General features: G+C 45.3%; 1 protein-coding gene and 1 pseudogene across 1 annotated transcript; one reads left to right on the top strand and one right to left on the bottom strand.

The window, feature by feature from the left end:
- Positions 1 to 1,430, top strand: part of LOC129852898 (adhesion G protein-coupled receptor G3-like) — a 7,225-nt pseudogene extending 5,795 nt beyond the window's left edge.
- A 6,013-nt stretch (positions 1,431 to 7,443) lies between these two features.
- On the bottom strand, positions 7,444 to 60,155 carry LOC129854050 (docking protein 4-like). The gene is made up of 9 exons (XM_055920676.1): positions 59,819 to 60,155; positions 31,734 to 32,050; positions 18,732 to 18,839; positions 17,941 to 18,055; positions 17,703 to 17,822; positions 13,208 to 13,397; positions 12,459 to 12,597; positions 12,120 to 12,234; positions 7,444 to 11,921 (listed from the first exon to the last, which is right to left on the bottom strand). Exons 2-9 carry the CDS (start codon positions 31,797 to 31,799, stop codon positions 11,779 to 11,781), a joined length of 996 nt encoding a protein of 331 aa, XP_055776651.1. The 5' UTR covers positions 31,800 to 32,050; positions 59,819 to 60,155; the 3' UTR covers positions 7,444 to 11,778.
- Positions 60,156 to 72,089: the final 11,934 nt, after the last annotated feature.

A 72,089-nucleotide genomic window follows, 5' to 3' on the forward strand; every position in this document is an offset into this window, starting at 1 on the left:
GTGTGTGGCGCTGATGTGCCTCAACCTAACCTTCCTCATCAACGACAGCCTAGCCTCTCTCGATGTCCATGGCCTTTGTGTTGCTACTGCAGCAGCCACCCACTACTCCCTGCTGTGCACCCTCACCTGGTTCTCCCTGGAAGGCTTCCACCTCTATCTGCTCATCATCTGGATTTTCAACATCCATCCAGATAACTCCTCAAACTCGGCCTGGTAGGATGGGGTGTTTGACTCTGGGGCAATTAAATGAAAATGTTCCTAATCTCTTTTAGGAATACCTGGCGTAGTAGTTCCCATAATTGTTGCTTGTGGCAAATATGGAGAATACAGAATATACCAGCAAGACGGTGGCGCTCTTAAAATGAAAGTAATATCATGATAAATCTATGTGTTTTCATATTACCAATGACTCCCTTTCTCTCTGTAAAAAAAAATGTCTGTTTATTTATGTGACTGTGTCTATGCCTCTCCCCTTTTCTTTCTCCCTCCCTCTCCTTCCCTCTGTCTGTCTGTAGGTGCTGGCTGACTGACTCTGCTCTGACCACGGTGTCCTTCTCGTACTTCATGCTGACATTCGCGGTGAACATGCTGTGCTTTGGGTCTGTGAAGGTGATGAGGGCCCACCGTCAGAGTCCTGTCCTGAGGGAGAGGGGTATGAGCAGGGGGACATTACTCCGTCTGCTGGGTCTGGCCTGGCTCCTGGGGGTCTCCTGGGGTCTCATGCTCTTCCAGTTTGGCCCCCTGGAGACAGCCTTCTGCATCTTCTGCTCTGTCAAATCTCTCCATGGTGAGTTAAGATACAGCCCTTATTCTCATTCATATTTACGTTTGCATATCAGGTACACACATACATAAACAGCAGTCCTGTGTACGGGAGCACAATCCCATGTAAATTCAAGGATAAAAGCTCATCATGATAATTGAATGTCTCTATTGAATTAGTGTTTTGCTATTAATGTAATTGTACGTAGATCTAGTAAGTAAAGGCATGCCATTATAAAACACTGTAGGTAATGTCCTGTTGTGGCATTGAGACCCGATTAACAACCCAGTCTGATACTGTGGTCTATGGTCAGGAGCTTGGGTATATTACACCACTGGGTGTCACTATTGTATACAAAGACAGACTTGTCATCTTTCAAGAGCAGCTCTTGTAATTCAGTCAACATGCTTAGAAAAAGGGTTAGGGCTAGCTAAAATGCTCTCCTAACCTGCTACGAAAAGTCACTTCTATCTAGTCAAACCCGCTTATTACAACCTACAGGCCTCTTCCTGTTTCTACGGTAGTGGGCCTTAACTCGACCAGAATAGGCATCTATCTCCACGGTAACCACTGAAGTGTGTTCAACCCCGAGATGCATTCAGCTGAAGCACAAAAAAAAAAAATGTGTTTCCAGGTTTGCTTGTAAGATTAGGGCCAGATTCAATGAGTTCTGACAACTGCAGAGCAGTTTTATTTTTATTTAGGCAATGTTGGAGGTGTAACTGCATTGGAGATGTCAAATCAGCAAACAGCTCCTGGCTTTATACCTCTTGCGGACATTGCCATTGGATGTCCTGAGTCGCATTAATAATAATACTATAACGGCCCGCACAGACAGCTGTGTGTTATGAGTTATGCTGTTTGTTTGTTGTGTTGGTTGTCTGGACATTTGTTCATTTATGATCTAGCCAGGTCATTACATTGGTGTCAGAAGTAAAAACGTAGATAAATATTAGCTAGCTGACTACCATGGCTAGCAAACGTTGCGTGGAGAACGGAGGTTGAAAATGCTTTGAGGGAATCCGAAAGTGAAGGAGAAAGGGGACGATTATGGCCAAGGAGGTGTATGTGCATTGATCTCGGAGGATCTTGCAGAGGAGATTGCCAGGGCATCGGAGGACAGAGGCCGTTTGAGGGAGAGTGCTAGAAGGATGGCGGCTGAAGCGGGCATAAATGCTTTGTCAACTGTGCTTCGCGCAGATTCTGGGGGGTGGACCGAAGGGTTGACATCAACGCTGCTTGACGAGAAGGATGGAGCTCAGGATGTAAACAAACATGGCGGCGCCCAGTCCCCGACTGCATCTGTATCTGTTAAGTAGAGGTCGACCGATTATGATTTTTCAGGACCAAAGAACCAAAGGACCAAAGAAAGCCAATACCGATTTTTTTTTAAATGTATTTATTTATTTGTAATAATGACAATTACAACAATACTGAATTAACACTTATTTTAACCTGTTGAGGATGGGGGCGCTGTTGTCACTATTTATGCTAATCGTGTAATTTTTGAAACGGCTTCCCACAAAATTCTTGATCGTACAATATGCATATTATTATTATTATTGGATAGAAAACAGTCTATAGTTTCTATAGGAGTTTAAATTTTGTCTCTAAGTGGAACAGAAGTCATTCTACAGCAATTTCCCTGACATGGAGTCAGATTTCAGAAATTTTGGCCCCTGATCTGGAGTCAGTTAAAAGGCCGCAGTTATTGCTATGAGTATACGGACACTGCTTACGTCTTCCCCTGGATGTCTTTACGTGATGACGATTTGAATGGGGTCGATTGCGCGTTCACAGGCACTACAAATTAAAAAACCCTGTAGCTAGGAACTCTTTTCTTGCTGCGTAATGAGCCTGGAGGACATCGACCTGCACTTGTTCCAAGCATTAGTGGAGGGAGTAATATTACTCTGGTCATGTTTCTACTCGTTATGGGAGTTAAAAACATCATAAGGTAGTTAATTTAAAGCGTTTTATAGCAATTTATATCCGTTTAGTGCGATTTTGGGACATTTATTTCTGAAACGCTGTGAATTGCTGGGCACGCTTCCAGTTCATCCCGAACGCAGTTGGCATTTCCACATGGCAAGAGGACAGCTTTCCACCAAAAGACGATTAGACCCAAGAAAGGATCCTTTGCCCAAGATACTGATGGAAGAACAGCTCAAAGTAGGACATTTTTATTATGATAAATCGTGTTTCTGTCGAAAAATGTTAGTGGCTTAGGACGCCATGTTTTTTGACGTAGCTTCGCTTGGCGCAAACTGTATTGAAAAGTAAGGATAATTTAAAAAATGTAATTCCGCGATTGTATTAAGAATTAAATTGTCTATCAATCCCTGTCCACCCTATATTTTTTAGTCACGTTTATGAGTATTTATGTATAAGAGTAGATCACTGTCTAATATGGCGCACGGACATTTTCTCACCAGCTGGGCTACATTTCACATTGTCTAACCATGATTTTGGTGGCTAAATATAAACATTTTCGATCAAACTCTATATGGATTGTGTAATATGATGTTACAGGAGTGTCATCTGACGAATTCTGAGAAGGTTAGTGAAAAAATTAATATATTTTGGCGATGTTGACGTTATCGCTCACTTTGGCTAGAATCAATGCTGGGCTGCTATGTGCTATGTGCTATGCTAATATAACGATTTATTGTGTTTTCGCTGTAAGACACTTAGAAAATCTGAAATATTGTCTGTATTCACAGGATCTGTGTCTTTCGATTAGTGTATGCTGTGTATTTTTACGAAATGTTTGATGATTAGTAAGTAGGTAAACACGTTGCTCTATGTAGTTTTTCTAGTCCATTTGTGACGGTGGGTGCAATTGTAACCTATGCCATCTACCTGAAATATGCACTTTTTTCTAACGAAACCTATCCCATACCATAAATATGTTATCAGACTGTCATCTGATGAGTTTTTTTCTTGGTTAGGGGCTATAAATATCTTAGTTTAGCCGAATTGGTGATAGCTACTGGTGTTGGTGGACAAATAAAAGATGGTGGATTATGCTAATGTGTTTTTAGGTAATAGATGTACATCTTTACATATTGTGTCTTCCCTGTAAAACATTTTAAAAATCGGACATGTTGGCTGGATTCACAAGATCTGTGTCTTTCATTAGCTGTATTGGACTTTAATGTGTGAAAGTTAAATATTTAAAAAAAATATTTTTTTTGAATTTCGCGGCACTGGTTTTTCAGTGGGGGTGGGGGGGGAGTGCCGCTAGCGGCACCCTCATCCTAGACAGGTTAACTTAATATAATACATCAATAAAATCAATTAGTATCAAATAAATAATGAAACATGTTCAATTTGGTTTAAATAATGCAAAAACAAAATGTTGGAGAAGAAAGTAAAATAAGTAAAAGAAAGCTTTCTTACATGTGCCATGTAAGAAAGCTAACGTTTAAGTTCCTTGCTCAGAACATGAGAACATGTGAAAGCTAGTGGTTCCTTTTAACATGAGTCTTCAATATTCCCAGGTAAGAGGTTTTAGGTTGTAGTTATTATAGGAATTATAGGACTATTTCTCTCTATACCATTTGTATTTCATTAACCTTTGAGTATTGAATGTTCTTATAGGCACTTTAGTATTGCCAGTGTAACAGTATAGCGTCCATCCCTCTCCTCGCTCCTACCTGGGCTCGAACCAGGAACACAACGACAACAGCCACCCTCGAAGCAGCATTACCCATGCAGAGCAAGGGGAATAACTACTCCAAGTCTCAGAGCTAGTGACGTTTGAAACGCTATTAGCGCGCAACCCGCTAACTAGCCAGCCATTTCACATCGGTTACACCAGCCTAATCTCGGGAGTTGATAGGCTTGAAGCACAGCGGAGAGCTTCTGGCAAAACGCAGAAAAGTGCTGTTTGAATGAATGCTTACGAGCTTGCTGCTGCCTACCACCGCTCAGTCAAACTGCTCTATCAAATCATAGACTTAATTATTACATAATAACACACAGAAATACGAGCCTTAGGTCATTAATATGGTCGAATCCGGAAACTATCATCTCTAAAACAAAACGTTTATTCTTTCAGTGAAATACGGAACCGTACTGTATTTTTATCTAACGGGTGGCATCCATAAGTCTAAATATTCCTGTTACATTGCACACCCTTCAATGTTATGTCATAATTCGTAAAATTACGTAAAATTATGGCAAAAAAAATTCTGTTGCATATACACTGACTCTGCGTGCAATGAACGCAAGAGAAGTGACACAATTTCACCTGGTTAATATTGCCTGCTAACCTGGATTTCTTTTAGCTAAATATGCAGGCTAAATATGCAAAATATATACTTCTGTGTAATGATTTTAAGAAAGGCATTGATGTTTATGGTTAGGTACACATTGGAGCAACGATACGCACTGCATCGATTATATGCAACGCAAGACACGCTAGATAAACTAGTAATATCATCAACCATGTGTAGTTAACTAGTGATAATGATTGATTGATTGGTTTTTATAAGATAAGTTTAATGCTAGCTAGCAACTTACCTTTGCTTCTACTGCATTCGCGTAACAGGCAGGCTCCTCGTGGAGTGCAATGTAATCAAGTGGTTAGAGCGTTGGACTAGTTAACTGTAAGGTTGCAAGATTGAATCCCCTGAGCTGACAAGGTAAAGGTAATCTGTCATTCTGCCCCTGAACGAGGCAGTTAACCCACCGTTCCTAGGCCGTCATTGAAAATAAGAATGTGTTGTTAACTGACTTGCCTAGTTAAATAAAGATTAAATAAAGGTGTAAGCTTTATCGGTGTCCAAAAATCGGTGTCCAAAAATACCGATTTCCGATTGTTATGAAAACTTGAAATTGGCCCTAATTAATCGGCCATTCCGATTAATTGGTCGACCTCTAATCATAACTGCCATCGATAAAAGACAGTACTGTGCAGCCATCTTCATCGACCTGGCCAAGGCTTTCGACTCTGTCAATCACCACATTCTTATCGGCAGACTCAACAGCCTTGGTTTCTCTAATGACTGCCTCGCCTGGTTCACTAACTACTTCTCAGATAGAGTTCAGTGTGTCAAATCGGAGGGCCTGTTGTTCGGACCTCTGGGAGTCTCTATGGGGGTGCCACAGGATTCAATTCTCGGGCCAACTCTTTTCTCTGTATACATCAATGATGTCGCTCTTGCTGCTGGTGATTATTTCATTCATCTCCACGCAGACGACACCCTTCTATATACATCTGGCCCTTCTTTGGACACTGTGTTAACAAACCTCCAAACGAGCTTTAATGCCATACAACACTCCTTCCGTGGCCTCCAACTGCTCTTAACTCCTAGTAAAACGAAATGCATGGTCTTCAACTGATCGCTGCCCGCACCCGCCCGCCCGATTAGCATCACTACTCTGGACGGTTCTGACTTAGAATATGTGGACAACTATAAATACCTAGGTGTCTAGACTGTAAACTTTCCTTCCAGACTCACATTAATCATCTCCAATCCAAAGTTAAATCTAGAGTCGGCTTCCTTTTTCGCAACAACGCCTCCTTCACTCATGCTGCCAAACATGCCTTCGTAAAACTGACTAGCCTACCGATCCTTGACTTCGGCGATGTCATTTACAAAATAGCCTCCAACACTCTACTCAGCAAATTGGATGCAGTCTATCACAGTGCCATCCGTTTTGTCACCAAACCCCCATATACTACCCACCAGTGCGACCTGTATGCTCTCGGTTGGTCCTCGCTACATATTCGTCGCCAAACCCACTGGCTCCAGGTCATCTATAAGTCTTTGCTAGGTAAAGCGCTGCCTTATCTCAGCTCACTGGTCACCATAGCAACACCCACCCGTAGCATGCGCTCCAGCATGTATATTTTACTGGTCATCCCCAAAGCCAACACCTCCTTTGGCTGCCTTTCCTTCCAGTTCTCTGCTGCCAATGACTGGAATGAATTGCAAAAATCACTGAAGTTGGAGACTTATATTGCCCTCACTAACTTTAAGCGTCAGCTGTCAGAGCAGCTTACCGATCGCTGCAGCTGTACACAGCCCATCTGTAAATAGCCCATCCAACCAACTGCCCACCTCATCCCCATATTTGTTTTTCTGCTCTTTTGCACACCAGTATTTCTACTTGCACATCCTCATCTGTACATATATCACTCCAGTGTAAATTGCTAAATTGTAATTACTTTGCCACTATTGGCCTATTTATTGCCTTACCTCCTTCATTTGCACACACTGTATACAGATTTTTCTATTGTGTTATTGACTGTACGTTTGTTTATCCCATGTGTAACTCTGTGTTGTTTTTGTCGTACTGCTTTGCTTTATCTTGGCCAGGTCGCAGTTGTAAAGGACACCTTGCTCTCAACTGGCCTACCTGGTTAAATAAAGATGAAATAAATAAATAATCATCTAATTGAATCTAAGGCTAAGTGTACTCATAATATATATATAGATGTTTTTTTGTAAGTTTAGTTTTTTTTGTAAGTTTATTGAACTTTCTGTTTTGCTTTTTTCCCCCCAATTATTTTAGTTGTATTATTGAAATGCCCATTTAGCTTTCGTAAAAAAAAATATAAAATAGAGATTTTAAGACTTTGTTCTTAACTGACTTGCCTAGTTAAATAAAAAATACACCGATATTGAAATGATAATGTGATGAGGCAGGACAAAAACAAGACCCAACCATTCTTTACAGTGTATTTTTTTTATAGTAAAAACTACAAAATGTTAATACCACAAACATTACAGGACACACATGGCATTTTGTTCAAGGAATTCATGCAACAGGGTTTTCAATGGCAACATGCTCATAGCAGACCTACATCAGGGTCCCAGGCGCTGAGTCCACACAAAACTATAGTCCTAATATGTCCTGTTTAGTGTGGTCTCCCCAAATCACACCACGTGCCTCACCCAAAGGAAATGCACCGAGCACAGAGACAGAGCAAAGTATGTTACGAGACCGATGACAATGTATCGTATTAATGTTGTTAATTTCAAGATCAATTTAAGCACTATTCCCAATGTTCTAGTGACTGTGTGGGGCTGTAACGTCCAGATTGATGAGAAGGTGAAAGCGTTGTTTTCTCTGTGCTCTCAGAGAAAAGTAACACAGCTCTAGCTGGGAGAAACCCTGGCAGAGAGGAGCATTTCAACTTTGTTTACATTGGACGTGCCATACAAATAAAGGCAATTTAATTAATTATATGAAGAGTGACTTGGTCCTCCTTTCTTTTTGGAGAGGAGGGGAGGTTGGTTTTAGAAGTCCTCCATTAGGTGCAAACTAACCTAAACAGATACTAGGAATAGTACAACGAACATAAACCAATCATTTGTGGTGAATGTCTGAGATAAACCATTTTCCTACGGAACACAAACATCTTTGTCTCTGTAAAAATGCTTTGACGAATTAAACTCTTATCAAACTTTCTGGATACACATTTAGCAGGTGTATTATTAACATGGAGGAGGAACGTGTTTGGAGGTGGACATTTGGGGACCTCAGCTTGTCCAAGCCATTCCTCACCAGCAGAAATCAGTTCATGAACCTAAGACTATGCTGGACAACTGGCAAACCAAAGATAGCAAAATATGTGACATGCGAGGTAAAGTTTGCATTTGTGTGCCTGCTATGCAAATAAGTACTGGTATTGATGTTGAGAAACATGTACATTCTGTGGAGAAAAAAACCCAGTATCAACCACAAATCTAAGGAGTGATCCAAAATGCCGTTGAAATTTTTACAAACATTGTAATAAAACAACATTTTCACCTCCACAATAAACAGATGTTCAATCCATCATTAGATATCCAGTCCTATTGCAATTCTTATCCAGGAGGGATTTGGCCGATATAATTGTTATGAAAAAACTATACAAGCAGTTTCCGTAATGTCGCTCGCTGTCTGATGAAAACCCAACAAAATGTTTTGCCAAATGTTTTATTTTTACATTTATTTAAAGCACTAACTCCCCTCAATGTACTCTGAACCTCACGACTCTGGGACCAATAAATCCTATTCAAAATAGCTTCGGAAGTTTCATAATTGTATGTTTGTTCATGGGAAAATGTTCTAATCTTTTCAATTTCCTGAAACGTTTCTGTTTTGGAGATGAGGTTTTCACCAGCCGGCGACAATAAAAAAGTGAACCAAGAGAAGGAGCAGCGACTGAAACATATGTGAAGGCAAAAGAGTTGTAAGGAGAGGAGGTCAAGGGGACTGAAACGTGATAGTTTAGGACCCATAGAGGGAGTATGAAGACTCCTCTCATTCCAGAAGTCTTGCATCAATCCTTCCCCTCCATACATCGTCCCCATGGTAACATCTCTCTTTCATCCAATCAGTAAATCACTTAGATGACCCCATGATCAGTTGAATCTTAGTTTTTTTTTATTTCCCTGTGCCAAGTAAACGTCTCTAAAAATCTCCACCCACATATCTGGGCGAACAAGTCCACAACATTTCAATCTTACCGTCGTTACACAGTATAAAAATGTGTTGAGTGCATGCATTTCAAAGAAATATCCCCAGACAATCCCTGTCACAGAACATTCAGACATACACATCACACTCTCTCACACACACACACACACACACACACACACACACACACACACACACACACACACACACACACACACACACACATCTAGAGACCACACGATGTGAAATAAATAGCTGTATTTTCAAGAGCCCAAGAGGGCAGCAACAACAACTCATGTATGTACACAAACACAAATACATAGGGTAAAGATTATGTTCAACAAAAAGCTTAGCCCTTTATGTTAACATGAGATAAATAATACAGAAGCTGTAAATGTGTGTTTTATTGGATTCCAGCATTTAATAAGTAGCCTTAGACATCAGAATGTCCCACTCTGGCCAACTCAAATAAATAACATTACACCTAGTCAAGGAGATTAGAAAATGACCTAATTTTATAAGCTTCACATACAATAACTTTAACAGTGGTGAAATACTGTATATTTATATATATATATATATATTTCAAATTAGTCCAATCTCTAACTACAGGGTGCATTAGTTGGGTTATATCCAAGTGTCACAAATGAATACACCGTTGGAAAGTCTTAGTTCATAGTCAATCAAATCTGCTAATGTTGAGATGGGTTTAAATAATTTGCATTATTAGTTATAAACCCAATCTTATGTAAGAACTGTGTAGAGGGCAGGTTTTATACTTCCAGCTATAAAAACATGTTTTTCTCTCTTTGTGCAGCAGTCATCTACTAACTAACCCACTAGCAGTATCTAGGCTACAGCCCTAAAACAATAGGACTCCATGCGAGGGTCTCTGAGGCAGGTAACTTATGGACCCGCCCTAGATCTGTGCTTATCCCTCACATGACCCAAATTAAGAGCAATGGCTCCTGATTTATCAAAAACACATTTAAAAAATAAGGAAAAAAAACATCTTCAAGTGCACACATGTCAAGAACCATTTTGGTCAGGCGGTAACCCACCCCACACACCAGAAAGTCTGTGAAACTAAAAACACGGGACATTAATAATGGTTATCACAACTTCACTAGTTCATTACACTCTTGTGCCTGACAGGAAACTCAATGTGGAGCCACACTATGACACAGTCCCTGGTGTCTCCCTCAGACCAAGGACCTCCACAATAATGATGAGGTTTGAGGGAGTGGCTACATCTTTGTGACGTCTACATTTTTAAATCTAGCTTATTATTTACCATGTCTAAATTCTCTCTTAACATAGGTTTTAAAGCCATGTCTAAATTCTCTCTTAACATAGGTTTTAAAGAGGCCAAATGTCAGTAACTGTGTATCCCATTCATGCAGTACACAAACACACACACACACACACACACACACACACACACACACACACACACACACACACACACACACACACACACACACACACACACACACACACACACACAGAGGACAGGGTTCCATTACCATATTATGAACAGCCTAGGATGTCTTCACAACCCAATGGCAGGAAACCAAGAGAAAACAACAAACGAAGTCATGACTTCAGAGGCATATGGCTCTCCCTCCCTCTCATCACTGCCTCTCTCTATCCTCCCAGAAAAATCTATGTATATTTTTCTTATCGTACAGAACAGTATACAAGGTAAAGTCAGGTTGTTAAGTCTGCTACAAGTAATACAAAAAAGAAAGAAAGAAAGAAAGATGAAAGACAAGTGGTCCTTTGTTTCTCTGTGGAATTAGACCAGGTGTTTGGTTGGATAATAGTCCAGAGACAGTCCCTCTTCCACCCACACACAGAGTTGAAGAAGGAAGCCAAGGCCAGTTCTTGGGAGGAAACTGTTGTCTTACATATGTGTCTGTCAGATTGAGGTTATGGGTTGGAGCGAGCGCCACAATCCTTATCATGCTGGAGAGCAGGGGTGGTAGGAAGGGGTCCTACTGTTCTGCCACCAATAAGAGCGGTATGGGGACGTCCTGAGCCCCTAACATTGAACTTTGCTAAGAGCTGGCATGAGGTACATGAAGAGGTCTGTCGCGAAGGGGGTTCAGGTGATGGAGAGCTGACTGAATCCCATCAGAAAATAAGATTTGACAGGGGTTAGAGAGGACACTAAATCACATCCTTACAGCTCACACCCATCCTCCTCCTGTTCCTCCTCCACACCCACAGCAGAGCAAAGAGAGATGCACCATGCCACAATGTCAGCTCACTAAGAGGCAACAAGCCACTGCTGGCTCGCACAATGCACTTTGCCCCCACCGTGATCAATTCTGGGAGTTGAAGTTCCTTCAGGTAACCAGCCTTTGGAAGAAGAAGAGAAGACCAGAAGCGCTGTCACGTCCTGCTTCACAGAGCTCCCATCTTTAGGGGAGGTCATATGACCCCATCGGAGAACCCACTCCCCACAACCCAACCTGATTGGCTGGAAGGTAGATGAGGGGGCATGGAGTTGAGGTAAGCACTGCAGAGAAAGGAGAATAGGAGGAGTGCAGGGTACAGAGTGGAGGCTAGGGGTCTGCAATGCACCCCTGGGATCACTGGCTGGGGTAGGTGGGGTAACGGGCGGGGGAGTGTCGGCTGTGTGCCAGGGGCATGGTAGCGTGGCGTGGCTCTGAGGGCAGCCGGGTGGAGAGCAGGTCTGCATCAGCGCCAGTCTGAGAACCACCAAACATGTCACCTACAGGACAGGACAGGACACAAGAGACAGACGAGAAAAAGTCATGTCTACAGGTGCAGCCTACTCTATGAGCTTCTGTATGATTCGTTAAACTCCAGACCCCATGTTCAAACGTTTACACTTTCCATATTCAGACCAATGTTCCCACTCTAGCCCCAGTGCTGTGTGGTTGAGATTGTAGTCTAGGCTGTGGTTTACCATGGGCTGGGTCCATGCCCCCCTGAGTGCCAGTGATATGGTGCCAGAAGGCACTGCGGGGCAGGATGGCTGTGGGGGTACAGGGGTAGGAGCCCGTCTCAGAACCTTTAGACAACTGACAGAGAGAAGAAAATGTATTAAAAGCACAGTATTATATAGTATTACATATTGTATTACACAGTATTATATAACCACCAGGGAGAATACTGTGTGTGTGTGTGTGTGTGTGTGTGTGTGTGTGTGTGTGTGTGTGTGTGTGTGTGTGTGTGTGTGTGTGTGTGTGTGTGTGTGTGTGTGTGCGTGCGTGCGTGCGTGCGTGCGTGTGTAACTGTGCCTTACTCTGCTGTTCTTCTCCATCTCCATCAGAACTCTCTTGTGCTGCTCAGCAATGGCCAGGGTGGAGGAGTGGACTCTCTGGTAGATCTGTTCTCCCTCCCGTGTCTGGAATGTGTACAGGCCTTCTCCACTGTCACACATCCTGGAACACACCAACACACACTGCTCAGTACAACATGCATGTGTATACAGGCCATATTAGGTCATATCAACAATTCATCTTATATAGATGTGTTTTTGCAAACAGTCCTTTTGCAGGCACACTATTCACCACAAATTGTTCTCAAGCAAATAGCAGCCAATAATAATGCATCCTAAACACCACTAGGTGGCAGTGTGGGACTACGTTCTCCCTACTGACAGTGCATCACTCTTATCTTTGTCCTTTGGGGGGCACCCTGCAAGTGGACCCAATTCTTTCTTTTCAAGTTTATCAAAGCGCAGGAGGAGATAAGAACGCCTCGCTCACCATGGATTTTCCTCTAATCTATTCAATCAATCTCTTTATGAGGCTCTGCCGGACAGGCCTCCTGTCTGTCTGTGTGTGTGTGTGTGTTATTGTGTGCGCGTACGTGCGATCATGAGTGTGTGTGGTCTGTATGTGTTTTTCATCAAGCGATCTATGGGCTAGGCACAGACAACTGCTCACACAGTCCTGCTTTCCTGCAGCTTTTGCATTCTTCTCCCCATCCCTCACTCTCCATACCCTTCCCTCCCTCCCCCAGTGAGTGTCTCCCTCACGTCTCCCTCACCGTCCAGCCTCGAAGGTGAAGCGCGTGGCATCTCGTCCGTAGCGGCGCAGGGAGCAGAGAGGCCAGGTGACCAGTTTGGTGCGAGGGTTGTGGATGTCCCACAGGTAGATATTCTCATGGGTGATCTGCATCATACACTCTCCATAGATGTCCAGGTTAGGACAGGGCAGTAGGAACACATTGAAACGCTCTGACAGGGAGACAGGAAGGGATATCACTAGTCTTAGTTCAGCATGACATTATAAAGTGACTTGTAGAAGCCAGGACCCGTATCCACAAAAGCATCACAGAGAGTAGGAGTGATGATCCATAAAGCAATAATAATAAAAACTGGTAGCAGCAGCTGTATTGTGTGTGTAGCAAGAATGTGTGTGTGTGTGTGTGTGTGTGTGTGTGTGTGTGTGTGTGTGTGTGTGTGTGTGTGTGTGTGTGTGTGTGTGTGTGTGTGTGTGTGTGTGTGTGTGTGTGTGTGTGTGTGTGTGTGTGTGTGTGTGTGAGTGAGTGCATGTGTGCTGGTGCAGGTGGTCTGTCTAGTTTAAGTGTTCAGCAGTCTGATGGCTTGTAGTTAAAACTGTCTCTGAGCCTGTTGGTATCAGACCCCATGCTCCAACGGTAAAGGAGTGAGCAGCTCGTGGATATATACACAGTATACAGTGCCTTCGGAAAGTATTCAGATCCCTTGACTTCTTCCACATTTTGTTAACTTTACAGCCTTATTCTAAAATGAATTTGTAAAAAGATTATAAATCAGCAATCTACACACAATACCCCATAATGACAAAGCGAAAACAGGTTTTTAGAAATGCTTGCAAATGTATTAAAAATGATACACAGAAATACCTTATTTATAATACGTATTCAGACCCTTTGCTATGAGACTTGAAATTTTGCTCAGGTGCATCCTGTTTCCATTGATCATCCTTGAGATGTTTGTACAACTTGATTGGAGTCCACCTGTGGTAAATTCAATTGATTGGACATGATTTGGAAAAGCACACACCTGTCTATATAAGGTCCCACAGTTCACAGTGCATGTCAGAGCAAAAACCAAGCCATGAGGTCAACGTAATTGTCCGTAGAGCTCCGAGACATGATTGTGTTGAGGCACAGATCTGGGAAAGGTTACCAAAATTATTCTGCAGCACTGAAGGTGCCCAATAACACAGTGGCCTCTATCATTCTTAAATGAAACAAGTTTGGAGCTGGCCGCCCGGCCAAACTGAGCAATCGGGGAAGAAGGGCCTTGGTCAGGGAGGTGACCAAGAACCAAATGGTCACTCTAACAGAGCTCCAGAGTTCCTCTGTGGAGATGGGAGAACTTTCAGGAAGACCAACCATCTCTGCAGCACTCCACCAATCAGGACTTTATGGAAGAGGGCCAGACAGAAGCCACTCCTCAGTAAAAGGCACATGACAGCCCGCTTGGAGTTTGCTTAAAGGCACCTAAAGACTCTCAGACTACGAGAAACAAGATTCTCTGGTCTTATGAAACCAAGATTAAACTCTTTGACTTGAATGCCAAGTGTCATGTCTGGAGGAAACCTGGCACCATCCCTACGGTGAAGCATTGTGGTGGCAACATCATGTTGTGGGGGTGTTTTTCAGCGGCAGGGACTGGGAGACTAGTCAGGATCAAGGCAAAGATGAATGGAGCAAAGTACAGAGAGATCCTTGATGAAAACCTGCTCCAGAGGTGCTTCCAACAGGACAATGACCCTAAGCACACAGCCAAGACATTGCAGGAGTGGCTTCGGGACAAGTCTCTGAATGTCCTTGAGTGGCCCAGCCAGAGCCTGGACGTGAACCCGATCGAACATCTCTGGAGAGACATGAAAATAGCTGTGCAGCAACGCTCCCCATCCAACCTGACAGAGCTTGAGAGGATCTGCAGAGAAGAATGGAAGAAACTCCCCAAATGCAGGTGTGCCAAGCTTGTAGCGTCATATCCAAGAACACTCGAGGCTGTAATTGCTGCCAAAAGTGCTTCAACAAAGTACTGAGTAAAGGGTCTGAATACTTATGTAAATTATATATTCTGATTTTTCTTTTTTTTAAATTAGCAAACATTTCTACAAACCTGTTTTTGCTTTGTCATTGGGTTATCATCGCCCATGGGTTATTGTGTGTAGATTGATGAGGGGAAAAAACGATTTAATACATTTTAGAATAAGACTAACGTAACAAAATGTGGAAAAAGTCAAGGGTCTGAATACTTTCCGAAGGCACTGTATATAAATATACATTTTTTATTGTCACGTCCACCCGATAGTTGCAGTGAAATGTGTTGTTTTACAGGGTCAGCCATAGTAGAACGGTGCCCCTGGAGAAATCAGGGTTAAGAGCCTTTCTCAAGGGCACATCAACAGATTTTCCCCCTTGTCGGCTCAGGTCTAACCGCTAAGCTACCCGATGATTATGCGGGCCTTCCTCAGGCACCGTTTTGAGTAATTGTCCTGGATTGGTGGGAGCACGGTCCCAGGGATGTACCGGGCCGTCTTCACCATCCGCTGGAGGGCCTAACAGTCATGAACAGAGCAATTCATGTACCAGGCTGTGAAGCAACCGGTCAGGACGCTCTTGATGATTTTCTTCATCCACCTTAGGAAGTAGAGATGCTGTTGTAGCCTCTTGACAAGAGTGGTGGGGTTGTTGCTACATGTCAAGTTCTCGGTGATGTGGACGTAGAGGAACTTAAAACTGAACTTAAAACCATCTTTGTTGGTTATCAGGCCTACAACCATGGTGTCGTCAGCAAACTTGATGATGGAGTTGGTGCTATGTCAAGTCGTGGGTGAACAGGGAGCACAGCAGAGGGCTGAGGACACACCCCTGGGGGTCCCCTGTGTTAAGAGTCTGTGTGGAGGATGTGGTACAGCCAGTGGTTTACAGGAATACAGGTTGAAGATGTCAGATAAGACGCCCACCAGCTGGTCAGCACACACTCTGAATACCACGTTTTGTGAGTATTCACTCTTTTGAGAGTTTTCCTCACATCAGCCTCGGAGAGCAAAATCACCTTGTCGTCTGGAGCTGCGAGAGTCTTCCTGGACGGCTTGCCTCAAAGCAAGCATAGAATGTGTTAAGCTTCTCGAGAGGGAGGCTTCGGTGGGAACCACACATCAGGATTTGCCTTTATAGTCTGCAGTCCTTGCCAGATGAGTCGTGAGTCTGAGTTGTCGAACATCAATTCAAGTTTGAGTCTGTATTGTCTTGTACACGTCGCGCACCACCAAGTCATCTGGGTTTTGTTCTTCTGACATTGAATGTTGCAGTACGGGTTCTCAGCATGGTATGGATATTTCTGTTCATTCAGGGTTTTTGGTTGGGGTATTTCTGGATTTTTATTGTGACCGACAAATCTGGGTTTGGGAGATGCCAGGAGAAGACTAGATGCCCCAATGCATAGTGCCAACTGTAAAGTTTGTTGGAGGAGGAATGGGGCTGTATTTCATGGTTCGGGTTAGATCCCTTAGTTCCAATGGCAGGAAATCCTAACGCTACAGCATACAATGACATTCTAGACGATTTGTGCTTCCAACTTTGTGGCAACCGTTTGGGGAAGGCCCTTTCCTGATTCAGCATGACAATGTCCACGTGCACAAAGTGAGGTCCATACAGAAATGGTTTGTCGAGATTGGTACGGAAGAACTTGACTGGCCTGCACAGAGCCCTGACCTCAACCCCATCGAACACCTTTGGGATGAATTGGAACGCCGACTGCGAGCCAGTCCTAATCGCCCAACATCAGTGCCCGACCTCACTAATGCTCTAGTGGCTGAATGGAAGCAAGTCCTCGCAGCAATGTTCCAACATCTAGTGGAAAGCCTTCCCAGAAGAGTGGAGGCTGTTGTAGCACCAAAGTTGGGAGCAACTTATTAATGCCCATGATTTTGGAATGAGATGTTTGACGAGCAGGTGCCCACATACTTTTGGATTGGCCAAAGTGGGGGTGGGGGATGGCATCACGGATGTTTGTATATACAGTCGACAAACCAAAATACGCTAGACAAGGTGGAATCTTTTTGTGTCTGTAAAATTAATTATGCGAGAGATGGCAGTGGAAACACCTTTATGAGCAACTAGAGAGCAAGTGACAAAACCAGAGTGGGCACATTTGCTATAGCCTATAACGCTCATTTGTTTTGTGGCAAAACTATCAGCGGAGTTGAAAATGCGATGAAAACCCATTTAACTTTTTTTTGGGGGGGATACATGGGAAATTAACCTCAACAGTAATTTTTATGTGCACTACGTCATCACACACTGCTTTTTATCCACAACAAGTCCATTTGATGTAAACATCTCTGGTGGGAAAATGGCCATGTTGTTTTTATGCATATTTTTGAATATTCGCATGAAATTCTGACACCAGTTAGATGGAAACCTAGCTAACTGTTGTTTTGAGGGTGAGTAATAAGTCATAATGAATGCAAACATAGCCATGAAGCAAAGTCGAGCAGGACTGTGTCATGGTGCTAGTGAGTCAGACACTCACCTGTATGTTCACACTGAACACCTGCTGCCAGCAAGTCCGGCTCTCCTAGACTGATGTCATTGAGGCGGGTACCCAGGCATTCGATTGACAGAGTTTTGAACCACTCCTCTGCTTCTAGCTCTGAGTTTAGACCAAAGGGATGTAGAGAGAGACGTCATAAAACAGGAAACTTTAGAGAGAATTGTACACTGTGAGAAAACAACATCTATTACAATACAGTAGGTGTGGTGTGGAGTACCTGATTCACAGGTGAACGTGCGCGAGGTGTCATCGGTAAAGACGATGGCTACCGCCTGGCGCTTGGTGTCCCTTGGGAGCCTTGTGACATTCTTCACATGGCTGATCTCTGTCACCTAGGCAACAGGAGAGGTCAAGAGGTCAGACAAACACAGAGAGGTTGAAAGGATTTTTAAAAAGCTGTCAAAATACTGTATGATGTGCCACCGGTTGGTCGGATTCAGTTTTCAGAAAGAAGGGAGAGGAGAGAAAGAGGGAGTGTTGTAGCCAGGTGTAGTGGGGGCCGGGGTGTTTTGGAGGAGGTCACCCCATGCTCAGACACTTCAGAGAGGCCTGGATTCTGTCTGGGATTGGGAGGCTGGCTTTGATGTGAGCAACGTCTGTGTTACTCTCATTTCCTTCAGCCTGTGTGTGTGTGTGTGTGTGTGTGTGTGTGTGTGTGTGTGTGTGTGTGTGTGTGTGTGTGTGTGTGTGTGTGTGTGTGTGTGTGTGTGTGTGTGTGTGTGTGTGTGTGTGTGTGTGTGTGTGTGTTGATCCCTCCAGACATGCACGTTTGCTCCCTGCAGCTCAACGGGGGGCTCAGAGAAAGACTGAATGAATGACTGACTTTCAAATGCCACACACACACACACACACACACATACACACACACACACACACACAGATATATCACCCACTCACAGTAATAGCATACGCGCCACACACAGACATCATACTTCAAACTGACATTTGCCAATTGAAACGTGACTTATCATGCAGCACTCTCTGGGGGGAGGGGGGGGGGGGGTGTACCTTAGGACAGACTCTGATGTAAGCGGACTTCTCATCAGTGTACTTCTCCAGTCTGCGTGGTCCTTTACTGGACGACTTCTTAAACACCAGCCAGCAGCGACGGTAAATCTCAACACAAAAACAACAGTCAGTTAAGATACTGCAACCAGCCACCCAACAGCAAAGCCAATGTTAACATATCCACCCCATTCAAGCCTAACGATTTACAATCTTTTGCTATCAAGAGCAGGTACACAATGGTTGCCTCTGGTTTACCTGATCAATGAACCAGGAAGCATTATAAGAAAATCAAATAGCATTTAGTGATTAGCAATGTGAAAGAGAGACACAAGAGAGAACAAGAGAGAAAGAGACAGGTAGTAAATGAGAAGGAGTGCACTGGGTCCGTGTCATGAGTCTAATATTGTTCATACAAGACAATTCTATTATGCATACGATATTGAGTTAAGAGGCAGACAAAGACACAAACTCTCCTGGCGGAATAATGAGAAATCCATCGCAGTAACGCAAACAGGCACACACACACACACACACACACACACACACACACACACACACACACACACACACACACACACACACACACACACACACACACACACACACACACACACACACACACACACACACACACACACACACACACACACACATCAATATGAGAGCTATTGTATTGCTTTAGCGACATTTATCCCCCTTATCTCTGTTTATAAAAGGCAGGGCCTTTATTTTATTGATGTTCCACTGTCCTCCTGTTGCCAGGGCAACCTCAGGACCTGTACGGTACAGGGCTAGCCGTCCCTAAACCAATCCCCACATTCCTCTTTCCCTAACCCATTATCACATCCCTGTTTATTAGCTAGGGGCCACAGAGCCAGTGAAATCCCTTAGTGCACTGACTCAGTTGTAATGAATACAAAGACCCCAAACTGAGTGACAATGTCTCACTGCTGTTCACCGACAAACACCGGTGCCACTGTGACAGAGATAACAAGACCAATTAAATATGCAATTGTATTTATCGAGAGATTAAACAAGAGCGCCATCAACAAAGGCACACCGTAATGTGAGCGTGCTCAAATGGAGACATGGTGAAAAGAAAAAGCATTGCTCTGATGTGTCGTTTTCTTTTTTTTAAATTGGTGCAATGAGTTTACACCTCGAGGAGAGAGGAAGCTCTATCGCTGTTTGCCTGTCTGATCCTGGCGTCAGCAGGATGAAAACGCTACCTTCCGTGGGATAGCTGACGGCGAGGTGACGAGCAGGTGCCCACCAGTCCATTGTGTCTCAGCGATATCAAGCGGTTCAATGGAGATTTGCCTCTATGTATCTGCCATCTAGCTCCTGATTCTCCACAATGCTTTTCCAAACCAATGGGCTCAGATCTTCATTGGAGCTGTGTGCGTGTGCGTGTTGGCAAGCTTGCAGTCTACTATCGTGTCCCCCTCCGTTCTCCCCCTCCCCCCCCTTCTTCTCCGCCCTCAGCTCCAGTGCTCAGAGCAATCAGGCCTTGCCAGGCAAACTGACTGTGAAGCCTGGTAATTAAGCTAGTGGGTGGAGGAGCAGCAACATAGAGATGAAAAAAGAAAGGGAGAGAGAAACAGAGGATATGGTAGACAGGGAAAGAGGGGAGAGAGAGAGAGAGAGAGAGAGAGAGAGGAGTGGGAGCTGTGAATTCTGCTCCGATATCTTGGTATGAGGTTCACTGGTTCGATAAATATGAGGAAGTCACATAGTTCAGAACTGAACTGAATAGTCATGTATTAGCCTACCTTTCTTTAAAAAAAAAGATACATTGAAGCAATCAAAAATCAATTTCAGTGTCTCTCTGATCATACTATGTGTTCAGTGGCAGGAAAAGCCCATCTAGACACACACACACACACACACACACACACACACACACACACACACACACACACACACACACACACACACTCCTCCAACACCACCTGAACACAGCAAACCCAAGATCACAGGCCTGCCACATTATCCACCTCTGCTGTCACCAAATTCAAGGGTCTTTGTCCCCCAAAAGAGAGGAGCGATGCTCCCTGCCCTGTCGACCCAGGCCGAATGCATTTTAAAACAGACTGACGCAGCCAAGTCAAAAAGCACAGGTCCTGACAGCACCCCTACAGGGAGAATTTCTCTGGCCACTACGGACAGAAAGACATACAAAGAGAGAGCGAGAAAGAGAGAGAGAGAGAGACCTTTTGTCCCCGCCTTTATCTGTTGAAAGCAAAGGTGCCTGTAACAATGAGATTTGTGGAGATGGTCTCCCATTGTATTTCAAATGTCCCTTCTCCCATGCCATTTCTGAACAGCGAAAGGGCAGTATTTTGTAGGTTGCCATTGATATTCCAGACAGGTAGACGTGGATTTCTTGTTTGCATGGCTCTCTCCCCTGAGGTGGAGCTAATCCCCTGTAAACAGGCTGGGAGGCGTGAGTGAGTGAGTGAGTGAGTGAGTGAGTGAGTGAGTGAGTGAGTGAGTGAGTGAGTGAGTGAGTGAGTGAATGAGTGAGTGAATGAGTGAGTGCGAGAGTGAGTGCGAGAGTGAGAGAGTGAGAGAGTGAGAGAGTGAGAGAGTGAGAGAGTGAGAGAGTGAGAGAGTGAGAGTGTGAGGTAAGTGAGGTGAGTGAGGTGAGTGAGCGAGAGCGAGAGAGAGAGAGAACCTTGCATGAGTAAGGAACTATTGATCTCCCCAGTGTGCCGATAAGAGAATGTGAAAAGTCAAGTCACACACTTACCGAGAGTGGGCTCGGCATTCATGAGGGTTATCAATGATCAATATCGTAACCATTACACCCCTTTAAGAACCCTTTCAGAGATTGATATCGGAGCTCTTCTTTGGACACACTGACGGGAACACAACGATCCACATACAGTGTAGTGTGCAAATATATTACACACAGACCCACTAATGTATCTTCCCTTTACATTCCTTCTGCTACTGCACTCAGATTGCCTTCCTCAGTCTAATTGTCTCCGCCCTGGTTCTCCTCCCCATCCCTGGCTCCCGACTGCCCCAGAAGGGGCCAGAGGCAGTTAGCCTACATGAATCCCCCTAGCTCCCAGGAGATCCTGCCTGTCACAGCAGCCCAGTTGGGACGAGTCCCACCCCAACCTGGTCCCAGGATTAACCGGCTAATTTGAAATTCAAAATAAATGTAACCTTTATTCAACTAGGCAAGTCAGTTAAGAACAAATTCTTATTTACAATGACGGCCTACCCCGGCCAAATCCAGACAACGCTGGGCCAATTGTGCGCCGCCCTATGGGACTCCCAATCACATCCGGATGTGATACAGCCTAGATTCGAACCAGGGACTGTAGTGACGCCTCTTGCACTGAGATGCAGTGCCTTAGACAGCTGCGCCACTCGGGAGCCCAATAACGCTAACAGGTTGACACCACGCTTATATCCAGCTTATTATACAACACACACACAGGACAACACAAACAGGACAACACAACAACACACTAGACAACACAAACACACACAGAACAAAACGAACACACACACAGGACAACACAAACACAAACAACACAAACACAAACAGGACAACACACAAAATCATGACAACACACAGAGGCACCAAAACACACACACACACACACACACACACACACAAACACAGGCTGTGTGGTTCAGAATATTAGAAATGTGCAGGTCGGAATAGAAAATGAATGGGAATGATTGGCACCATCTTATTCAAAACCAATTCACTTAAATTCACCGAGAAATCTGAAGGGGAAACATGAGTCAGCATCCAATCGTTCTAAGCTGATCCCATTGGAAGCTCACAATGACTGGCTCCTCAGGGGGCTGGCTCAGGTAGAGAAATAAGAACGCAGGATGAAAGAGGAGAGAGACGGGAACAGAGGAGAGAGATAGAAGAGAGAGAGAGATCTGTCACTGTAGCTGTGGGAACGGGCTCAGAGAGGCAGGGGGATTGTGAGGTGAAGGGAGTCTGCTTGATTCTCAAAGTTGAACCATTTGATTTCTGACGCTTGCTATTATTTCCAGCTCCATTCTCCCTCCCATAAAAACAGGAGTTTGACCTGACGCCGTTAGAATTGTCAGACGTTGAGAAAACAACGTTCGGAGGTTTCGCTGGCAATTTTCCCCAACCGCTGACAGTTACACGTGGCGAGGAAACAAAACCACAAATCCGTCTTGTGTCAGTGCAATATCTAGCCGGAGGCAATCTGCGCGTCATACCGTCGGCTCTGGTTATACAATGGAAAGTCACATGATCATACTGACATTCCTAGACCAGATACACGGTGGTAGGTCAAAGACAAGGAGAGATCAGGACAAAGATACCGAGCTGTTATTCCAGAAGGTTCTGTCCAGTCTGAGTGAGTCGGAGTCAGTCAGTTCAAATCAGCCCTATCTCTTTCAGGTGGGATTAAACATTTAACACGTCCTGGCTGTCACGTTCCTGACCGGTTTTCTGTTATTTTGTATGTGTTTGATGGTCAGGGCGTGAGTTTGGGTGGGTAGTCTATGTTGTGTGTTTCTATGTTTGTTAAGGGTGACCTGATATGGCTCTCAATTAGAGACAGGTGGTTTTCATTTCCTCTGATTGAGAGCCATATTAAGGTAGGTGTTTTCACGTTGATTGTTGTGGGTGGTTGTCTCCTGTGTCAGTGTCTGTGTATGTTACGCCACACGGGACTGTTCCGGTTTTGTTTGTTTGTTCGTTCGGTTTATGTAGTTAGTTCCTGTTTCATGCGTTCTTCGTGTCATGTAAGTTCTTATGTTCAGGTGCGTCTACGTCGTTTGTTGTTTTGTAGTTTGTTAAAGTGTTTTCGTGTTTTTTCGTCTTTACTTTAATAAATATCATGTCTTGTCACAACGCTGCGTCTTGGTTCAATCCATGCTCCTCCTCTTCGGATGAAGAGGAAGAGGAAAGCCGTTACACTGGCCGACATTGTGTTTATCGAAACCACATCTCCTCGGACCTTTTCCATCCTCCCTGATCAACCGTGGCTCGTCTGATTCACCAGTAAAGTGTCTTATGATGTTCCTCCCTGCCTGCTCATAAAAAAACAGGGCACAGTCAAGTGGGATGGCTAAGAAGCAATTAGGGCTGTTCCTCCACCGAGGCTAGAGGAGGCGAGGAGAGGCCAGCTAGTACAGCGCTACCGATAGGGACCGAGAGCTAACGGAAGCAGAATGCTAAACAGCCTCTTATTAGTCTGATTGGACTGCTGCGATATAACTGAAAAGCAGCAGGAGGGTGAGGCAGAAAGGGAGAGTGAGGAGACGAGGGAGAAAGAGAGAGCGTTAATTAGCCTAACCAGAGGACTGGAGGACTCAAGGGTCTTCTGGGGAGAGAGAGAAAGTGAGAGCTGGAGGGGAGGAGGAAGAATAGATAAAGGGGAAGGAGAGAGGAGGGGGAGGACAGAGCAAAGAAGATCAGCGGTCCGGAACAGCTCTGATAGGCTACAGAGGAGAGACAGAGATGGCGAGGCCAGCTGTCCAGCCTTACAAGGCCAGAGTGGCAGTAGACTGGCAGGGTTTTGGCAGGAGAGGAAGGTGACTGTCTGGGTACACATTTGACAGGGGAAAAAGATGGTGTGTTTGAGTGCTTGTTCTGGTCTGTGCAGACAGAGTGTGCTCATATGTGATAAGAGAAGTGAACAGCATTTTGTGTATACAGCACCAGTCAAAAGTTTGGACATGCCTACTCTTTCAAAGGTTTTCTTATTTTTTACTATTTTCTACCTTGTAGAATAATAGTGAAGACATCAAAACTATGAAATAACACATATGGAATCATGTAATAACCAAAAACATGTTAAACAAATCACAATATTTTTTATATTTGAGATTCTTCAATGTAGCCACCCATTGCCTTGATGACAGCTTTGCACCCTCTTGGCATTCTCTCAACCAGCTTCATGAGGTAGTCACCTGGAATGCATTTTAATTAACAGGTGTGCCTTCTTAAAAGTTCATTTGTGGAATTTATTTCCATGTGTTGTGACAAGGTAGGGGATATACAGAAGATAGCCCTATTTGGTAAAAGACCAAGTCCATATTATGGCAGGAACAGCTCAAATAAGCATAGAGAAACAACAGTCCATCATTACTTTAAGACCTGAAGGTCAGTCAATATGGAAAATGTCAAGAACTTTGAAAGTTTCTTCAAGTGCAGTCGCAAAAACCATCAAGCACTATGATGAACTGGCTCTCATGAGGACCGCCACATGAATGGAAGACCCAGAGTTACCTCTGCTGCAGAAGATAAGTTCATTAGAGTTGCCAGCCTCAGAAATTGCAGCCCAAATAAATGCTTCACAGAGTTCAAGTTTCCCCCCCCCCCCCTTTATTTAAGCAGGTAGGCAAGTTGAGAACAAGTTCTCATTTACAATTGCGACCTGGCCAAGATAAAGCAAAGCAGTTCGACACATACAACAACACAGAGTTACACATGGAGTAAAACAAACATACAGTCAAGAAAAATAAGTCTATATACAATGTGAGCAAGTGAGGTGAGATAAGGGAGGTGAAGGCAAAAAAAGGCCATGGTGGCGAAGTAAATACAATATAGCAAGTAAAACACTGGAATGGTTGATTTGCAGTGGAAGAATGTGCAAAGTAGAGATAGAAATAATGGGGTGCAAAGGAGCAAAATAAATAAATACAGTAGGGAAAGAGGTAGTTGTTTGGGCTAAATTATAGATGGGCTATGTACAGGTGCAGTAATCTGTGAGCTGCTCTGACAGCTGGTGCTTAAAGCTAGTGAGGGAGATAAGTGTTTACAGTTTCAGAGATTTTTGTAGTTCGTTCCAGTCATTGGCAGCAGAGAACTGGAAGGAGAGGCGGCCAAAGGAAGAATTGGTTTTGGGGGTGACCAGAGAGATATGCCTGCTGGAGCGCGTGCTACAGGTGGGTGCTGCTATGGTCACCAGCGAGCTGAGATAAGGGGGGACTTTACCTAGCAGGGTCTTGTAGATGACCTGGAGCCAGTGGGTTTGGCGACGAATAAGTAGCGAGGGCCAGCCAACGAGAGTGTATAGGTCGCAGTGGTGGGTAGTATATGGGGCTTTGGTGACAAAACGGATGGCACTGTAATAGACTGCATCCAATTTATTGAGTAGGGTATTGGACGCTATTTTGTAAATGACATCACCGAAGTCGAGGATTGGTAGGATGGTCAGTTTTACAAGGGTATGTTTGGCAGCATGAGTGAAGGATGCTTTGTTGAGGAATAGGAAGCCAATTCTAGATTTAACTTTGGATTGGGGATGTTTGATGTGAGTCTGGAAGGAGAGTTTACAGTCTAACCAGACACCTAGGTATTTGTAGTTGTCCACATATTCTAAGTCAGAGCCGTCCAGAGTAGTGATGTTGGACAGGCGGGCGGGTGCAGGCAGCGATCGGTTGAAGAGCATGCATTTAGTTTTACTTGTATTTAAGAGCAATTGGAGGCCACGGAAGGAGAGTTGTATGGCATTGAAGCACGCCTGGAGGGTTGTTAACACAGTGTCCAAAGAAGGGCCAGAAGTATCCAGAATGGTGTCGTCTGCGTAGAGGTGGATCAGAGACTCACCAGCAGCAAGAACGACATCATTGATGTATACAGAGAAGAGAGTTGGTCCAAGATTTGAACCCTGTGGCACCCCCATAGAGACTGCCAGAGGCCCGGACAACAGAACCTCCGATTTGACACACTGAACTCTCTCAGAGAAGTAGTTGGTGAACCAGGCAAGGCAATCATTTGAGAAACCAAGGCTATCGATTCTGCCGATGAGGATGTGGTGATTGACAGAGTCGAAAGCCTTGGCCAGGTCAATGAATACGGCTGCACAGTATTGTTTCTTATCGATGGCGGTTAAGATATCATTTAGGACCTTGAGCGTGGCTGAGGTGCACGCATGACCAGCTCTGAAACCAGATTTCATAGCGGGGAAGGTATGGTGTGATTCGAAATGGTCGGTAATATGTTTGTTGACTTGGCTTTCGAACACCTTAGAAAGGCAGGGTAGGATAGATATAGGTCTGTAGCAGTTTTGGTCAAGAGTGTCCCCCCCTTTGAAGAGGGGGATGACCGCAGCTGCTTTCCAATCTTTGGGAATCTCAGACGACATGAAAGAGAGGTTGAACAGGCTAGTAATAGGGGTGGCAACTATTTCGGCAGATAATTTTAGAAAGAAAGGGTCCAGATTATCTAGGCCGGCAGATTTGTAGGGGTCCAGATTTTGCAGCTCTTTCAGAGCAGCAACATCAGCTGACTGGATTTGGGAGAAGGAGAAATGGGGAAGGCTTGGGCGAGTAGCTGTGGAGGGTGCAGTGCTGTTGACCAGGTGGAAAGCATGGCCAGCCGTAGAAAAATGCTTATTGAAATTCTCTATTATAGTGGATTTATCGGTGGTGACAGTGTTTCCTATCTTCAGTGCAGTGGGCAGCTGGGAGGAGGTGTTCTTATTCTCCATGGACTTTACAGTGTCCCAGAACATTTTTGAATTTGTGTTGCAGGAAGCAAATTTCTGCTTGAAAAAGCTAGCCTTGGCTTTTCTAACTGCCTGTGTATATTGGTTTCTAGCTTCCCTGAAAAGTTGCATATCACGGGGGCTGTTCGATGCTAATGCAGAACGCCATAGGATGTTTTTGTGTTGGTTAAGGGCAGTCAGGTCTGGAGAGAACCAAGGGCTATATCTGTTCCTGGTTCTAAATTTCTTGAATGGGGCATGCTTATTTAAGATGGTGAGGAAGGCATTCTTAAAAAATAACCAGGCATCCTCTACTGACGGGATGAGATCAATATCCTTCCAGGATACCCCGGTCAGGTCGATTAGAAAGGCCTGCTCGCTGAAGTGTTTCAGGGAGCGTTTGACAGTGATGAGTGGAAGTCGTTTGACCGCTGACCCATTACGGATGCAGGCAATGAGGCAGTGATCGCTGAGATCTTGGTTGAAAACAGCAGAGGTGTATTTAGAGGACAAGTTGGTTAGGATGATATCTATGAAGTTGCCCGTGTTTACGGCTTTGGGGTGGTACCTGGTAGGTTCATTGATAATTTGTGTGAGATTGAGGGCATCAAGCTTATCCATTGTAGGATGGTTGGGGTGTTAAGCATGTTCCAGTTTAGGTCGCCTAGCAGCACGAGCTCTGAAGATAGATGGGGGGCGATCAGTTCACATATGGTGTTCAGAGCACAGCTGGGGGCAGAGGGTGGTCTATAGCAGGCGGCAACGGTGAGAGACTTGTTTTTAGAGAGTTGGATTTTTAAAAGTAGAAGTACAAATTGTTTGGGTACAGACCTGGATAGTAGGTAGGAAGTAACAGACACATCTCAACGTCAACTGTTCAGAGGAGACTGAGTGAATCAGGCCTTCATGGTCGAATTGCTGCAAAGAAACCACTACTAAAGGACACCAATAATAAGAGACTTGCTTGAGCCAAGAAACACAAGCAATGGACATTAGATCGGTGGAAATCTGTCCTTTGGTCTGGAGTCCAAATTGGACATTTTTGGTTCCATCCGCTGTGTCTTTGTGAGACGCAGTGTGGGTGAACGGATGATCTCTGCATGTGTATTTCCCACTGTAAAGCATGGCGGAGGAGGTGTGATGGTGTGGGGGTGCTTTGCTGGTGACACTGTCTGTGATTTATTTAGAATTCAAGGCACACTTAACCAGCATGGCTACCACACCATTCTGCAGCGTTACACCATCCCATCTGGTTTGGGCTTAGGGGGACTATCACTTGTTTCTCAACAGGACAATGACCCAACACACCTCCAGGCTGTGTAAGGGCTATTTTACCAAGAAGGAGAGGGATAGAGTGCTGCATCAGATGACCTGGCCTCCACAATCCCCGGACCTCAACAAATTGAGATGGTTTGGGATGAGTCGGACCTCAGATTGAAGGAAAAGCAGCCAAAAAGTGCTCAGCAGATGTGGGAACTCCTTCAAGACTGTTGGAAAAGCATTCCAGGTGAAGCTGGTTGGGAGAATGGCAAGAGTGTGCAAAGCTCTCATCAAGAAAAAGGGTGGATACTTTGAAGAATTTCAAATGTAAAATATTTGGTTACTACATGATTCCATTTGTGTTATTTTGTAGTTTTGATGTCTTTACAATGTAGACATAGTAAAAATAAAGAAAAACCCTTGAATGAGTAGGTATGTCCAAACTTTTGACTGGTTCTGTAAATTTTCATAGCTTGAATCTGTGTAGGCATGTGGCATGCTTACATAACTTTTGATATGCATGTGGTATGCTTACATGCTTTTTGGTATGCACATATGATATTAGTGTAGTGGGAAGATAAAAAAAAAGTCAAGAAAGCAGACTGGCTGCAGCAAACAGCTATTAGACAGCTTCTGGTGGCTGGACTATGGCACCGAGGTGCATCTCTACCTCCTATAGGACCATCAGCTGTCAATCACAGCCTGTTACCATGCTCTCCTCTCACTGACACACAGAGGTACACTCAGAAAACACAGAGAGGAATGTTCTCCCCCCAAAACCACAGAGCTTAATAAAATATAAACTACAACTACAATATCAGGGAATTGTTTCTGGACCATAGTCTTCAGAAGTCTTCAATCAGGCGTCGGAGTTGTTGGCCGGCTGTCCACTGAAGCTAGCGTTAAAACAGATAACAGAACAGAGGCTTTGTTTCAACTGCTAATGCGGACTCACACGTTACATAGCAGAACTGGAGGATAAGCAGGAACACGGCTGTAAATAGCATTAGCGCCGCATAAGCGGGAGTTTATGACATTGTGTTGTTATTCCGCGCAGTCATAATTCAGAACAGCTGGGGGGGGGGGGGGTCTACTTAAAACAATGACAGAGTGAAGGCCTCTGATTTCACTTTGTGTGCTGGAGAAGATGGAGAAGAAAACAGAGGGAGATGATGAATGGTGAAAAAAGAACGAAGATAAGAGATAAAGGCAGAAATGAAGGAGAAAATAAGGCGTGAAAAAAAACACGCAGTGACACGATTACCGAGAGAGGGAGGGAGAGAAAGAGAGAGACACGGCGAGAGACAGACCCGAGAAAGACAGAGAGACAGACAGAAAGACAGAGAGAAAGTGAACGGAGAGAGGCGGGTGTAAAAACCAAACTCAGGTAATCCGCCGCCTGCCTTCCCCCAGGGAGCTATGTGTCACAACCCCCACGCTACCACGGTAACCACAATCCTGCTGAGTGCACACTTCCTAGCGACTCCACCACAGAGGCACGAAGGAGAGAGAAAACGAGGCGCGGAGGACACAGAGAGTGAGAAGCCTCACTACTGTGGGGCTGCTCTCCTCAGGTCAGAAACCCAAGACCCTGCCTCCTGTAATAATTACAGTCACGGAAAAGATGAGACTTCATGCCGCGAGACAGAGATAGGAAGCGCTGGAGGGACGTGCGAGGTTCATTGTACAGGGTTAGCGGGGCTGGGGTATGCTGAAGAAGGGATTGTGTGGGTGGAAGAGGTGGTAGGACAGTAGATATGGTTAGGGGACAGAAGAGAGGGGAAAGAGCCTGATGGTGTCTTTGGGACTATCCAACAAGGACAGTCCCATCATCAACATTTATGCACACCACAATAAGACATACTGGGACAAAACCAGCTGAGAGAGAAACCAGTGTGTGTGTGTGTGTGTGTGTGTGTGTGTGTGTGTGTGTGTGTGTGTGTGTGTGTGTGTGTGTGTGTGTGTGTGTGTGTGTGTGTGTGTGTGTAGCATATCAAATCCAGCCTAGAGGGGGTGCACAGCTGTAAATCCACTGTCTCCTCTGGGTAGGTAGAGAGATACAGACATGGTTCATCTCTCCTTAGAGCTACTGTGTCTGTAACTGAGTCTGTGCATCACAGAGGACTGCCACATCACACTGACACTAAGCCTGTGTCTTTACCCCTGAGCACAGCAACACGACCACAGGATTAAACTACTACTGCACAAACTACTAGCCTAATACTATTTTTGGTTCCAAGTGAACCCTTTCACCACTAAAAGGTTCTAAGTAGAACCTTGTTTGGGGTCTACCTGGAACTAAAAAGGGTTCTACGGGGAAAACGGAGAAGTTCATGAGAGGACCACACAGAGAACAGCCCTGCCATACAAATATAACACTTCTTTTACCAGGCAATTTCTCACAGAACAGGTTGAAAGCCAGTTCATTATTTCACAGACACACAACGTGTCAGTCTCCTTCTGATAACGCCTGGACTTGACATCAGCGTGAGGACACACCTTAGTCTGGCCTCACGCCAACACAGGCAAAACCATACCGCGAAATGAGGGAAGCCAAAACGAGCCATTTAAGGAGAATTTTATCTGAATAAATACAACAAATGTCATTATTGAAACCACTGAACATCCTCTACGGTTTCAAGGAGAATCAATACAACTAACGCAGATACATTGTGCTCGGCAGTCGTTGTGATGACTGTAGAAATACTGGAGGCTAAAATGTCAAACGTAAATCAGGCAGTCTGTGCCACACTGACTAATATTCATAAGTGTCAAATTAAAACATTTCATTTGTGTTCATTGACATATAATTCATCTGACTCATCCCCGAAAGACCAATTCCAACAACCAGATGTACGTCATTCAGTTCTGACTCATAAGCATTACCATACTTCATTACCATACTTCATGTTCATATTCATGGCTTGAAGCAGAGGTGAAGAGAAAATGGATGAGTACATCAACCCAGAAAACTTTTTCATTTTCATTTTCTCTTTCGTGAGACATAGACAGGTGTTTTGTTTCATCTTTTGTTTTGTTTCATAAATGATCTTTATCTTTCCCTTGGGCAGACATGGAAAAAGCATACACAAGTAGACAATCACACGAGCACACACACACACACACACACACACACACACACACACACACACACACACACACACACACACACACACACACACACACACACACACACACACACACACACACACACACACACACACACACACACACACACACAACCCCCGCGCAAAGGACAAAGACCCCCAGTTCAGTTTGGGGCTCCACTCACCCCCAGTTTCCTGCTCCGCATACGGACGTATCCCTGCTTGACGATGTCGTTGAAGTTGGAGGCCATCTCTGTGGGAGCTGGGACCTGCTGGGGCCTACTGAGGCTAGCATCCAGTCCTTCTGTCCTGCAGTCCTGTCCTGCAGTCCAGCCCTGCACCTAACCCCCCACTCCCCTTCCTCTTTCCTTCTTAAGTCCTGGGGTTACCTACTCCCTCCTCTATATCAGCCAAATCTTCCTTTTCAGATCCTGTTGCCCTCAGACTTCCCTCACTCCTCCAATGCAGCTCGTTGTCCCCCCATCCCTTCGTTGCAGAGTCCCTAAAGAAAGAGAGAATGAGAGAGAGAGGAGAAGAAACAGGGGATCTATTATTTATTAAAGTGGCAGGAGAGAATGGTAGTGGCTTGCAGACACACGGAACATTATCCTCCATTATTCATTGCTTTGGCAGACACCATTATTGAGGGCAAGTAGGTAGCATGGCTTCTGTGACACATCATTATGTACAGTGTACAGCACAGCCTCTGTCTCGGAGCTACTGGAACTACCATTGGAACGGGCTTGGAAACAGAGGCTCTTCCGGAAACCACCCTTCCCAGTCAAGCAAGGAGAAAACAGAGTAATGATGAGAAACTCATTTTCAGTTCAGCCGGACAGCTGTAAACCAAAGCAGACTTCATTACTTCGTCATTTTTTCTAATGCTTTTCTGAAAAATCCCAAAAGCTACTTCAATAACAACTGAAATCAAAAGAATGTTGCTTGGTTAGATGATCCGTCATGGAGACTGTTTGGCCCAGGATTGACAGTAGCCATGTGATATGCAGAGCGCCACAGCGAGGGAGATGGGGTGAGGGGGACTGTAGTTCCAATGGCATCAATGCCCCTATTCAGACGTTCAAACACACACTTGTACACTCACACGTAGAGGTGCAATTGAAACATGCACATAATTACACACACAGACACATCACAAACACCATTGGGGGCATTGCAGAGTGAGACAGACAGGCAGGCAGAGTATCTCCTGTGACCATATGATGCCATTGTCAGTGTTCGGCTCTAGTGGTGCGCTGGTAAGCGGTTTGTTCACCCGCACCCACCCGCAATTGCTAATAACCCATCTGCAACCACCCGACTATATGTGATAAAGTGAAAATCCGAGGGAAGTACCCCACCCTAACTCGCTAATATCGAATATGCGCTATAGGCTAATCAGATTGGGTGAAAATAAAATTTGACAGGGGGCATAGGATTTTATTTGCCTGATTTAGATTATGTTTCTGCTTATAATTTCCGACATTTTGGTAGGCAATTTAGTCAAACTGTCTATAATTAAATACATGCAGCTTCTCTTCTGTCATTATAGAATAATGTCACAAATCAGTAGAATGAATGCGTCGATCTAGTTGATGTCGGTAAATTTCTCTGTCATCTCAAAATAATTAAAAAAGGATTTTCTGTGCAAAAATGTCCAAATGACATCAGTTTGACCGGTTGTAAGGAAATAGAAGCTGTGAAAATGACCCAACATGTCTCTGATAAGATTTCAATTTGGCTTGGATGCATATTTTATCATCTACAGATGGCATCTAATTGCACATTCACATTCTCTCAAGATGCTGAAAGAAAGAAATCATATTTCTCCACTCCTGTTCCCGAATAGTAATTTAGCCTACATTTGGTGTATCATTTTACTACAAGAAATGCTTAATATTAAGGCTGTGAGAGGTTATAGACCTTTAGTCAGTGTCCAGACAGTTTCCATTTAACCCATCAGAACAGCAGGCTACAGTTCCCTTGACGTACCATTTAAAGTCCCCATCTTGTGACTGTCAATTTGTATAACACCTCACAATCACGACACATAACACTGCTATCATCCTCTTTTACAACTTCAACAAATCCTTCCCAAACATTTACTTTTCTGGCCCTCCCTTCTCTTCATTTTCAACTATCCCTTTCGCAGCTTTTCTCTATTGAATTAAAACTCGGACATTGTCCTTTTTTGCCTCCGTGGATCTACTTTTAACTTTTTCTGCCCGTTCCCAAAAGCGTTTGGCGATTGCCGTGTAGGCTGTTTGGCGCGCGTACAGTTAGATCCTGAAGCTTACATAGGGAGCGTTGCAAAATAAATGTTGAAATCCATGTTATTCAATTATTTCACCCACACTGCTCACGCGCGCCAACTAGCGTCTGCGTTACCAAGGGCTAAAATAGAAGTCGTTCCTATTTCTGACGCAGATCGTGCTGAAAGTCCTGCCTCTCCCATCTCCTCATTGGTTTATAGAAGCAGGTACCCACATGCCATCTCCTCATTGGTTATACCCACGTGGGTAATTGAAAGATGAACTGTTTTGCCGATAGTCGTGGTAATACTATGAAAGTTTAGATGCCAATCACCAGATAAGTTCAAAGATGAAAAAGCCTGGAAGGAGGAGAGATGACTAGAAACGATTCGGTTGGCCGTTTTATGTGTGGATTAATTGGCGGAGTAGAGGAGCTTGTGCATTTCGGGTAAAATAGCAACTCAATGTTTAAATCCCAGGACAAATTAGCTAGCAACAGCAAGCTATCTAAATAGGACAAATTAGCTAGCAAGTGCAGGCTAACTAGCTAAATTGCCATACATGTTTAATGCTTTTCGACCTGTCCACAAATAACTCCAGATCGCCTAAAATAATGAAAGAAAAACCTCAATGTAGCCTATAGATATAAATCGCACAATAATTATATATGGATTTTAAAGTATTGTTTTGTCTTGATTCAACCCGCCGGCCCGCCACCCACCCACCCTTCATCCACACAATATTTAATGATCCTAAACACACCCGCCCAGCGGATATAAAACACGGGGACTGCAGGTTATAAGTCAAACCAAGCATCACTATTCTGCTCGCTGGGGGCAGAAATCAGTGTGGTGCATCTTCTCCTTGAGGAACTGGCGCTAAATCTCCCTGACTACGGTGGAACAGAGACATTAAACTTTAACAAGGACCTCATTAACCAGGACAGAGCCAGGCTGATCGCTCACAGCACTGTTGGTTTAGAGAAGTGGCTCACACACACTGTGGAGGGGGCTAACACACACACACACACACACACACACACACACACACACACACACACACACACACACACACACACACACACACACACACACACACACACACACACACACACACACACACACACACACACACACACACACACATCCAACATATAGAGCTAAACAGCTGCAGACTGGCTCCACTGTGGCCCTCTAAGACTGCTGGTGTCACCGTGGTGGGTAACCTAGCTTGCCAGGCTCATAACAGCATTCTAAGAAAGTAGTACCTGGCAAAGACACACGGCTGGGAACAAGAATATATGTAGGCTGAGCAGAGGATCCTTATGTGGATGGGATTGGCTCAATGTTAGCATAGTGGGAGTGCTTGAGACACACTTGATGTGCCATTATATCTTGGAGCACAATTGGAAAGCGATTAAATCCCATGAAAGCTATTCAAATGAGACAAATGTGCACCCCGGTGAGATGAAATAACTCCCGGGGTGACGCTTAGTTAAGCAGAGCTTCAGTGGTGTGCGTGTGGAGGTGATTGAGGAATCAGGAGGATTTGCACAACTCTACACATTACACATGCTGTATTATTCACCTATTACAAACAACGTCCATGGTCAGCAGTGCATAACCTGGAGAACAGGGACTGTTGTCTGCAGCCAGAGGTTGGCTGGTGTGTGAGGAAGATCAATAAAGAGCGCAAGGGTGCACACAATGGAGGATCAGCTTGTCAAAACCCAACGTCAAAAAAAAAGGACATGCCATTGATTCTGATCCTGCACTGACTGATTCTGGGCTAGCGTCTACAGTGAACCACCAGGCCCCCCCTCTACCCCCTCCACCCCATAATCATTGAGATGTGCTGATTTACCTTTTTTTTCCCCCCACGATCGATACACATCAGCAGCTTTTCCCCCCTGCGAGGGACAGTAAACGGCCCGCGGGTGATGTATCACTGAGCAACACATTAGTATTAATATACGCTCACTGTGTGGAGAACACATTGTCCCTACAGAAACAAAGCCTTATCACGCCATGTGTCAGCACAGGGAACCGCTCCATTGTACTCTGCGTGTTTTACACGACGGCGCATCGCCACTAGGCCGGCGCAGAGCCGGGAGTGGGATTCTAGGAACAGGCAGACAGACAGTATCGTCAGTCACTACTTCATAATGTGTGTTTATCATAGAGGGGGAACACAGGAGTGTCTGTCGGGATCCAGGTGCCGGGAATGGTAATAAGCAGATAATGAATTCAGAGATTAGTGAATCCCACTTCGCTCCTCTCCCAGCGAACGAGGAACAAACAGCTTGTTAAAGAAGGACGTGAGGGGAGACGGCGGGGGTAACGGTGTTTTAGCGAAGGCGAGGCAGGAACACCTGTTCCGGCTGTAAGTGTAGGTTGAGACAAGAGGCTGCAGACAGGCCCGTCTCTGGGAACAGAGCGACTTGATAACAAGCGGCTTTGAGGAGGGCCTTTCGGGCGTCGTCTGTTCTCGACTTTCCTTAGAGGACGAGTTAGCTCACACAGCTGGCTGCTAAACCTCTTCTTTAAGCCCATCAGCTCCTCTCAGCCACACATTTAGGGAGGAACCTGGAGTTCCAGTGTATAGACATGACTATAAAGGACAATGTGTACAAATTAAGAAGGAGAATGCTACTATGGAAAATAAGGACATTTCAGATGGTTAAAAAAAACACTTTTCAGTACATCCACTGTAACCATGGGAACCTAAACGTGTCTCCCCAAAAGGCCTGTCTGCGCTATGGGAGAAGAGAGGAGACAATGTAAAGCTCCCTGACAGAGAGAGCAGAGATATGCCATGCTCGGAATAACAATAGGGAACCGTGTCTGTGAGCTTGATCTCATATCTCATTCACTATCACCGAGTCATTAAAAGAGGGCCTATCATATCAGAAGTCATTTGCCAACTGAATACTTGTACACGTCAGTCACGCAAAATCTACAGTGACTGATCTGTGAATGTTGTTTTACTAGATCCCCCCCCCCCCAATATTGTCATCTTTGAAAAACCAAGGTGAGGCTAGCCAATGTTCACTCAAAAAAAAAGAAATCCGTCACAGAAATGTCAGGTCTGCTAAACAAGCAAACGTGAACATTGTGAAAATTCTGTGCAACTTCTGGCGCGTTTACTGTGAACACCGTGTTTGTAACCGCTTTAAGTTACAGTTATAACAGTGGCCAAGTACGCTATCGTGGCTATTTGATCATATTGTACCGTCAAAAACAACGGAGAAAATGCATCCCGTAACATTTTAACATGGAGATTGCTGTTCTATCATTCCGCCTACAGTAGCAGCCAATGTGTTGTGTTCGATGTAGGCCTACATTCCTTGAGACTTTTGACAAAAACATGTAGGGATTGACATTAACCTGTTGTTCCACTTGTCCTTCAGACAAGGAGATGACTGAAAATGTTGTGTTGTTTGATGCAAGAAACCACTTTACAAAATACAACTCATTATTATTCCCATACCATTATAACAGAGAATCAGACAAATTATGCTGCCCTCTGCCAATTGGCTACTTGGCTTATTCAAGCCTGTCTCAAAATACAACACTGCCCCTTTAAAAATCTCTTTACCTTACTTGCTTTCAAAGATGTCTAGAAATGCACACGTTTTGTGCTCTTGTAGGAAGCAACCACTCCCCCATTGTTGACTAGAAAGTAGCTATAACTGGGATAATAACTCCCTAACTAGCAAAGAATATGAACAAATGTGAACAGGTGGCAACATGCAGCTCTCGCTTTGATCTCAAAACAAGCGCATCTACTCACGCTGTAAACACAGTCCAGCTCAGTATGGGCCTACATGCCTTTAAATGCAATAGAATCCTACTCCAATGTGCTCTGCCTACAAGAAAATCTCTTGCATAGTTCGTTTTGTTTCAGGGTGTTGCATTGAAAGTGGCGTTGGTTCGAGCACAATTACAATTACACAGTAGTGTTAACTAAAGGGGAAAACTAGAAATTTGAGTGATGTTCAATGTGATGCTTATCTGCGCGGGCTGAAATGTCTTCTGCGAGGCAGTCCCGGGGGAGCTGCGCCGCCCGAGTGCAGCTTTGAGGGAACAACGAGGCCAACTCTACCGTATGGCTGTCTTGAAATGCACTTTCCTCTCTTCACTGCTCGCCTGATGACTGACCCTACCTGCTCCCTCTCCTCTCTGCGTTGTATTGTCGATGTCAGAGTTCAATACGGATCCCACTCTGCCCTGTTGCTGGAAGATGGATTGAACCACACACACAGAGCCAGCAGCTACATGGACCTCCTGACCTGTTGAGATGTGAGGGAGGTGTGGTAGCTAAAGGCAGGGAAGTGTGTTAAACCACAGATGATCCATTATGCATATATTGACCAGATACTCAAGAGGCTGCTCTAACAATGAATATAAAATGTCTTCAAAAATGGAAGGCAGTCGGGAGGAGGCAGGTGGGACCATTCTAGCCAATTAGACGGCAGATACCCGTGTGAACAACAGGCACAACTTCAATCTTCAAAATTGCCGGGATGTCACCTGTCCTACTTCTATCAGTACACTCGTAAAAACCTAAGCATTACACAACTTCTGTTCGATCAAATAAGCCACAGGTAGTAAATAAGCTATTCATTTTTTTTTTTGCTAACCAAATACTACACTCTCATTGACCTCCATAAAAAAACACCTTGTTTGGTAAGTGGGGGGGGGGGGGGGGGGGGGACGAAGAACAAAAAAAACGGCACCTGCAGGAGAAGACAGATTTTGGGCCCAGTTATTCCTCTCGCTTTGCCACAATCCTCTCTGGTGAAACACATATCGGTGCTCCTATCACCATACAACGAGCCTATCAGCATACAGTACTGAATCACTCGCAGCCGATCGTTTGCCGGGGCTGGCATGAATAAAAGGTCACACACTGGTAGAATATTATACAAGCAACTCGCTGGAGTCCACAGTAAAGTAATAGACACTGCACATATTTGACATCTGTATTCAGGCAACGGGAGTCGTAGGCAGGGCAGAGAATACAGGAGAGCTGATTAGCTGGCTGGAAGAGGAGAGAATGCAGGAAGTTTGTGTTTGCTGGAGGCTAAATGTGTCGAGGCAAAGAGGCCTGTGTCAGTTTGAGTTCTTATGAGCGAGGGCGTGTTTATTGTGATGCTGCCTGAGATAGCTTGAGGCTAAGAGGCAGATTGTGTTCGAGAGCCTTGGCTAACTGGAGTCGAGAGGAATAGGGGGAGTTAGTAGCAGGATATAGAATGAAACCTAATGTGGGAAAAGGGAGTGACTACACTATCATCACGACGTTGGTTGTAGTTACAGACAGACGCCTCAGCATCTGTACTCCAACAGACAGACCTTCTGTGTGTGTGTGTGCCTCCGTGTGTACATGTGAGCATGCATGTGTGTGTGTGTGTGTATATATGTTAACAGCTGAGCTGTAGAGCAGCATAGCAGCTCTCCCTGCAATGTGTACCAGTTGGAACTGCTGTCTGGTGAATCCAATCCCCCGTATCCTCTCTCTCAGCTGTGCCTATCTCAGCCTAATCAAATCCCCAGAGCACCAGGTGTGCCCAGGGCAGGTTAATCTAATGCCAGGTGTGCCCATCTCAGCTGAATTAGATCATGCTACATTAGGCGCAAGACAGATCCAGATATGTCATCTTCTCTCTGGGAGCGACACAAGGGGAGGGAGGGAGGGAACGAGAGCAAAAAAAAAGAGAGTGTGACAGAAAAAAGGGGTTGATTGTCAGTGTCAGGTCAATTTCATGAGCCACTTCACTTCCATTCCCTTGGAGAGGTTAGTGAGGTGAAAAGAATGGAGCATTCCAGCCATCGATCAGGTGGTGAGGGGAAGGAGAGAGAGCAGATCAACTACAGTGTAATGCTATGAGTGTGTGTGTGTGTGTGTGTGTGTGTGTGTGTGTGTGTGTGTGTGTGTGTGTGTGTGTGTGTGTGTGTGTGTGTGTGTGTGTGTGTGTGTGTGTGTGTGTGTGTGTGTGTGTGTGTGTGTGTGGCTGTGGCTGTGGCTGTGGCTGTGGCTGTGGCTGTGGCTGTGGCTGTGTGGCTGTGGCTGTGGCTGTGGCTGTGGCTGTGGCTGTGGCTGTGTGGCTGTGGCTGTGGCTGTGGCTGTGGCTGTGGCGGTATCTGTGGCTGTGTCTGTGTCTGTGTCTGTGTCTGTGTCTGTGCGTGTACGTGCGCACGTCTTCATAGGGTTAATAACTCCGGCTCTGTGAGTTTGACAGATTTTCTCAGATTTGCTCTGTGATGTTCAACAGCTTCAACTTGGGGAACACGGCATCCATTTAGGGGGCGACGAAATAGACCCAAGAGCTTCATGTTCTCTCTCGTTCTGACTTCCTCTTCCACCCACACGTCAATGTCACCCATCGCTCTCCTTTCACCATTGATGATACAGTATGTCTATCTCTGTTTTTACCTCCATGTCACTCAGTCTATTCTATAAATGGGACCTTTATAATTATGAGTCATCCTCACCCTCCACAATCTGAGGGCATCATGTGACAGCCATTCACCAGGAGAGAGACTTTGCGTGCTAGGGTGGCATCCTCCCCACGGAGCAGACGGCTGTCTAACACACAGGGGGCTACAAGCAGCTGGTACACAAGATGGTAGAGGGGGTACCAGCCAAGAGGGAGGATCAACCAGTAAAAATACCAATGAATGTTACATTAAATGAGGGAGAAAATATGGAGGAAACAAAGAGACAAAGAGACAGACAAAGAGACAGACAGACAGACAGACAGACACAGACAGACAGACAGACAGACAGAGAGAGACAAAGAGACAGACAAAGAGACAGACAAAGAGACAGACAGAGAGACAGACAGAGAGACAGACAGAGAGACAGACAGACAGACAACTCAGGAAGAGGGCAAATGGTAACTTCCACTTGTGAAGGTTAGTGAGTTATTGTTGTTGCTCCAGTAAGAGCCAGTGTTTAAGGGCTCATCAGGCTTACTCCGCCATCTTGATATCATTAATGGAGTCAAAAGAACAGCCCAGACAAGTGTTTCACTAAAGTCTCACAAGAGAAACTCTTTCAACCTGCCAAAATCTCTGTATCTCATGAGCTTTCTTCAGGCTCTGTGCAGTTTCTTCAGACTACCACTATTACTCCTTGTCCACATACGCACGCATGCACGCACGAACTCACACACACACACACACACATAAACACACACCAATTATTATTTGACTCCACAAACAGATCCCCTGGGAAGAGAGCTGGGAAAAGGCCCAGGGAACGCCCTATCCCTCCGTCTACTCCCTCCATCTCTCCCCTCACTTAATGAGGACAGACAGACTGCTGTGAAGAAGGGATGAGGTCAGGGTAGGATGTGGGCAGGAAAAGGACAGAGAGAACAAAGATAGAGAGGATAAAAAGGAAGAGAGGTGCTCCTTGGGGTGATAATAGGCAGCTCTGTCACAGTAATGGCGAACGAAATGCCACACCAAGTTTCAGAGCTCGTTTCATTCTTCTTTTCCGTCGTTGAGTCTGACACATACACCTTAAACTGTCTTTAAAAATCGGTAGCGGAAAAGGACATTCATACCATGTGACCGTCTGGGGAATGGATCAGTGTGTTGATACAAGGCTGGCTAAAACGATTGACAGAGACTTGACATCGAATGGCTGTTCTGGACATTGTCCTGGGAGCGTTATTCTAAAAGAAACTGTGGTCGATCTGAATCAGCACGGGGTCAGATAACGACCCCGGCCAAAAACAGACCACCAGATCAACTGTGGACCGGTACCTGCGCTAATTAAGTTTAGCCAATCACGGGACATTAACACAATTGATCCCCCGCCTATGCAAGATTAGAATCATTTATCATTGATCAAGAATCAATTGCCCCACTCTATTTGGAATTGAACGCTGCCCGTTTTCAACATGTGTAATAGAACTGCCAGTGGCTGTGAGTCTTGAGGTCATTGTAGGATACAGTGTCCAATTCAATCACAAAGCCAGCCTGCCCCCTGGGATCCAGAGAGCCAATGAAAGGTGGATGTAGAAGTGAGAATCGATGAATGCACAGCAGTTTATTAAACTAGCATTTTACGCTCTGGTATGATATCGACGGACAAACGGGAGCACGGTATTAAGTTAGGCTGGCTGCTCATTCGACAGGAGCCCGGGAATTGGCAATGCAAAGCGCTTTCCACAGAGAAATATTTTTTTTTTTTTTAAAGACTCCATTTTCTGCTATCAACTATTGGTTTGACTGAACAATAACTCGAAAATGGAGCCCAGGGAGACAAAACAAGCGAGGCAAACAACAGAACGTCAAATAAAAGACTGCTCGCTGTGCCAAAGGGTTCAGGGGCACGGGCAAGGTTGAAGAGAATAAAAGCAGCCTAGGACTACATTTGGAACGACAGTGGGAAAGGATGAGAAAAAGAGAGAGGGCAAGGTGCATTCCACTCTTTTGTTTCGCACGTCGTCCACTTGGCCATTTTGTGGTGAAGGACGTTTCATGGAGCTTTCTAGACAGGGGGGTTTTCTGTCGGCCTGGAGATTTTTGTCTCCACTGTCAGCACAGAGAGAATTACCTGCAGACGCAGCGCTGACCTGGACAGCGATAAAACACGGTGAGGACAGACAGAATTACCTGCAGACGCAGCGCTGACCTGGACAGCGATAAAACACGGTGAGGACAGACAGAATTACCTGCAGACGCAGCGCTGACCTGGACAGCGATAAAACACGGTGAGGACAGAGAGAATTACCTGCAGACGCAGCGCTGACCTGGACAGCGATAAAACACGGTGAGGACAGAGAGAATTACCTGCAGACGCAGCGCTGACCTGGACAGCGATAAAACACGGTGAGGACAGACAGAATTACCTGCAGACGCAGCGCTGACCTGGACAGCGATAAAACACGGTGAGGACAGAGAGAATTACCTGCAGACGCAGCGCTGACCTGGACAGCGATAAAACACGGTGAGGACAGAGAGAATTACCTGCAGACGCAGCGCTGACCTGGACAGCGATAAAACACGGCGAGGACAGAGAGAATTACCTGCAGACGCAGCGCTGACCTGGACAGCGATAAAACACGGCGAGGACGAAGAGAAAGGGGGAACATGGAAAGAAAAGAGAATGACATCTTTGCGGATATAATTATGGTAATGTCCAGCCATGTTATTTTGTGTGATTTGTTTTTGATGATGTATTTCTTTCTTTCCTTTTGTTTTCATCTAGAGACGGGTGTGGGAAATTAGCGTGAGCTAGAAACACTAGTGCAATGCGTCGGATGATTGTTTGTTCAATGTCTCTATGTGTTTGTACTTGTCCCTATCCAAATAAACTACCGTAATTTCCGGACTATAGCCGCTACTTTTTTCCCACGCTATGAACCTTGCGCTTTATACAATGACGCGGCTAATTTATGGATTTTTCCCGCTTTCACAAATTCATGCCGCCAAAAAACTGAGCACCGTCACATAATGTGACGTAAATCGAGCGCGCTCAAACTTTCCATCATTCTGATTACGGTAGTCATTTTGTCACCCTCATCATGGCAAAGACACGGAGAAATGCATATGATGCAGCTTTCAATTTGAAGACGATCGATCTGGCTGTTGGAAAAGGAAATAGTGCTGCTGCACGGGAGCCTTAATGAGTCGATGATAAGACGTTGGAAACAGCAGCGTGAGAAACTGACTTAGTGCAAAAAGACAACAAAAGTTTTCAGAGGAAAGAAAAGCAGATGGCCCGAACTAGAAAATGAGGCTTGGATGAGTTTGCCTCCGGATGAAAGTGAGGAGAGCGCAATGAAAACGATCCAACATCGGATGAAGCAATTCTGAGGCTATTCAACTCCAACACCAAAGGAGATGACTTCAGTGGTTTCAGTGCACAGGAGGAAGATAGTGACCAAGGACTTTCTTGGTAGGCTATTGTTTACTGCTATTTAAAAAAAAAATAATTTACAAGCCTGTTTCGTTAAAGCCTATTTCTTTTTGTTACAAGCCGTGTTTCGTTAAAGCCTATTTATTTTTGTTACAAGCCGTGTTTCGTTTAAAGGCTGTGTAAAGTTCATTTGTTTCAATGTACCGGTAGGCACCTGCGGCTTATAGACACGTGCGGCTTATTTATGTACAACAACAAAAAAAAAAAAATAATTCAGTGGGTGCGGCTTATATTCAGGTGCGCTTAATAGTCCAGCAATTACGGTAGACAAAAAGGACAAAATCAGACATAACGTGAAGAAAGAAGACTCAGGTGGCCTCGTGATTGGTTGATTGAATTTCCCCCCATTTCTCTGGCTGGCTGCAGTGAGTCAATAATGGCTCCTGCCACCCCTACTGCTGAGTCAACTGATATCGTGTGGATGTGTGTGAGTGTGTTGTCTCACAGTGTATCTTACGGACTCAGGATGTAGGACACCGCAGAGTTTACCCTGTAGCTTACACTTACACAGCTCCTCAAAACCCAACTTCACGCCAGAAATCAAATACTTTGTGTTTTGTCGTAGTACCATTACGGAGGAGTTTTGGGTGTGTGCGCGGGTCACCCCACATGCCCCTTCAGAGTTCCCCCTGCCCCAGTAACACTCCTTTCGCCAGCCCTCCCTCCCTCCAAATTCTATCTCATCCTCCTCATCCTCCTAAACCTCATATCACATTGTGCTTAACCCCCCGGCTCATAATCCTTGTATCATATAACATTAACCACCCCTCCCCCGCAAAAAAATTATCTGCTGAAGCTCCCATATAATCACACACACACACACACACACACACACACACACACACACACACACACACACACACACACACACACACTTATCCTCCACAAAGAGAATAAGAGGGAAGAGGAGATTCATTCTCACTCTTTTCTCTGATTCTCTGCCCTAATAAGTCTTTATCCCCAGTCTTTATCCCCAGTAGGAGGCAGGAGGAATCGATGCCGAGGGCTAAAGGAACCCAGCTGACTTCAGAAACAAGTGAGAGGTCGCTCTTAATTAATACAGCTTGGCTACTGCTGGCGAGGTTTAACCCACCATGCCTGGCTCACTGGGAGAAAAACACAGGGAGAGAGAGAGAGAGAGAGAGAGGGGAGGGGGGAGATTATACACTATGAGCAGGCTGGGAAAAACAGAAATATTCTAATATGTTCTGACCACACAGTCCACCGAGAGGGATGTTCTCAGAACATCTCAACGTTTCCATCCCCCGGGGCTGGGAGTAGTGAGTGGGTGGAAGGCAGGATCATTCTCCCGCTCTTGAAAAGGAAGGAATAAGGACCCGACACTGTAAGCCAGTGTACGAGCGGTTCTCTAGAGAGGTGAGGTACTAGCAGCTATGACAAACAGTAGCATCCACACCCACAGTAAACACGGTGTAGGAACACACCATCTCTCCCCCTCTGCACCGTGAGCTCCTCCAGTCCGGCACTATGGCACATCCAATACCTTTCTCTTCCCACCCTCGGCACAACCCATAATGCACTGCTCTGTCATCATCAAAAACCACTCTGAGAATGAGGATGAGGGCGAGAGAGAGAGAGAGAGAGGGGGGGGGGGGACAAGGGGAGAGCACGCACAAAGTGCTAAACGAGCAATAAAGTTGACAGCAGAGAGAGGCCATTCATCGTGCCGCCAGAGAACAGGCTCCAGAGTTAAAACGCTCGCTAGCACCGTATTTACACCATCTATCAGAGGACAACACACACAGTACATCACTACAACCATAACACAGCACTATGTGGACAACAGTGGAGGCTGCGGAGGGGAGGACGGCTCATAATAATGTCTGGAACGGAGCAAATGGAATGGCATCAAACACACGAGAACCACGTTTGATGTATTTGACACGATTCCACTCATTCTGGCAGGCAGGAGGGAGGGATCGTGTCACTGGCAGGGCTAGGACAGGAGGGACTGGAGCCCAGGCAGCAGGAGATGTCCCCCAGGTCCCCCCTCACCTGTCTGTGACCCCAACCAGACAGACACACACACCCAACCTAACCCAACCTCGGCTTCAACCTCTCCATGGCGCTACTGAGGAAGAGTCCTGACAGCAGACATACATGGACAGGCATATGTGCAAGGATGGATGCTGGCACAGATGCATGAATGCACACAGACACATTGTCTTGCTCTGATTGGGTGCCACCGAAAGTGAGCTCACAGAGACCACTCCTCTCTCTTTCTCACACACACACAGAAGAGAGAGATATTTCCCCTGAAGCCAGCACTAGGGAACGACGACAGACACGACGCCCTGTCTGCTCACGTCTACTATCTGTCACAGATAACGCGCACGCACGCGCACAAACACACACACACACACACACACACACACACACACACACACATCCCTCAACACCATCCTCATAGACAGACCAGACACTCTGTCTGCAAGCGCGTCCTATCAGACAATGCCCCATAGCCAGCGAGCTCATATACACACACACACACACACACACACACACACACACACAATATATATATACGCATTACACACACACGCACATTACATACACACACTAACAGGGAGAAAATGGAGCCTTTATCTAGGTGGAGGATAAGAGGACTATTGACTAGGGAGATGGCTCGAGGCTGGCAGGCATGCACACTCCAGCCTATCACTGGACATAGTGTATAAAATCCCACATATCCTAAACCAACAAACACACACAATAAAAAAATAACCCACAACAACTTAATAATCCCATGCAAACCCATTTATGACCCGATAAAAGAGTATCATCTTCCCATCCTAATACTTCAGAGTGTTTTTGGACATGGAGTCTGGGCTGCATCGGGAGCTGATAACCATCGTTAACCCTTGCAGTGAAAGCACACACACACACAGATAGCCATCTGACCCTTTCGGTGCCATGAGAACACACCCTCAGGTCATTACCAGCAGAGGGGTGTGGGAAAGAGACACAGGTAGGGGCCAGGTTACAGACACTAACCCTGTGTTCTAAACGGCACGATATTCCCTGTGTAGTACACTCCTTTTGACCTCCTTTTGACCTTTTTTGCTTGTATGCCAAGGCATCATTACATCACTGTTTTGTACTTGTTCGTTTGTGATCGTCCATAACTTGAAACCTGTCATAACATCATTTTGCAGCACACAACCACGTTTACATTTGACAATCTAGAGAGGTTTTCTGTCAGAAGAAACCCACAGATGATACACTCTTAGAAAAAAAGGGTTCCAAAAGGATTCTTCGGCTGTCCCCATAGGAGAACCCTTTGTGGTTCCAGGTAGAACCCCTTTTGCTTCCAGGTAGAACTCTTTTGGGATCTCAGAAGGGATCTACCTGGAACCAAAAAGGGTTCTACCTGGAACCAAAAAGGTTTCTCCTATAGGGACAGCCGAAGAACCCTTGTAGGTTCTAGATAGCACTTTTTTTTCTATTAGTGTACGAGAGAAGGGAGATTAAATTGCGACCCAATAAAACGCTCCCTAGCACAAAAGTACAGTCAGTGAAATGTGGCCGTGTTCTTCATTTGGAACCAGTGATATTTGCTTTCCAGTGCTGCGGGTGGTTTTTTCCATCTCTCTCTCCATCAAGACGGGATCCGTTTATCTCCCAACCACCAGACTTTTGAAGTGTCTAAGAGAGGATTTTAAAGTCAATTGAGTTCTTCCAAAAGTTTTTTTTGCCCTCAGCAAGCTGTACTACTTTCTAGAAGAAAACACAAGTCACTTAGCAGTCAGAGCCCTAAACGCACACACACACACACACACACACACACACACACACGGTCTGTTTGAATACACTCATTCTGTCTAAAGAGTTCCTGTTCTGAAGAGCTATACAGTAGCTCATATAAACTGAGCAAATACTAAATCTGGTGAAACAGTTTAATCCTGGGATCTGGCTTGTCTTTTCACTTGACTGTGTGATTTGCATTTCTATTTAAGCAAGGTAACAGATCTTAGAGCACACAAAGCATCCATTGAGACAATAAGCCAACCTTAATAAATACAGAGAGGTTTATTAAAGCTGCTCAAATCTACTGCTGACCCCTTGAGATGTGGATTCTGCTGCTGCTGCAAAATGAACAGTTTGGCCTGACCAAGCCGAGAGAAGGTGGTGGTGGTGGGGGGGAGGAGGGGGGGGGCAATGCAGTTAGAAAAAGGATAGCAATAACTGGAACAGAAAGGGATGGAGAAAAGAGAGAAAAGGAGAGGGAAGGGAGAGAGAGAGGTCACAGAGGGAGGTAGCGCTGGAAAGAGCTTTGATGCTCCGTTATCTTTTCACCCTTGCTGTGCTGCCCTAGGTTGTACTCTCCCCTCGACACAAGAGGCTCATAGTAACGGCCGGAACGGAGCAAATGGAATGGCGCCAAAACACCTGGAAACTATGAGTTTGATGTATTTGATATCATTCCACTGATTCCGCTACGGTCATTACCACCAGCCTGTTTACCCTATTATGGTGCCAGCAACCTCCTGTGCCCCTCAACACACACACACACACACACACACACACACACACACACACACACACACACACACACACACACACACTGCCTGCAACATACACACATATGCATACACACGTGCACCACCCCATTAACATACAGTAGTGGGGTAACTACGCAGATGTCTAAAGAACACTGCACCTCAGAATCTGTGCCACAGTCACTGTCAAACTATCAGCCATTTTCTCTCCCCATTCAACTCAATGAATACCATCTGCCAAGCCAGGGACAGAAAACAGAACAGCCACAGACCTTACAGAGAGACTGGCGCCTTGAGGGTGTGGGTTTATGTGTGTGTGTGTGTGTGTGTGTGTGTGTGTGTGTGTGTGTGTGTGTGTGTGTGTGTGTGTGTGTGTGTGTGTGTGTGTGTGTGTGTGTGTGTGTGTGTGTGTGTGTGTGTGTGTGTGTGTGTGTGTGTGTGTGTGTGTGTGTGTGTCTGAATTCGGACGTTTGCACACAGGGCTTAATCTCTGACGCAGTGTCTAATTTCTAACACAACCCAGAGCCTTTTGGTCAAGCCCTAGTCCAAATTGGAGCCAGGCCAGGTCGATGTCTGGGGGAGTGCAGGACCCTGCTCCCTCCTCCCTCTTCACCCACACCCTCCACATACCCCCCACACAGCCCATCACAAGGCTGTCGGCATGACTGTCTCCACAAAAATAATCTATTCGCTCTCCTTATCTCTAGCAAACAGAAATGATCATCTACAGGTTGTGGTACCGCTGAAGAAAAACAAAATACATATATTATTCACCGAAGGCAAATTGAGAGGAAAAAGAGCAGTTGCTGTCATCTAAGAGACAGTTATTCGATTTTAACTTAATGCGCCATAACCTTGCAGTCTGCCTGCAACGCTTTCTGGGGACTTTAAATCATTAGGTTGTAGAGTTTTTTTTGTGTAATTGCCTTGGTGAAGTGAGGAATTCTAACAAAGTGGTAGGCAGGCCCCAACTCCCAGGATCTCTGTAACAACACTCCTGTGAATAAACATCAAAGACAAACAGCTGCCAGCAAGAGACTGTGGGAGAGAGAGAAAGAGGGAGGAAGGGTTTACACTATCTGTCTGTGTGTGTCTGTGTGTTTGTGTCTGTGTGTATGTGTGCGTGCGTGCGTGCGTGCGTGCGTGCATGTGTTGAATGCCTCTTAACTGTATCATCTTTTACTGGACTAAGTATAAACACAGAGGACGAGCGGAGCCACAGAGAGCTCATGGGAGGAAGACAATTGCCTGTACCTGACATCATCCACATACATACTTTTTATGTTACACACATTCTATTATGCTGTAAGTACATAGCTATATTAACTAAAATGTCAACAAATTGTGTCTCTCAGAGAGTGAGAGAGAAATATAGAGAGAGAGAAATACAGAGAGAGAGAGATAGAGAGAGAAATAGAGAGAGATAAATATAGAGAGAGTGAAATAGAGAGAAATAGAGAGAGAGAAATACAGAGAGAGAGAGAGAAATATATATATAGAGATAGAAATAGAGAGCAACAGAGAGCAGGTCTGGTCATGCCTGGGGGTTTGGGGCTGTCTGGGGCAACATCCCTCAGCTAGACAAGGCCAGCCAGACTGGTGAGTAATGGTAAAGGGCAGGGTACTGAGGGCATACCTTCAGATATAAATGTCTAGACTTTAGAGATACAGTAGAGTTAGTGTTTTCCCAACATCTCAATCTCCATGGGCTGGTATGACACGGATATCTAACCATCACAAGGACAAGGCCAATCACGCAACCAGTACCACAACAGGAAAACACACACACACACACACACAGTCAGCCACACACACATCCGCGTACAGATAGACATGCACACACACTTCCTCAGGGACAAATTGAGAGCCCGCGAGCCAAAGAGCAGCAGAGGAAATGTAATGAGGCCAGATTAGCATCGGAACAGTAGATGCTAATCAGAGGAAACGCGCCTCAACACATTCCCACGGCACATCAGCACTCACACACTGACAGCCATGCAGTCACTCACACACACACACAAAACAGCAGGAGGGTAGAAGTCAAAGTTTGAGTAATCAACAAAAAAACATTACCTGTCAGTCCATCTCTATTCCCTGAGGTGTGCTGCTGACCGCATGGTGCCAGAGTCTTCAGCGCTGCTAATGAGCTTTGAACATCTCTGACGCAATAATTAAAAATACGTTATTACAAAAGCGGCTCACATTTGGAAAATATTGGAAGCTGTCAAAGAAAGAAAAGAGCTGAGTGGAACGTTGCATGTGCCTCATGGGTGACCCTTGGACGTTCGGACCTCTGAATGTGGCTAACGGCTAAAGTTCCACTGACTCGTTTCCCAGTCAAACAGAGAATGAAACATTGGCATTAGCAGGGTGAAAGAGACAGAGACAGAGACAGACAGGTAATCAGATCTCACCAGCGGGTGGACCAGACCCAAATCCCAGCATTGTTGGCAGACAAAGACCGTGTTAAGCGTACGGATGAGGGAGGGAGGTGACCGCTGTACGGGCGTTGTGGGCCGTCAGATCTGTCTGGCTCATGTGGAGACCAGGAAGTAAATCTGGAGCCACAGAACCAGACTTGACTTCTTTCTCTCTTTTTCCCCCCCCACTCTATTAAAGAGTTGTTTAGAGGCAGGGAGCCGCAGAAGGTCAGTGTGTGAGAGATCACAGGACAGAATTTACAGAGTGATGACACTCGTACAGAGGCTAATCTGTGTTGCTCTATAGGGGGATCCCAGTGGGAGGGCTCTCTACATGGTCAATGGAGGCATGTTATCCATTGTCTCTATATGGTTACTCGCACAGCACGCCCTTGTTACAACACAATGTGTTCACAAACCGCTCAGCTTTACTGACTGAAAGTCAATATCCAAAGTATCTCTGCTGATGAGACACATACACTCAAATCACTACCAGAAATCTACCCTCTCATAGACATACACACTCTCCGATCTTGCTGGCAGGCCGACATGTGTGACAAAACAGGATAGATGTGTCTAAAAATGGAGACCTTGAGAGATGTGATGTCAGGAGAGGTGTGATGAGATGTCAGGAGAGGTGTGATGTCACTGACTGCTTCTAAGTGCAGAGAGAGAGAGAGAGAGAGAGAGAGAGAGAGAGAGAGAGAGAGAGAGAGAGAGAGAGAGATTGAGAGAGAGGGGCTGAGTACATATTTTCCACAGGTTGTGTTTCTCTCAGCAGAGCCGGCAGTGCAGAGAGGAGTGGCAGGTCTGGAAAAGCAGGTTTGAGCTCCACAACATAACAGATGATGAGGAAACTAACTCACATATGGTGTAAATGAGGCAACATCACCTCCCTCGACCTCCACAGACTCCACTAGGCCCTCATAAATACTAAGTCCAATGGAGAATTTAAGCACTTGTCCTCTTGGAAGGAAAAATCTGTATTAAACGCATCTTAATACTTCAATGCACAGAAGGGCATATCGAAACCTCCACCCTCTACTCACCACCAGCCAACACATAGCTTCCCAATACTGCTGACATGTACGTTTAACTTGAACACATTGTGATTTCAGTGTGAACTGCAGATAACACACCAGACTGTAGATCTGCTGTCACATTTTCGAACAGATGACAAGGGGGTAGGGGCACTATGAGTATGGCGCCGCCCTTGTGGTTGTGATGGAAGGTACAATTTGAGGCAGACACACACACACACACGCAGCATAACTCCCTGTTAAAATAAAGGTTAAACACACACACACACACACCTCTGTGTCAACAGGATAAATGATTCAAGTTTAGCCTGATCCTCTGTAAAGGCTTCGGAGCTCTCAGGAGATCCACTCTTCGAGTCGTTGAGCGAGAGAACACAGGGCCTAAGAATGAACCAGGCTCAGAGTACAACTGCTGTCCCTCTGGGCTGATATATGTGCTAAGAGTACCTAAGCCCTGATTCAGGAACAGTATTTTTCCTCTAGTTTCCCCGTGGGGATTGAGCTAGAACACAGATCCTGGATCAGCAGTTTGGGATCGGTCCATCCATCCAGATAAAAAGGCACGGACAGATAGAAGTGGAACAGATCATACCGGTATCATTGTAAACCTCCCCCTTCGGTGCCTGTTAAAAAAAAGGAGCCGATATGCCAACATAGTTCTCATTACTCCTGGTGACGACGTCCTTATAGAGCAGGAGAAACTCCTGTGACCGTCACACAGTGCAGGTGGCCTGGCGGTGAGAGCGTTGAGCCAGTAACCGAAAGGTCGCTGGTTCAAATACCTGAGCCGACAAAGTGACAAATCTGTCGATGAGCCCTTGAGCAAGGCACTTAACCCTCATTTGCTCCAGGGGCGCGGTACTACTATGGCTTCCCATGTAAAACAACACATTTCACTGCACCTCTCCGGTGTATGTGACAATACAACGTTATAAATATATATATATATATATTTTTTTAAGCACTGGAGGAAAATCACATAACGTCGCTGAATCTCCACCAATGTTCCGCTGGAAACACTTCTCCGCACATCCACTGTCGAAGAGACTGGACAGGGAGTCTGTTGAACTGTGGGACAGTGACAGTCGCTGGGAACTGGGTACTGTTCTGCCATCCATCAACAAAGGCATACTAGTGGTACAGGCCGGGGTCAAATGGAGAGAGTGTCAGGAAGAGAGAGAGAGAGAGAGGAGAGAAAGAGAGAAAAAGACAGAGAGAATGAGCGAGGTGAGAGTGCGGAGCGGTCCCTGTCAACTCACTTTCGGGTGGCAACCAGACAGATAAAGTGCTCCATCAGGTGGGCAGGCTCCCCAGACAAGCCCCCCCCCCCCCCCCCCGACAGGGTCACCATCTCAGCCTGGCCAGGCCTCATCCATCAGCCCAGACAGCTGTCCCATTAGCACCGCCTCAGCCTCAGACACAGAGACGCACAGAGGACACACAGAGACGCGGCACACCTGGGGAGTACACAGGACACGCCACAGACACCGGGGGGGGGGGGGGGCTCTCACTCTTACTCACAGACTCACTAATCCACACACTCACAAACACTAAATGTTCCTTTCCTTACCCGAAAAAAAAACACACCCATTTAAACTACGCAAATGTACTTCTTCTGCTTGTGCATTCACACTTAACTGAGCCGTGATGACGTTAGCCATTCACATGTCAAATGTTTTCCATTTTACAGTAGCACAATCCCTTTTCCCTTAAAATGACTTCTGAGTTAGTCTGCGCCCGCAGATGCATTCCTCAGCGGACATGGGAAAAGCTAGTCGTGCTACACACAGGGAAACAGACGCGCTGCTGCATGCTTGCGCTGTCCCTGGCCTTGCAGTGCGTCTCGGTGCGGGCCGGCTGCGGCCTGCCACCATGGAGGACTGAAGTTACTGAAATCAAAACAAATCAATGAAGCCCAGACTCAGAGGAGGCGAGTGGAGGAGGGGAGCCTTTCGCTCCAAATTACAGCATGAAAAATAAAAAAACGCTGTGGAAGTAATGTGGGGAAAAAAACAAGAGGCAACGCAGCTCTGCCTGCCAGTAGGCCTGACCACACAGTGGCAGACACGAGAGAGAGCGAGTGAGGAGGGGATGAGGGACAGAGATGGCGACAGAAAGAGAGGGTAGAGAAAGAGTGAGTGCACGGAGTGAAATCCTGGAAGCATTGAGAGGAATGTCACGCACACAGAGAGAGGGAGCGACAAGTGGATATAGCAAGAGGGACACACACACGCGCAGAGAGAGAGAGAGAGACGTTTCCCATGCCAATAAAGCCCCTTAAATTGAATCAAATTAAATTGAAAGAGAGAGAGAGAGAGGGTCTGGCTCAGCCAGTCGAGGGCAGAGAAGGGAACGACGGGGTCGTATGGCAGAGAGCTGGACCCTCTATCGGCTCAGCAGACAGACAGGCAGGCAGGTAGGCAGGCCACTACACTCTGTAATTTACAGACGTGGAATACGGCAGCCAGCCCCTGGTGCTAATTACAGGCCCTCTCTTTCTCCTTCCCTCTCTCTCTCTCTCTCTCTCTCTTTCTGCTGTCAGAGCGGGGCTGGGCCCTGGCTGGAGACTGAGCCAGAGCCAGAGCCAACCAACCAGAACCAGACTACTCCCACAATGCCCTGCTCTCTCCCAGCTCCAGTCCCCAGATGCAGCAGCAGCAGCAGCAACAGTGAACAGCAAGTCAGCTATTCTCCACTGGAACCATACTGCACAAACACTGTCTGTCAGTCTACAGTATATCTCTGTATGTCCGTCCGTCTGTTCAATCTATAGTCTAAATCACTTTCACCACTCAAGTGGCTGGCAGTCTATTTTAATGTTGATCATATCTGTGCATGCATGTGAAAGGGTTGGTATGGTAGCTCATATTGGGGTTGAAGGGGTGTTGTATTCAAACAGATGTCTTCCATATCAGGAAGGGGAAGGGGGCACTTGATGGCAAAAACAATTATCCGCATCCATCTATCATCCTACTCTACGCATCCCCATCGTTCTCAACCTCCACCCATCTATCATCCTACTCAATGCATCCCCATCGTTCTCAACCTCCACCCATCTATCATCCTACTCAATGCATCCCCATCGCTCTCAACCTCAAACTCCATCGATCATCCTACCCTATATATCCCCATCTTTCTCAACCTCCATCCATCTCCCGATGTTTGTCTCCAGGTGCTGGTTACCGCCACGCATACAGTACCCCCCCCCCCTCCCCCGTATCTCTTTCGTATTGTCTGAGATACACAAAGATTGGAAAGCTGCCGCGGTCATCTCCCTCTTCAAAGGGGGAGACACTCTAGACCCAAACTGCTACAGGCCTATATCTATCCTACCCTGGTTTTCTAAGGTTTTCGAAAGCCAAGTTAACAAACAGATCACCAACCATTTCGAATCCCACCAGACCTTCCCCACTATGCAATCTGGTTTCCGAGCTGGTCATGGGTTCACCTCAGCCACGCTCAAGGTCCGAAACGATATCATAACCGCCATCGATAAGAGACAATATTGTGCAGCTGTATTCATCGACCTGGCCAAGGCTTTCGACTCTGTCAATCACCACATTCTTATCGGCAGAATCAACAGCCTTGGTTTCTCAAATGACTGCCTCGCCTGGTTCACCAACTACTTCTCAGATAGAGTTCAGTGTGTCAAATTGGAGGGCCTGTTGTCCGGACCTCTGGGAGTCTCTATGGGGGTGCCACAGGGTTCAATTCTCGGGCCAACTCTTTTCTCTGTATACATCAATGATGTCGATCTTGCTGCTGGTGATTCTCTGATCCACCTCTACACAGACGACACCATTCTGTATACTTATTGCCCTTCTTTGGACACTGTGTTAACTAACCTCCAGACGGGCTTCAATGAGATACAACACTCCTTCCGTGGCCGCCAACTGCTCTTAAATGCAAGTAAAACTAAATGCATGCTCTTCAACTGATTGCTGCCCGGACCTGCCCGCCCGTCCAGCATCACTACTCTGGACGGTTGTGACTTAGAATATGTGGACAACTACAAATACCTAGGTGTCTGGTTAGATTGTAAACTCTCCTTCCAGACTCACATTAAGCATCTCCAATCCAAAATTAAATCTAGAAATCAGCTTCCTATTTCGCAACAAAGCATCCTTCAGTCATGCTGCCAAACGTACCCTCGTAAATCTGACTATCCTACCGATCCTTGACTTCGGCGATGTCATTTACAAAACAGCCTCCAACACTCTACTCAGCAAATTGGATGCAGTCTATCACAGTGTTGTATGGCATTGAAGCTCCATTTTGTCAGCAAAGCCTCATATAATACCCACCACTGCGACCTGTATGCTCTCGTTGGCTAGCCCTCGCTTCACATTTGTCGCCAAACCCACTGGCTGCAGGTCATCTATAAGTCTTTGCTAGGTAAAGCCCCGCATTATCTCAGCTCACTGGTCACCATAGCAACACCCACCCGTAGCACGCGCTCCAGCAGGTATATTTCACTGGTCACCCCCAAAGCCAATTCCTCCTTTGGCCGCCTCTCCTTCCAGTTCTCTGCTGCCAATGACTGGAACAAATTGCAAAACTTACTGAACCTGGATACTCATATCTCCCTCTCTAGCTTTAAGCACCAGCTGTCAGAGCAGCTCACAGATCACTGCACCTGTACATAGCCCATCTGTAAACAGCCCATCCAACTAGCTCATCCCCATACTGTAATTTATTTGTTTGCTCCTTTGCACCCCAGTATCTCTACTTGCACATTCATCTTCTGCACATCTATCACTCCAGTGTTTAATTGCTAAATTGTAATTATTCCACCACTATGGCCTATTTATTGCCTTACCTCCCTTATCTCACCTCATTTGCACACACTGTACATAGATTTTTCTATTGTGTTATTGACTGTATGTTTGTTTATAAAATGTGTAACTCTGTGTTGTTGTTTGTGTCACACTGCTTTGCTGTATCTTGGCCAGGTCGCAGTTGTAAATGAGAACTTGTTCTCAACTGGCCTACCTGGTTAAATAAAGGTGAAATAAAAAATGTCAATATAATATAGTAGCTCTTGCACCGCCCTCATTGCACAGCACATTGTTCAGAATGATTTATGTGGTCCTTTACAGTACATGCTCTCTCTCTCTCTCTCACACACACACACATAGATATTTTCAAAACAACACAAAGAGGAACAGAAAAAGACAATACCTTTTTCTTTCATACCCACACGCATGTCCACACAAACATATTACACAGATAATGTATGTGGATGAAAAGCAGCCCAACGCGCCCAGAAAACAGCACAGGCCGTGGTGACATTGACACAAAAGTCATTGTTTCTCTTGATGGAAACGGAGTACCCTTCTTCCCCCATAGCAACAGCAGCAGTCCGGCTCCACGTAGCCCTTTCTGACTCATTTCACAGTAAGACAGGAGCATATCGATCATACAGAACGCTACTAAACCCTACTTAGCCATCTCTGCCAGCATACACACCAACACAGACACACAGCATGACCACCTCTGCCAAAAGACCAGGGGGGGGGGGCAAACATGGACCGTTAGAGTGGGAGGACAGCACAGATGTGCCTCCTCTTTACTCCTGTAATCTCCCAGAACCCAATCCAGTGTGTGTGTGTGTGTGTGTGTGTGTGTGTGTGTGTGTGTGTGTGTGTGTGTGTGTGTGTGTGTGTGTGTGTGTGTGTGTGTGTGTGTGTGTGTGTGTGTGTGTGTGTGTGTGTGTGTGTGTGTGTGTGTGTTCAGAGCCCACACTGTCTGAGTTTATTTGCATGTTTGACTGTCTGTAATAACAGCAGACAGTTGGAAACAAAGTGATGAAATTTCACTGTAAAGTACCGTAGACATCAACGTAAAATACCCCTCTGAACCACTGACCCTGGACCTGCCATACTCTAATATACACACACCCAGCTCTGTTAAACACCAATGAGCGGTCCATGATGGTAGCACTGGCAGAGAGAGACAGAAAGAGAGAGGGAGGTGAGTCAGAGAGATCATATCATGAACACTGATCTGTCATAGTCGTTGAGAACCCTGAGTGAAAGAGTGAATGTAGGCAGGTCCACAGTCATAGATGTATCCTAAGAAGATTCATGACTGCCGTATTCGTGCCGTACTCACACTGTTTAGTATGGCAGGGAGGAGATAATGGTGGGGATGTGGGTGAGGCTATAGGCTAACGTAGTGTTATATCCACTGGCCTGCCTATCATCCCTACTCGTATTTTTTTTTTTTTTTTAGAGCGGGACAAAGTATTGACGCCCACTTGAAGACATCGCCGGTTGGCATGCAATTTGTGCCAAGCAGCCAAGGCCTGGAATTGACTAGAATGATCCAGTGTGCGGCAGCCGGGAGAGAAAGTGCTCTTTGTCTCTGCGGCAGCGCTGCTCCAGGTGAATTGCCTTGATTTCTCTCCTCGTTGTCGATCTTCTCTAAATTGAACTATTATTTAGTGTGGCTCCAATAGAGCTGGGGTCACACCGTGCTAGCGTTGGAAAAAACAGTCTGTCTCTATACCTGACAGCGGAGCCACGCACACATGCACACACGCACACACGCGCACACAAACAAATCATAAGCAGTACAGTAGGATATACAAAAATGGTAATATAATCATGTCTCTGCATCATTCATAACACATCAATAATCACTCTCCCAGCGGGAGTTCAGCTATGACGCAAACAAACCCCGACAGCGGGTCGTGTGTGTTACAACAAACAGCTGTGTGTGCACAGAGACAAGGCACGATCCCTTGAACCTCGCACAGGACGCAAGGCAACTCTGCAAGGCCATTTGACAAGCCCATGTCTGACATGTTGCCTCTCATCTCCACAGCTTCTCATAGAAAATCTACTGCATGATTTCTATTTTCCTATAACATACATGGCCATTGTTCATTAGAGCCACACGCAGTCGCAATACAATGTTTACACCCACTAAGCCTATAGAATAATCGAAAGAGAATAATGTGATTTCCCGGCTACAGGTTATTAATGAGTTTTCATACTGTCATCTATATCTCAAAGCGGTTTACCAAAGATTACTACCGCAGAAAACATCCGCTGTGGACCTCACTCGTGCCAGAGATTTAGCATTCTGTTGAACAGACTTATCAAGCTAATTAATGATCCGCTCTGGATGACTTGTTTGTGACCAGCGAGATAAGAGGAGACACGGTTTCATTAGCCGGGTGAAACATGCTCGTTGATCTGCAAGAGAAAAATACAACTAAAGGTACTATTTCAATTTAATTAGGCTAATTGCCTTGGGATTTACAAGGTGCCAGGCAATTCCACATTGAGTTGTTATTACACCTTTAGTGGAATTTGCTAAATGTCACCAATCTAGATAAGGCTACTTTAAGTCTTTTTTTTTTTCAATTAAACAAAAATGTTATAACAGGCCTCAACATTTTGTTAATTTTACATGTAGGCTACATTCATTCAATCTGAATGATTTAGATCTGTTATACATGGATTTCATTGATGCAATACCCCTCATTATTTCATATAAATATACACCTATAATGTGTGTAAAATATTCATGTTACATATCTCTTTATCTCTATTTCTATCTCTCCGCACACGCACGCGTTTTTTTTTTTTTACATTGCTTACTGCCAATCGCCCACTCTCAATCAATAGGTCTTATCCGATGTAGAGAATATAAACTATCAGCCCAAAGCCATACACGTCAACTATTTATGCTATAAATGTATATAGCCAATAGTTAAAAATATCAATATAATATTGAATAGGCTAAGAGGAAAAATGCAGTTAGTCTTATTACATGTAGACTAGGCTAAAGTATTTTGGGTTTATGCAGTCTAAAATTGGCGATTGGAGATGCATAATGGTAAAAAAAAATACTACAAATGCATTTACAATAACAAGCATTCTTTTCCAAAATAAATCCCTCCATAAGTAGAAGTTAAACAAGCTGACATTTAAACAAAATAGCATTATAGAATCATCTAATAACATCCATGTTGCAAGCAATGCAACTTAGTAAAAGCAACACCTCAAACAATTGCTCAATATACACATAATGTACACCATGTTATACACACAATGTACACCATGTTAATCGATTTAACGCTCCAAAACATTTACCTGGATGACGAAGTCCTGAAGGGGCGCGGCGGTCCGTGCTGAGCAGCTCCGCTTGTGACCTTCAGGCAGGATGGGTAGAAGCCACAACTATCGAACTGAATTGGTAATAAATGCAACCTACGCCACCTGACAATAATTCCATGAATCGACGGAGAATAGGCTACCTTCTGGCTGTGTGGTTTTATTTGTGACGAACGCGCCGAGGTGATTCGCTCTTCACGGAGAACTAGCGGCGATCTCTTCTGTCCAGTCCGGCTGGCGCTGCTCAGAGCTGTACCAATGACTGTATAGGGCTGTACCGAACGGATCAGAGCTGCAAACAAAATAGACACAATTTCAGCCAGCCACGTTTCAGTAGCCACCCTTTTACCGTAAAACTCCAAGTGCTGTGCACATATCATTTATTCATACTTTCCAATTGGGTACTCATTCACAGTGAGCGCAGCATTTTACCATATTTGATTTTTCTCGAAAATGCAAAGATTTTAAGCATCTTAAAAATATTTAACATGTAGCCTACTCTGCGTGTTTCGATATTGGCCTACCAAGTTCGTGTTGTGTGCTGTGTGCTGTGTGCAAATTTAGAACAACAAATATATCATATAGTTTACAGGATATTAAGTCGGAATATCACCTGTCACGAAGTGGTGAGATAAACCCGAATATAAAAAATGAAGTATTTGCACGGGCCAATGATATCACCACCAGTCCTCTATTTACATTTTTTTACTAAGCAAGTCAGTTAAGAACAAATTATTATTATCAAGACGGCCTAGGAACAGTGGGTTAACTGCCTTGTTCAGGGGTAGAACGACAGATTGTCAGCTCAGCGATTCGATCTTGCAACCTTACGGTAACTGGTCCAATGCTCTAACCACTAGGCTACCTGCCTTTGTATTTCAAAGGCTGACTGTTTCACCATCTATCACACGTCGTTTCCTTACTCAAATATCATCACCGAAGACAATGTGGGTATGACCGCCGCTAGTGTGTAATTGTGACCGGCAGCCTTTAACTCCCACCGGGGCACTACTAGAAAGTTTTAAAGGGGTCAACCCGGGGAGACCCAGGGGGGCTGTACCACTTATGACGGAAGTGATGGATTATCGTTGGACCAGTTCGCTGGTGTTGCTACTGTATTGTAAATGCTCATGCTGGCAATACTCCACTGCACTGTACCAGCCGAGGAGATCCTCATCAGTCACTACGAAGGGTAATCAATCTCTTGGTGAATCAGGTGAGAAGATTATCATAGAAATGCAAAGTAATTATAGGATACTGACAGGTCATCAAGACAGGTACACCTGAGCTGTTTCACTAGGCATAGTCCTTTGTGGGCAGCAAGGATATTTCAGGTAAATTACATGTAGGCTACATACCCAAACAAACCATAGAGATTCACATACTTGTATGCATGCTCAGGAAGGTCAAGCTGCACAGAACTGGGCTTTCTGCTCTTGCAGGAGACTGAACAGGGGTGATTGGAGCTGAACAGCTGCAGTCGGATGGACAGGATGAAAGTAGAGATGGGCAGAGACAAATGAGAGAGGAGCAGAGTGCTGATAAACACAGGGAGATGCTGGTGATTCATATCCATTACAGACAGTAAGGATAAACAGATATAGATGATAGCCCTCCAGTCAAAGACAAACATCTGACTCACTGGAACACACAGTTCAACAAAGAAACCAGGCTTGGGATGCAGGCAATTTAACACTTCTGTTTGTCCGTGCATCATACTGTATCAGACCACAGTTTGTCTGTTAAAAGTCTGTTCCTGTAATAGAGGTATGGGGAAATAGGAGGAGGATTAGGAAGAGGGGGGTAGAAATAGTTTGCTTGACGTTTTGTAGGGGTTAAGGGATCCAGGGTTAGAGCGGAACAGAAAAGTGATGACACAGTGGAAACTTTAACCCCCCCACCCCTCCTCCTGCCTGGCGTCCATCCTGACAACAGAGAGGAGCAGGAAGTGATGTGCAACAAAGCAGCAGAGTCTCACGAGCTCAGAGGAAACAGGCCTCGCTGCTGGTGATGGGATGATCCCCCACATACCCATCCTGTCCTGTCCTGTCCCAAACACACTGAACGGTGTCCTCTTGTGACCTCTTGAACACATTTCCCATTGTGGATCCCTCCTCTTAGTCACCCCCTGTTTAGTGTCTTACATAATGGTGGTTTCTCTTACTAGAGTAGTGTCTCAACAGTTTTAAGTGGCTCCTCTGCATTGACTTTCAGAGGCATGAATGCAGTCAGGGAGGATTTCAACAGAACCCCCCAAAAAAGTGGTAATATGTGCATATTTCTGTGCCAAACTGCCAACACTGTGCCTATTAGAGCCCAGGGCTCGTTCATCCAGAACAACAACAAAACAGATGCATGCAACATTGCTTGATCAAACAGTCCAAGTCTGTTGTTTTCAGCCTGACATACAGTACCAGCCAAAAGTTTGGACACACTTACCCATTCAGGGGATTTTCTTTATTTTTGACTATTTTCTACATTGTAGAATAATAATGAAGACATCAAAACTATGAAATAACACATATGGAATCATGAAAACTTGTTCTCAACTTGCCTACCTGGTTAAATAAAGGTGAAATAAATAAAATAAATGTAGTAACAAAAAGAATGTTAAACAAACAAAACCACCCTTTGCCTTGATGACAGCTTTGCACCCTCTTGGCATTCTCTCAACCAGCTTCATGAGGTAATTACCTGGAATGCATTTCAATTAACAGGTGTACCTTGTTAAAGTTAATTTGTGAAATGTCTTTCCTTTGCGTTTGAGCCAATCACTTGTCTTGTGACAAGGTAGGGGTGATATACAGAGCATAGCCCTATTTGGTAAAATACCAAGTCCATATTATGATAAGAATAGCTCAAATAAGCAAAGAGAAACGACAGTTCATCATTACTTTAAGACATGAAGGTCAGTCAATCCGGAATATGTCAAGAACGTTGAACGTTTCTTCAAGTACAGTCGCAAAAACCATCAAGTGCTATGATGAAACTGGCTCTCATGAGGACCGCCAGAGGAAAGGAAGACCCAGAGTTACCTCTGCTGCAGAGGATAAGTTCATTAGAGTTGCCAGCCTCAGAAATTGCAGCCCAAATGCTTCAAAGAGTTCAAGTAACAGACACATCTCAACATCAACTGCTCAGAGGAGACTGAGTGAATCAGGCCTTCATGGTCGAATTGCTGCAAAGAAACCACTACTAAAGGACACCAATAAGAAGAAGAGACTTGCTTAGGCCAAGAAACACAAGCAATGGACATTAGACCGGTGGGAATCTGTCCTTTGGTCTGATGAGTCCAAATTTGAGATTTTTGGTTCCAACCACTGTGTCTTTGTGAGACGCAGAGTAGGTGAACAGATGATCTCCGCATGTGTGGTTCCCACCATGAAGCATGGAGGAGGAGGTGTGATGGTGCTTTGCTGGTGACACTGTCTGTGATTTATTTAGAATTCAAGGCACACATAACCAGCATGGCTACCACAGCATTCTACACCAATACGCCACCCCATCTGGTTTGCGCTTAGTGGGACTATCATTTTTTCCCCAACAGGACAATGACCCAGCATACCTCCAGGCTGTGTAAGGGCTAATTGACCAAGAAGGAGAGTGATGGAGTGCTGCATCAGATGACCTGGCCTCCACAATCACGCTACCTCAACCCAATTGAGATGGTTTGGGATGAGTAGGATCGCAGAGTGAAGGAAAAGCAGTCAACATATGTTGGAACTCCTTCAAGACTGTCTGAAAAGCATTCCAGGTGAAGCTGGTTGGGAGAATGGCAAGAGTGTGCAAAGCTGTCATCAAGGCAAATGGTGGCTACTTTGAAGAATCTCAAATATAAAATATATTTTGATTTGTTTAACACTGTTTTGGTTACTACCCTGATTCCATATTATTTCATAGTTTTGATGTCCACTATTATTCTACAATGTAAAAAATTGTACAAATAAAGAAAAACCCTTGAATGAGTAAGTGTGTCCAAACTTTTGACTGGTACTGTACTTTGCATTGAGATTGAGAGTGGAGAATTTCAACCTCCCTGTTTTAATTATAGGGTAACACCCTTCTCAGTCAGGCTCAGGTAGATTACAAAGACATGTAGTCATTAGGCACACAAAAAAGTACACACATTTACATCATTCAGCATAAATGTGTTGTACAATAACGGATCTGTTCTCCCACAATACATCTCTGCTTACGTTCTTTTATAGATCCCCCTGAGTGCTATCACATGGTGGCGTTGGCGGAGGCAGGGGAGGGAAGGGGAAGGGTTGAACGGAGGATGAGGGGGTGTTCAGAAAGGAATCTGTCCAGAGAGAGACTGGTGCCGCTGAGTTGATAAGCGTCTGTGATAATTCTGACAGGGGACAGAAGACAGACACCAGGGCATGCACTGACAGCCTCTGTCTGCTCACACACACAAGCATGCATGCAGGCAGACACGTGCACGCACGCACACACACACATACACACACAAACACACACATACACACATACACTGCACAAAAACAAACACACAGACAGTGCCGACGACGTCGTCCCCACAGTGACTGTACGTACATATCCCAACCAGAAGTAATGGATTACAGGCAACATCCACATCAAGCTAAAGGCTAGAGCTGCTGCTTTCAAGGAGCAGGCCGCTAATCCGGACGCTTATAAGAAATCCCGCTATGCCCTCCGACGAACCATCAAACTTGCAAAGCATCAATACAGGATTAAGATTGCATCCTACTACACCGGCTCTGACGCTTGTCGGATGTGGCAGGACTTAAATAACATTACGGACTACAAAGGGAAACCCAGATGCGAGCTGCCTAGTGACGCGAGCCTACCAGACGAGCTAAATGCCTTTTATGCTCGCTTCGAGGCAAGCAACACTGAAGCATGCACGAGAGCACCAGCTGTTCTGGATGACTGTGTGATAATGCTCTCAGTAGCCGATGTGAGCAAGACCTTTAAACATGTCAACAATCACAAGACCGCAGGGCCATATGAATTACCAGGATGTGTACTGCGAGCTTGTGCTGACCAACTGGCAAGTGTCTTCACTGACATTTTCAACCTCTCCCTGTCCAAGTCTGTAATACCAACATGTTTTAAGCAGACCACCACAGTCCCTGTGCCCAAGGACACTAAGGTAACCTGCCTAAATGACTACCGACCCGTAGCACTCACGTCTGTAGCCATGAAGTGCTTTGATCCTCAACACAGGGGCCCGTCAGGGGTGCGTGCTTAGTCCCCTCCTGTACTCCCTGTTCACTCATGACTGCACGGCCAGGCATGACTCCAACACCATCATTAAGTTTGCAGATGACACAACAGTGGTAGGCCTGATCACCAACAACGACGAGTTAGCCTATAGGGAGGGGGTCAGAGACCTGGCCATGTGGTGCCAGGGTAACAACCTCTCCCTCAACGTGATCAAGACAAAGGAGATGATTGTGGACTACAGGAAAAAGAGCACCGAGCACGCCCCCACTCTCATCGACGGGGCTGTAGTGGAGCAGGTTGGGCCAAGAAACAAGAGCAATGGACATTAGACCGGTGGAAATCTGTCCTTTGGTCTGATGAGTCCAAATTTGAGATTTTTGGTTCCAACCACTGTGTCTTTGTGAGACGCAGAGTAGGTGAACAGATGATCTCCACGTGTGTGGTTCCCACCATGAGGCATGGAGGAGGAGGTATGATAGTGTGGGGGTGCTTCGCTGGTGACACTGTCTGTGATTTATTTAGAATTCAAGGCACACTTAACCAGCATGGCTACCACAGCATTCTACACCGATACGCCATCCCATCTGGTTTGCGCTTAGTAGAACTATCATTTGTTTTTCAACAGGACAATGACCCAGCATACCTCCAGGTTGTGTAAGGGCTAATTGACCAAGAAGGAGATTGCTGGAGTGCTGCATCAGATGACCTTGCCTCCACAATCACCCTACCTCAACCCAATTGAGATGGTGTGAGATGAGTTGGATCGCAGAGTGAAGGAAAAGCAGCCAAAAAGTGCTCAACATATGTGGGAACTCCTTCAAGACTGTTTGAAAAGCATTCCAGGTGAAGCTGGTTGGGAGAATGGCAAGAGTATGCAAAGCTGTCATCAAGGCAAAGGGTGGCTACTTTGAAGAACCTCAAATATAAAATATATTTTGATTTGTTTAACACTTTTTTGGTTACTACATGATTCCATATGTGTTATTTCATAGTTTTGATGACACAACAGTGGTAGGCCTTATCAACAACAATGACGAGTCAGCCTATAGGAAGGAGGTCAGAGACCTGGCCGTGTGGTGCCAGGGTAACAACATCTCCCTCAATGTAATCAAGACAAAGGAGATGATTGTGGACTACAGGAAAAAGAGGACCGAGCACGCCCCCACTCTCATCGACGGGGCTGCAGGTTGAGAGCTTCAAGTTCCTTCGTGTCCACATCACCAACAAACTAACATGGTCCAAGCACACCAACACAGTTGTGAAGAGGGCACGACAAAACCCATTCCCCCTCAGGAGACTGAAAAGATTTGGCATGGGTCCTCAGATCCTCAAAAGTTTCTACAGCTGCACCACGAGAGCATCCTGACCTGGTTGCATCACTGCCTGGTATGGCAACTGCTCGGCCTCCGACCGCAAGGCACTACAGAGGGAAGTGCGTACGGCCCAGTACATCACTGGGGCAAAGCTTCCTGCCATCCAGGACCTCTATACCAGGCGGTGTGTAACGGGGTGAGTGACTGGTTGCCGGGAAGTCAGGCGCAGGAGAGCAGAGATGGGTGATAACAGGAGAACTTTAATATACACCCTGGCCCAAAGGCACAGGCGAGGCAACACAAAGCACAACCACTTTGACTTTGGCGGAAGTCGTGACACGGTGTCAGAGGAAGGTGCTAAAAATTGTCAAAGACTCAGCCACCCTAGTCATAGACTGTTCTCTCTGTTACCGCACGACAAGCGGTACAGGAGTGTCAAGTCTAGGTCCAAGAGGCTCCTAAACAGCTTCTACCCCCAAGCCATAAGACTCCTGAACAGCTAATCAAATGGCTACCCAGACTATTTGCATTGCACCCCCCCTCTCTTTTACACCGCTGCCACTCTCTGTTGTTATCATCTATGGGTAGTCACTTTAATAACGCTTCCTGCATGTACATATGACCTCAATTACCTTGACTAACCGGTGCCCCCCACACATTGACTCTGTACCGGTACCCCCCTGTATATAGTCTCGCTATTGTCATTTTACTGCTGCTCTTTAATTACTTGCTACTTTTATTTCTTATTCTTATTTCTACTGCATTGTTAGTTAAGGGCTCGTAAGTAAGCATTTCAATGTAAGGTCTACACCGGTTGTATTCGGCGCATGTGACTAATAACATTTGATTTGATTTGCCGCCAACAAACAAGCTTTTTTACGCCAGCCTTTAAAATGGGCCTTGATGTGTACCTCACGTGAAGCATTATTTTGTTTCTGTTTGTGTTCATTAATCTTCATCCCAGTCTGTTGTAGGAAGCCTTCAGCTATGTCTGATACTGACAGAACCACAGCTGGTTCTGCCTTCTCCTTATAGTGGTCTAGAGAGGCCAGCTCAGGCTCTGTTTAAAGAGAGTGAGTGGGACGGCCCATTCTTTCATCTATATTAGCAAAAGCAACCTCATAGACAACCTCAGGGTACTAGTACACGTGTCTCCCTCTGTAACCTTTAAAGAGGAAAACACGCACACGCACACGCACACACTAACACACACACACACACACACACACACACACACACACACACACACACACACACACACACACACACACACACACACACACACACACACACACACACACACACACACTCTTCTAATTGAGTGCAGAGGACAAACACTTTGGAGATGCAGCAGCAGACTAAGCATCCAGTGTGGGGGGGGGGGGGGGCTTTCATAAATGAGTTTAATCGGGGCCATATGGCAGCATTTGAGAGCTAGTGTCTGGGAGAAATATGACTCGATGCTCCACATTTCACACGCCACTGCATTATCGCCCCCCCAACCCCATCACCATCTCCATCCCCTACGGGGTTAAAGACGCTATTTTCCCGACAGAGGCTGTGTGCGTGATGTTTATGTTAATTGAAACATCCAAGCTACAGCCAGGCAGTGAGACACACAACTGTTTATTTCACACAGAGAGGGAGAGAGAGAGAGAGGGGGGAGGGAGTGAGAAAGACGAAGACATAGTTCTGATTATATAGAGAAGAACACCATGTTTGCAAATCTCTTTTTCTCTCGTAATGTCATTTGTTTTTTTTCTCCACTGTGTCTGGGAACCTTATCAGGTTATTGCGTGCATGCGTTTGTTATGGAATATGAGAAGGCTGCTCCTTGATTTGGCAGTAGTGCGGGGTCAAATGTCACTTGTATTGATGACTGGAGTGGAGCATAAACATGTCAGCAAAATACAGAAACAACATCCCCAGATGTTTTATACAAGTCCTTCTGTCTGTCTGTTACACTATCAAAGAATAGCCCACCCAAGTGTCCTCTCCACAGACCACACGGCTGATATTGCAATGTCCCTGTGTGTGTGTGTGTGTGTGTGTGTGTGTGTGTGTGTGTGTGTGTGTGTGTGTGTGTGTGTGTGTGTGTGTGTGTGTGTGTGTGTGTGTGTGTGTGTGTGTGTGTGTGTGTGTGTGTGTGTGTGTGTGTGTGTGTGTGTGTGTGTGTGTAGTCATTCATTGTGTTCTCCCTCCGACGTCCAACTCTACCGAGAGGAAAATAAGAGCAAATTGAACGCGCACACAGAATTGAAATAATAAACCAAAATGGCAGACAATTTGTGACCGCATTAAAATCCGCCATCTCAATAGGAAGGCTATTTTCACAAAATAATTATTTATTTCATCTCCCGTTGGGAACAAAAGCACCCGTTCAGCACGAGGCCCTACAACAGCAGCAATGTCATGTCATCTGATTGTAACTCTGGAACTTTCCTCTCTCTTCTCTCTCAGAATCACATCGCTCTTGCAAAGGCTCAGAGGGGGCCAGTGTCTGGAGTGTTCAAGATCTGCTCTTTCACACCTCTATGCTTCAAAATACATATTGGATTTCAATGCAGGTCAAATGCACATAAAACATGTAGTATGTCCAGGAGTATTCCATCATGACTCGGGATGGAATGGGAGGTGGACTCTCCTTGGAACTATAAATCAAACAGTCTCTTGCCCTTCATATTGTCACATTAAATGCTACAGCTTACATAAAGGGCCTGCCTTCATTTTTCAGTAGGCTATAGAATAACATTTTGTAAGTGTAATGGAGAAAAGTATCGATTCCAGACTCACTGTCGGATATTAATACTGTGTACTCCAACAGTGCAGTGCTCATTTAGTAAAAAAATATTGTACTGTATATCTGATATTTGTTCACATGATCAATTCCTACTCCCACACACTCAACCAACCATTGCATCCTTTTCCTCCTTTAACTGTCCCTCTTCCCATCCCTCCATCTCTCCCTCTCCATCTGGCTGTGTGTGTATCTCTCCTGGGCTGCCTAGACCAACAGTAGTTAATCACCTCTGGAGAAGAACGTTCCCACGAGAGACAATGCTCCAAAAGTCTTTACTTTACCACCACTCCTCCCAGTTATTCCTTAAGCCATCCCTCCTCTTCCGTCTCTCCTCTTCCTCCTCCTCCTCCTCCTCCCCTTTTTAAATACTGATTAACACCCTGCAGTGAATCAAGAGAGAACATCAGCCAAGTGTTTAAAGTCAGCCTTGCATTGGTAATTTGTGTTTTCAGAGCCACCAGTAACATGGTGATGGCTTGCTAAGTAGGCAGAGTAGAAGACTGGGTCACTATAGTTCTTCTGTTTTAATGAGTTAATGGGACTGTTTGTTTGGATGAAGGACCGAATCATTGGTTTTAAGTGGTTGATGGAATGTGGAATTGGAGAAGTGATCGATTTTGGATCTATGTTATAAGAGTGGGTGTCTGGGTGAGAGCGACTTGTCAATAAGTCACATTTAACAAAGTCCAAATTAAGTCTCAATATGTTGAGTCTCAAGTGAGTTTCGGTTAAGTCATCAGTGACTGGTGTGTCAGGTCTCTCTCTCCTCCCTTAGCTCATTCTGTTGCAGAGCCAGAGCTGCATATCATGTTGCCATGACAATGCAGCTTGATGTGAAAGAACTAAACTACACCGGAATGGCAGATTTAACTCTTCAAAAATCATCACTCTCCAAAACATTCACAACGGGAACATTCTCGTTTCGGCAATTAATTCTTCCAGAACATTTTATGACATCATGCACCAATTCAGTAGAGCTCATGTCCAAGTCGCTGATGCAAGTCTTCATTTCTGAGTTGAAGGACTATGAAATTGCTAATATGTCCTATCCGTAGCCTGGTAGAGTTTGTAGTACAGTATGTACTTTATGGAAGCTTGTGCGTTAGAGATATGTTGTAGAGTGCCAGAGAGGGGATACAGTGGAACCGTGCGAGTGGTGTGAATGAATTGCAAATAGATACAGATAAAGAAATAAACAGACCCCACAGTCACTCGTGTGGAAAAGCCGTAGACAGCCTGCGCAAGTGTACGCCAGCCCGCACATGCACACGGAAACAAAGTGCACGTGAGGTATTCATGACTCACTACCCGCGACATCATCTCATTTCTTTTTCGTTCCTCTCGCCTATCGTTACCAACAGTCCTCATCTTCACAGACTACTCTCTCGGCATGGGAAATGAGGGTGATAGGTCATGTTTTCATGTGTTTAGAGTGACATGCGTGTGTGTGTGTGTCTGTGTGTGTGTGTGTGCGCGTGTGTGTGTGTGATTAACATATAGATCAGGACGTACTGGTTTGTTAATGTCTGTGTTTTAGTGGCTAACAACAGTGACTGCAAACACTGTTGATTTACTGAGGAAGAGGTAAACATGGTCATTCTGTCCTCTGCACAGATAGTCTCATAAGTGACGTTGACGTGTCCATTACAATCTATAAAGAAAGCATTCCTGTGGCACAGCTCTGTAATAAGTGTTTTATGCTCCTGTCGCTATCCTGGCTAAGTGACATCAGTAGTTTCACGATCCCATAACTCAACTCTGTGAAGACATTTAAGCCAAAAGTGTAAAACACATCATGCGATTGCCACTCACGATCAGCCTGCCACATGTACACGGTTTAGTGAAGGGCTGTGCAACATGCTTTAGGTTCACAAACACTAACTGGAATTGTTATTACCGTTTTAGTTTCCTGTCTAGGTAGGGAAAACATAGCATTTATGCAAAAGGTGTGTATAATTCTGTGAGAGTGGCCGAGATGGAGTTTCCCAATATTACCCACTCACTGAAGCTGCATCACTGCAAATGGGCGTAGGGGTCTGATCAATAGTGAGAAAATGGATCTCTCTCGCCTCGCTGCCGTGTTTTCTTTATGGTCTGGTTTCTCCAGATGGCCAGATGGTAAATGCTGCCATTGCACTTATCAGGTCACTTGATGAACGGTCAAAATGGAAGCCTGCTCGCCAAAAAGTATTAGGCATTTTTCTTACCTTTGTGGAATGCCGCTATCTTTTTTTTGTGGTAAACTTGTATCAACAATGAGAGTCTTGTTTTGTGATAATAACCACATCTATTATCTGTGTGGCATGATGGATGGCAAAGAGGAGGAAAGCAACTCCTGCAGCATTATGAATTAAAGTGCTTTTGGCTGCAGAGCAAGATCCGCTTTCTGGCACGGACTCTATCGCTCTCTCTTTCTCTCGCTCTCTCTCTCCCCCATCACCTCTCCGAAAAGCAAACCGCTATTCTGCACTGTTAGAAAAAAACGATCATGCGGAGATACATCCACACATCCTAGTAGTCATTGGCTTTGAGCAGTGTGTGCAGTCCGTGCATGTGGACGTCGTTATAAGAATGGTTAACTGGTTGGTTGATAGCAATAACACTGTGAATAATAACCCTGTCACTAAAACAGGTTGTGGGTAATTGTCGTTTTAATTATCAACAACTATTCTCCCACTGGCGCCTTTAATCCCGGGCAGCCCTGAGGGTAACTGAAGAGTGTGTGTTCAAACGTCATGTTTAAACCTGCAGCAAAACGTTTAATCCATAGGTTTGAAATTAGAAGGGCACGACAGTCAAGTGCACAAGTGAGCGTATGGTATTGCTAAAAGCTATAGCAGGTCGGGCAACATAATCTAACCCAATAAAAAAAAATACTGTTTCTGTTATTATATAGCTTCTATGAGAAGCTGAAAGGCCAACAGCA

The sequence above is a fragment of the Salvelinus fontinalis genome, chromosome 4 (genome assembly GCF_029448725.1).
Source record: "Salvelinus fontinalis isolate EN_2023a chromosome 4, ASM2944872v1, whole genome shotgun sequence".
In the NCBI taxonomy this organism is placed as follows: Eukaryota; Metazoa; Chordata; class Actinopteri; order Salmoniformes; family Salmonidae; genus Salvelinus; species Salvelinus fontinalis.

Bases quoted from the DNA above. Each gene is read 5' to 3' on its own strand.
- LOC129854050 (XM_055920676.1), bottom strand. From the start codon at position 31,799: ATGGCCTCCAACTTCAACGACATCGTCAAGCAGGGATACGTCCGTATG. The intron at 17,823-17,940 runs GTACTCCACACC...GTCTAAACTCAG, and splicing joins CACGTTCACCTGTGAATCAG to AGCTAGAAGCAGAGGAGTGG. The intron at 11,922-12,119 runs GTAAACCACAGC...CCTGTCCTGTAG, and splicing joins GGGCATGGACCCAGCCCATG to GTGACATGTTTGGTGGTTCT.